At 39.9% G+C, this 72089-nt stretch overlaps 3 protein-coding genes and 1 long non-coding RNA gene across 28 annotated transcripts; 2 read left to right on the forward strand and 2 right to left on the reverse strand.

Annotated features, from left to right (window-relative positions):
• Positions 1–1556: 1556 nt before the first annotated feature.
• On the forward strand, positions 1557–5824 carry LOC110899358. 22 transcript variants are annotated; one of them, XR_004877754.1, is made up of 12 exons: positions 1557–1694; positions 1783–1864; positions 1943–2018; positions 2096–2145; positions 2229–2285; positions 3057–3166; positions 3237–3262; positions 3385–3443; positions 3525–3787; positions 3867–4696; positions 4835–4914; positions 5117–5824. It is a non-coding gene; the product is annotated as an uncharacterized LOC110899358 (long non-coding RNA). The 22 variants fall into 22 exon arrangements; XR_004877756.1 differs by having other exon boundaries at positions 4864–4914; XR_002570189.2 differs by having other exon boundaries at positions 2229–3166; positions 3237–3443; positions 5117–5125; positions 5374–5824.
• A 10585-nt stretch (positions 5825–16409) lies between these two features.
• On the reverse strand, positions 16410–17845 carry LOC110899356. Its single transcript, XM_022146242.2, has 2 exons — positions 17660–17845; positions 16410–17575 (listed from the first exon to the last, which is right to left on the reverse strand). Exons 1-2 carry the CDS (start codon positions 17829–17831, stop codon positions 16410–16412), a joined length of 1338 nt encoding a protein of 445 aa, XP_022001934.1. The 5' UTR covers positions 17832–17845.
• A 22311-nt stretch (positions 17846–40156) lies between these two features.
• LOC110899355 (AP-4 complex subunit epsilon) lies at positions 40157–49920 on the reverse strand. The gene is made up of 11 exons (XM_022146241.2): positions 49019–49920; positions 47762–47947; positions 46098–46313; positions 45185–45295; positions 44727–44924; positions 44506–44637; positions 43748–43804; positions 43544–43660; positions 42295–42372; positions 42056–42199; positions 40157–41470 (listed from the first exon to the last, which is right to left on the reverse strand). The coding sequence occupies exons 1-11, from the start codon at positions 49619–49621 to the stop codon at positions 40469–40471; spliced, it is 2844 nt and encodes a 947-aa protein (XP_022001933.1). The 5' UTR covers positions 49622–49920; the 3' UTR covers positions 40157–40468.
• A 1312-nt stretch (positions 49921–51232) lies between these two features.
• Positions 51233–54328, forward strand: LOC110903252. Of its 4 annotated transcripts, none has more exons than XR_004877758.1 (3): positions 51233–51693; positions 51815–51974; positions 52087–52388. XR_004877758.1 is itself a non-coding variant. In XM_035982516.1 (2 exons), the coding sequence occupies exon 2, from the start codon at positions 53251–53253 to the stop codon at positions 54028–54030; it is 780 nt and encodes a 259-aa protein (XP_035838409.1). In that variant the 5' UTR covers positions 51233–51974; positions 52081–53250; the 3' UTR covers positions 54031–54328. The 4 variants fall into 4 exon arrangements, 2 of the variants coding, with proteins under 2 accessions (XP_035838409.1, XP_035838408.1); XR_002571785.1 differs by having other exon boundaries at positions 51233–51467; XM_035982516.1 differs by having other exon boundaries at positions 51233–51974; positions 52081–54328.
• The last annotated feature ends 17761 nt before the right edge of the window (positions 54329–72089 follow it).

A 72089-nucleotide genomic window follows, 5' to 3' on the forward strand; every position in this document is an offset into this window, starting at 1 on the left:
TTAAAAATTTATAGCGGTTTGAAAATCAATTGGAAAACCAGTTCAAAACAAAAATTACCATTTCAGCTAATAACACTTCGCATAGCATTTTTGTCTTATCCATGCACTATATTATAATAAGAACTGAACTTAGTCTCAATATGTTAATTTATGCTTTACATGGCCTACATAACTAGAAAAGATACCATCGTACTTAAAAAGAAAGAATAAAAACGTTCACCTGCAATAAGTCAACTCCAGTTCGTTAGAAATTTGCTTAACAAGTTTCCTTCTTCTCCAAGGCCGCTAGGGTAATCCCAACCTCTATAAATACCTATTTGACCCATACTTCTCAAAGCAAAATAAAGTTTATCAATTCCACCTTTTAGAAACTTAAATTTCAGTTTTCGGTGTCAATGACCATAACACTGCCATTGTGGCTGGTTGGATTGACTCATGACTAAAATAATTTAATATCACCATTGTTGTAAGCTTGAGGTTGAAGAAGGTGTGCAGACGGCGGTGGTGAAAAGAGTTTTTCTGTTTGGGTTATAATAAAGAAACATGAGGTTTTGATAGGTTAGGGTTTCGTGTGTGTTGGGTTGATCAACTGGGCTGGGCTTTAAATGTTTTGCAGGGTTTTTTAGCATTGTTTTTTAAATTGTAGCATAAAATATTTCTTTTTTAATTTTAATAAAATTTATAATTTTAATGTTTTATTGTTAATTTCTAATTTAAAATAAAAAATTAAAAAAAATTGTGAGTGATGGAATTCTATCACTATTGACTACCCCCACTACATTTCTATCACTAGTGATAGAATAATGGGTGATCACATGGCATGAGTTGATTGGATATTTGGAGTGATAGAATTCTATCACTAGTGACCACCCCTTCTCCCCTTATAGTTGTGCATTTCAGGTATGTGTGCATCAGTCAACTACCATCCATTGTGGCGAAATACTTACAAGAGGGTTGCTTCACCCTCTTGATCAAGCTTCTCAATTTCTTTATCGCCAAATGTTTTCAATTCAGATACCTCTCGTCAATATTGCCACCACCATTTTCGGGGAAAATAATGTTTTGGATTGTGCTATCAAGAAGTGTTTCTAAATTGTACTTATTCTCTCAACATATAAGTCCTTGAAAATTTGTATTTGAAAGTTAAGGAATTAGCCTCCTGTTTATCATAACCATTTTGAATCTATAATGACCGGTTATACATAGTGTAAATTGTCTAACACAAAATGGAATGAGCGTGTGTGCACACCCATACATGTATATAAAGATAGTTTAACTGGCAATGTAAGTATACATAACTATGTAATTTTATAGATCATTGAATCAAAGTTAATATGACAAGAATATATCTATACTACTTTAATAAGGATATAGGAAGGACAGAATGGTAATTAGGCAATGTGTTGAAAACACCCTCAATGCATAATGTACAAGTCTTAAGGCATAAAGAAACACAATACTTTTACCCTTCACCCGGATCCATCAAGAGCCGTCCATTTTCTTTCACTTTCTCACACGGATCACAATCTGACGGCTGTTTTTGTGTTCACACGGATCCACTTTCTCATTCCTTCTCTCTCACAACTCAGATGTCTCACAAAACTCCAGATCCTCTCTCTCTCTCTCGCTCTACGACTCAAGAACATCATGCCAGATCTCTCATCAGATGCCGTTTCATGACAAGATCGTTGAAGGTCTGCAACCTTTGTTCTAGGAATCTTGAAAATCTTTCGTTATTACAATTTTCTGTAATCATTGTGACCACTACCGGTTGTAATGCAGTGGTTCCGACACCTGAGCTCTGGTGGAGGAGACTAGGGTTTCGGCGAAGATAAAGCCATCGGAGGCTGAACCACCGGTGCAGGTATCATCTTCATCATCTAAACTATCTTTACATCTGACACCAGATCGACTTCCTCATTATCATCACCACCATTTCTAGGGTTTCTTTACCAGTCGCTTCAAGATATACGCTTCCTCAGCGATGAATCTCTCTAGATCCAACACGAGATCGACTGGTTTGACCGCTCGGTATCTTTCTTTTTACAGTATCTTTTTTTTTTGTTATTTGAATCGGATCTGTGTAATATTTCAGATCTGTCGTTGAGTTGTTCGTGTTAGGGTGCACCGGAATAACCAGATGTGGTATGTGTTCTATAGTTTATTTTTTTTCTTTAAAGAAGTTTGTATCTTTAATTTTAAGTTGATTATTCTGTTTATCTTGCAAGTATCATCTGGAATGAACAAGCTGGATAACCAGTCGATCTCTACAAAATTTCAGTAAGGTATTGTTCGAGCCCTAGCTTTTTTATTGAGTGAACTCTGTTTATGAAGCTGTGATTGACTGATTTCATGTTGTTTCAACATCGGATGTGTTGTTGTAGCTGATGAAAGGATGACTAGATGAATAATAACTGTTTTGTTTGGTTAATTTGATTGTTTTGAATTGGATGTGTTGCTATAGTTGATAAAAGAAGAATTAAGTGAATAGTAAGACCGTGTGTAGTGGGGCGTGATTTATAAAATTTTTTCAAAAAAAAACGCCCTATAACGCCCCGGTAACCACTACACCCGACGTTACCGGGCGTTATTACCACTACACGTGGTCTAACTGTTTTGTTAGGGTTTACGTTGTTTACTTTTGTAGTCGTCAATTTGTTTGCCAATATTATCATTATGAGACCATTTTCTCCAATTAGCATAAATTAGTATTATATATACGTGAAATGTAATTTGTTTCTTAGCTTAAGATAAAAATAGACTTAAGTTTTATTTTACTTCCATTCAGTTGCTTGAAGTATTCTAAACATTAAACCATATTAAGTATATTTCTTTTCCTGTGAATGTTTAATATTTTCCTAACTTGATTTGGTGAATGTAATGTTTTTCAATTTCTATTCAGTTGTGGTATACATATACTGACTTTGGCATTGTTATTTTTTTTACTTTAAACAAAATGTTGAAAATAGTTTTTTAACCCTTGAAGTATCTCATGAATCTTTTCGAACCTGCAACTCTGTTTCTAATTAATTTTTCCGGGATGTGCATAACTTGAGAAAATCGCGGGGTCCACCAAGGAGACTATGAAACTACGCTCACTGACTCTATATCGCGAGGACCCCGAAGCAAACGGTGTGTCTAGCTGATATTTAACAGTGTGGTAAAGGTAATTGACAGTGTTAAGTTCTAGAGTTTTTGATGAAGTGTTCAGTTGTTTTTTTTGAATCTTTTGACAGTGGGATAGCACGAAAATAAAAAAAAGGTATTTGTTGCATCCAACATTTGCACACGGAAGTACTCTGGTCTTATACGAGGTCCTGACCGGAAAGCGTTACATTTGTGACATTATTACTGATTCTGTGGTTCTTGGTTTCTTCATTGAAGCCGAAAAGATACTCTCAGTGCTCGGAATCGATGATGCAGTTGATGACTTTTTGTGGCAGGTATGTTATAAGTACACGTTCTGGATATAATTCATAACGTTATATGTTTGATATGATACTAATTTAATATTTTCATAATAGGAAATCTCAATCATACTCTCGAAACTCTTGGTCCCGCAGTCCCGCAAATCTTTGAGAAAACGGCGATGCATGACCTACGGACTCTTGTGGCAGAAAGATCAACTATGAACACATATATAAGCGGAGAGAGTTTTGAGATATGATCGGTCTGTTATTAGAAGGATTCATTAAAACGCAGGGTACGTTAGAACTTATTACTGCACCAGCTGCACTATTCCCGTCATACGGCAACCGCAGTTTCCGAGTGTCAGAAATAGTAGCAGGTACGAAAAAAAACAGCCTTTTATTGTTTTAACTTTGAAACTACGTAAGGCGAATTATAATGTGTATTTTTTTGATAAGCCGGAAGCTTTTGTCACCATGCAACCTCGTACGTAGTTGAGACAAGGTCATGGGTGATGATGTTTGAGATTAGTGGATTTGAAGGAACAGGAACCCTTCAGAGCAGGGTGTCTTCGTTAATATCACATGGCGGGGCGGGGGAAAACCCGTCCTCGGCCCGGGAACATAGCGGTCTAATGAGTTGGCAACAGGGCTCTTTTAAGAGAGAGTTTCTCTCATCTCCATACCGATGTTCAAGGAATTGAAACAAAGACATTATCAATTATGGTTTTTCAATTTGTTTTTTGCAAGAAATATTAAAACCGTTCTGATTCCTTGAATGCAGAGTTGCACTTAGGGTTTTTCAATGCTTTTGTCTTGCAGATTTAGATTTCATCTCATCAGATGTGGGTTCCTCTGATGTTATCCTTTTTTTTGTGGGAGAAAGAGGGAGCTGGAGAGAAGAATGGGCAGAGGAGTGAGAGAATGGAAGATGGGAGCCGGCCAAGATGCCGATGGTGGATGGTATTAGTGTCGGAAGATGGATGGGTCGGTAACCATCGTAAACCCCGACGGCGGCGCTAGAGGTTCGCGATAACCACAGACTTCCGGCGAACACAATGGTGAAGACAGAGAGACGCTAACTTTTTAGATCCTTCGGCGGCTGCAGGTAAGTCTCGCGGTGACTACACCAACGAACGAAGGTACCGGATCTTGTGGATCTGGTGTTGACGGCGTCTCGGGTTCCGCAATAGGCGGCAGAGACAGCTGCTATGTGGTTGTACTGACCTTACTAGAAAAGAACCGTCATGGTACTTGTGACGGTGGCATATGAACGGGGATGGATTCAGGTCAGTAACATTTGTATCCATTATTGCTTTATTTATCTGTTTTTTTTTTTTTGGAATTTATTGTGTCTAAATTACAAAAATGAGTTCAGTTTGAGTTTTTTGGGAAGAAACATGGGTAATGTTGTTATGTATTATCAGTTGTTTTATATCAGGGAATTTGTTGGCAGATTGCAAACTCATAAATCTTCCCTCTAAGCCTCTCTCTCCAGGTCAAGCTGGTGAGTCCATACGTTTATATTTTGATTAGTGCATAGAAGGGATTGTGTTTTTTTTTTCAACTCTATGCATATATTCGATACCAAATTTGATTGTTACAACTCATTTCTTTTCTTTTTTAAATAGACTTGGTATATATATATATTTTTTATAATATTTGTCCTTTTTTTAGTAATATGTGCTTACAACACCAGCCAACTTCAGGTACTAAAGGTAGTTCAAGTCATCGATTGTCAAGGACGAGTAGTTGCCTTGAATGCTGGCAGCAAGTTATGTGCTTCAGCATTTTTCTTACCTGTAGAGCGACTAAATATAATAGATATGTTATCCATATATCCCGCTTAGCATCGTCAAACTGTCTTCTGTCTTCTGTAATGTATTGAAGACGCAACATGTCAAGTTTACTAAAAATCATTTTTGTTGACCTTACATGTGGCTGTGCTTTGAATTTCTTGCGGAAGGGAGGAGATCTTTTCAAGATAAATGGGAGGCTCCTACAATCCTCCACGTCTAGCTGAGCCAGTGCCTGAACCGGCTAAAGCGGAGGGGTGCGCTTCTGAACCAGCAACAGAAAACAGTCAGGTTAAAACAACATAACTGATTACCTGTTCACACCTGGAGGATTTTCATGCCTTTATATGGCTCAACCTTTAAAAAAATTTCCCATGAGGCGCCTTCTTTTCATCCATAAGTGGTTTGCCGGCCTGCGTTTCTTCCGCGCAACAACACATGCTTGACATAATTTTTTGTTTCTGTTTTTTCCTTTTTTTTTCTTTTTTTTGTTGGGCTTAAATTCTATTTGGTGCTTGACATATTTAGTTTTATACATTGTTTATATATAATTTTGAGATGGTATTAAACTTGTAATGGATATGGAAACAACGATGAATCTTGTTCATATTGGTTTGGGCATGTGACTGACCTGAGTATGAATCTCACAACTGATCTTTTTTAGCAAATATTCAGTGAAGTTAGACCGAGAGAGGGAAGCACTTAAAGCCCACTTATTTTTTTTTTTAATTTTACAAAGAATCTGGCCGATTGACCCTCTACATATTTATGAAATGCCCTTCAAATATCTTTTACTTCCTACTAACAAAAATTAGGAATATATTTGCCAAAAAATAATTTGTCTCGCAATTTGAGCCACTAAATAAATATAAAACAAACTTAATGGGCAAAAATTGCTGTAAATGTAAGAATTAATAAACATTACTGTTATAGAGTTAGAGGTTAGGGCCATAGGGTACTTAAAACTACAAAACATATTGAGATATATCTAAGTGTTAATAATAGTTACCTCCGGTTGAAAACGTCAATCTTCGTCACTGCCGAAAGCCTCATTGTAACTGATGATACGATTCATCATTCAAAACCGTTGATATACCCACATCTTTAAAACCCCTCATAACATAACTAGAATCATACAATTTTCTTTGTTTTCTCCTGAAACCGGTAACCGAGCGTCACACAATAACCACCAAACGCCATCGCAAAACCACCGATCGCCGCACACCGCTGATTCTCCGCCGCTGAAGAAGGCCGCAACCGACCCTCACGTTCTGCTACACTGCCACTATCGTCGCCGCACGCCACATCGGAAACTACATCCTCGTACATAGCCTTAAACTCACCAACCTAAGTTACATGTTTCCCGCCGCATCGCGCGGGTAAACGACTAGTATAAAACAATGCATATAGTGCACAATATCAGTTTAATTATAGGTCTTAAAATACTTATTTGTGTCATAAAGCTTGTAATTCACTAGCCTTAGAGTTTATTGGAATTACCTTTGACCATATTTGTATTTATATATTGTAAGATATCTTGACTAACACTTGATATCTTCAAAGTTCTTAGTTTTCTTTTAAAAAAGAATTAATTTATTTTTTCTATCTTTAAAAAAAACTAACAACATTTAGCGACAGAACCAGCAGCGCAGCGCAAAGTCAGAAGCATTCACATACGGTTGCGAAATGTGCCATAGTGACTACCGTATGGTGTCACAACTTTTCAATGGTTTTTTTACGTCAGTACAGGTGGGTATCGACATTAGTTTTTCGGTGATACACCATCGGAAATCAAGCCGTTGGTAATCCAAATTCAGATGAAGGAAATCAAATGTAGTTAGAGGTATCGAATGACCCATTAAATTTTTTGGTTTCTATATTTCAGTTAGCATTTTCGGTTATGGTGACACTCGGCTTCTCGTACCACCAATATTATATGTTTTGCACCTGATGCTTGTCTATCTAGAAACTCACGGATTTGTTTGTCGTTGCCCTTTTGAAGACATCACACCCACTTTGATATTGCCACCACCTGAACACGCTTAACTATGTAGATTTCATCTACTGCACAGCCAATGTGCCCAAAAGGCGTTGATGATATTTGAGGTCTTTCATTCCTTATGAATCTAGCCTCTCTATCGTCCATGATCCATGTGTAATTTTCCTAGAGTGTTATAGTTAGGCTATAAACGAACCGAATGTTCAGGGAACAGCTCGTGAAGCGTTTAGCAGGAAGTTCGTTTATGCCCGTTCATTTAGTAAATGAACAAACACGAACAAGAATTATTAGATAATATTATCAGATTAGGGTTTATTAGTACCAGCCCACGAACTTATTAGGTTAGTTAGTGTATTGTTATCATATCTATATATTGTAACTCAACCATTTAATAAAATCATTCAATATTTCACCATTTAACAAGGTATCAGAGCCTTAGGGTTCTGGTTACCTTCTTCTCCGCCGCAACCACGCCACCACAAATATACAAACCCTAGACAGGGTGGTGTGCCGCCACCGCTGCCGCCTTGTCCCACCTTGTTTTCCTAGTTTCGTTTCTATATTCAGTCTGAAGTTCAAATAAAGCTTCGTTATCGGTACAAGATCCAGGCCACAATTCCTACATTTTTTTTCGAGACATAGTTGCCTCTCTCTTTTGTTTTTTAATTGTCTCCGACTTCGGTCTGCCACTTATTAGACCACGGTCCATCTTATTGCCGCCGACTTCGGTCTGCCGCTCATTGGACTTCAGTCCTCCGCCGCACCACCTGCAGGACTATGGCCCGCCGCCGCGCTGCTAGTTCGTTAGATAAATCTCTGCAGTCGCGTCACCGCATTACACGCCTCTTGCAGAAATACGAGATTCGTCACTAAAGACTACGTATGACACACTTATTCAAAATATGGATTTGTTGGCAAAAGTTTGGCTTTTTTAGTCGACGAAAGCACGTTTATCTTATTTTATGTTTTTGTTTCCCAGTCTGAGCCTGAGCTTCTGGTTTTGTTCCACTCTGACTGCAGAGGAGTATTAGATAATATTATCAGATTAAGGTTTGTTAGTACGAGCCCACGGACTTATTAGGTTAGTTAGGGTTTTGTTATGATGTCTATATACTATATACTGTGACTCGATCATTAAATAAAATCATTCAATATTTCACTATTTAACAGAAATTTTGTCCGATAACTTAAACAAATGAACATGAACAGAGGTTGTGTGCGTTCGTTTATGTTCGTGAGCGTTCAGAACCATCTGCAACGGGAACCTACATCAAATTAGCAATGGAACTTCCATCTGCAAAGAATTTCCACAAAAGACGCCCGGGTTCGGAATTAGTTGTCAATACTCCGTCGATGATTATAGCCGTGAAGGGGTATGGTCCCAAAAAGCCACGCAGACCATTCAGGTCACGCGCTGGACCATACTCCTTACACAAAACTGATTAATCCAGAGACCTCGCGCGGGCCACTAGCATACAACCTAAGCCTCGCGCGAGACCCAAACAAGCGATAAAATCAGTTTTCACACTTAGCATCCTGAATAAGAGCTCTCAACTCCTATAACCTTGCGCGGGCTAATGACGTGCACAACAAGGGTCGCGCAAGAGTTACGGCGCAGGGCCACTTCAGCAAGTAGGAAAGGTACGGGTGGCAGAAGAGCGAGCCAATCGGCGTCCACCAGGCTGTGCTCTATCGTGCTCCACGACTAACAGTTGTGCAGGAGACAGAGAGTACACAATGACACCTACGTGGCACCAATCAGGGGGCGGCGATAACTGCCCCATGATCTCCACTCATCTCATCTGCTGATGGCAGAAGGACAGCAAGGCTGACAACTAGGACACGTGGCTCCAATCAAGGTGCGCCAGCACCAAAGAGATTCTGGAAACCACTAATTGTCGACACCAGTGAGACAAGGAGGATATTCCTTGTTGTCGCCTTTTGGCCCAAGGCCCATCAGCCCATCTTCTCTTACACCTCTCCGGCTATAAATAGAGAACTCCATACACAGGTTAAATATTCCATTCTCTCTAATCTCACTCTTAACACACTTATTTCCTCAAAGCAGTTTATTCTGACACCGCAGTCTGGTTAAGGGGGAAACCCTCATATTCCCCTCTTAACTAGCTAACGGTGTTGCTGTTTTGCAGGAAGATCGTGTCACATCCGAGCTCAGAAAAGACTAAGAAGATTAACCCTCATGTTAGAAATATAAACCAAACTAATTAAGCTTAAAATTAGCTACGTATTTCTTCAAGCCGTTTTCCTCAAGTTATGGTATCCATCAACGATCGGTTAAAGAAGTTTTTCTTTTTTAGTTTTTCTTTTCCTCTATTTTTTGTGTAGAATAATGATAGTTTCATTTTTTTTTTTTTTATGAATGGCAATAATGGTGGTTTCATAACATGTGAATACCAGGTATATCTCCGAGATTCGTCAAACCTATTAGTTTTTGTGTGTGTTAAGTTAAAGTAAGAGCTAAACTAGTTTAGTTGTATATAAAAAGATACCATCATATTTAAAAGAAAAAAAAGTCTCCTGCAATTGGTCAACTCCAGGTCGTTAGAAATTTGCTTAGCAAGTTTCCTTCTTCTCCACGGCCAGTAGGCTAATCACAACCATTATAAATAACTGTTTAACTCATACTTCTCAAAGCAAAATAAAGGTCATCAATTCCATTTTTTCCCTTCACTTAGAAACTTAAATTTCTATTTTCGGTGTCACCTTGGTGAGTATAAATGACGATAACAACGCAAGAGGGTTCACAAAAGTCACCAAAAGCGTTTACAAAAGCGTTTGACTCGTGGTTGTTCTACGCCTTGTTAACTGCTATTATAGTTGTGCATTTGAGGTATGTATGTATCAGTCAACTACCATCCATTGTGGCGAAATACATACAAGAGGGTTGCGTCACCCTCTTGATCAAGCTTCTCAATTTCTTCATCGCCAAATGTTTTCAGTTCAGATACCTATCACCATTATTGCCACCACCGTTTTCGGGGAAATTAATGTTTTGGATTGTGCTATCTAGAAGTGTTTCTAAGTTGTACTACTGATAATAATAAACTCAGCTTACAAGTCCTTGAAAATTTGTATTTGAAAGTTACGAATTAGCCTCCTGATCATTTATCATAAATCTTTTTGAATCTATAATGACCGGTTATATACGGTGTAAATTGTCTAATACAAATTGGAATGAGCACGTGTGCACATCCATATATGTATATAAAGATAGTTGTTTTGGTTAAATGAGGGTACAAAAAAATGATAATTGTTTTTGTTAATTCAGGTTTCGGTTAATCAGTTTTCAGTTAATTCGGTTTTTGTTTGATTTCAGTTTGGTTTCGGTTAACGATTCAGTTATTACTCACCCTTAGACCACCCGTAGTGGGGCGTGATTTTTAAAAAAAATTGAAAAAAAACGCCCCAAAACGCCCCCCACCCCACTACACTAGGCGTTATAGGGCGTGATTTTTGAAAAATTTTGCATGAAAGCGTTTTAAATAAAACGCCGAAGTGGTTAAATGAGCAATACATGTGGCCAATGGGAGTGTGAGTCTGTCAGAGAGAAGTTTGACTAGCCAATGAGCTAGTACTTTGCTTTTTTTTTTCTTTTTTCTTGTTTAATGGTTGGAAGGGCATTATTAGGCATTATACCCACTACGCTACTTTTGTAATAACGCCCCATGCTGACTGGATTGCCACGTGTCGGATAATGCCCCATGGTGGGGGCATTATTTTTCTTCACCACTACACATGGTCTTAGAACTGCTAATCATGTAATATATCAATTTTGTAATTAAAAAAATATTAACATACTAAAAAGTTATAAGCGTTTAAAAATTCTTGGAGAGAGTTAGTTTTTTATAAGTGGATAAAGTATAACTACTAACTAATTATCTATAATTTTGTTAGAGACCATGAATTAAAATGTAATCTAGATAAGAGTATTATAGTGACAGGATTTAATGACATTTTGTATCTACAACACCCACCTTCTCGTATCACTGGTATCGCTTTGTCCTTCACAAAAAAATATTTATGATTACCATGTTGCGGACTTCCTAGGAGGTTGCCCACCATATTACGAGCACGCTTAACTTTAGAGTTTTCATCTGCTAAACTAGTTGGTGATATTTGAGGTCTACTACTCCTTGTGAACCTAGCAACCCTCATATCCATAGCTGATGCGAGATTTTCCTAATGTATTACGATCACTCCCCCTTATGGACCCGTCTTCCTGAACGAGCTTTGCTCCACCAACCCAATCAAGTTGGGATGTGAGATAATCCTATGGTGTCCGCCTGGAACACCCCCAAGGACTCACCATCTCCATGATGAGCTTTGCCCTACCATCTCGAATGGCATAAAAGTGGCTTTGATACCATTTATAACATTTGGTCTCTCTTGACACAAATATTGTTCGTTTTGCCTGTGACAGGCTCTCATGGATTTGTATTTGGTTGTTTTGGTAAAGTCTTACCGAGAGGTTACCCATCCTGGTACTACACCCATCTTAGCGCGCTTAACTGTGAAGTATTATTTGTTTCACAGCATGTTGGTGATATTTGACGTTCAGTATTACTTATGAATCCAGCATCTCTATTGTTGGCCGATATGAGATTTTCCTAGAGTGTTACGGTTACCATTTATGGTTTTAGAATGATTGATGTTAGGTTGTCAGTTATATACCATTACGGTAGGTTTTCATTACCCATTATAGATCACATTAACGACGGATTATTGACGTAAGTACCCGTTGCATATGGGACCTTGCCGACAAAAGACCGAAAAGCTTGTGGGAATCTTAATCTCAAATGGGACCTCATGACAAACAACTAAAAGTCTGGGCGTGAACCAAATCTGATATCTTCAATTTAGCGATGGACCCCGGAAAAATATTCCCAAAAATGTCGTCCGGATCCGAACATATATACTTGTGTTGGGTGTCTGTTGGTACTCCGTCGATGATGATGATAGCCGTTTTTCCTCACGTATTGGTATCTATTGATGATCGGTAATCAGCGATCCACTAATGATGTTTTTCCTTTTTTTTCTCTATTTTTTGTGTATAATTAATAATGGTAGTTCCATTTATTTATTTATTTTCGAATGGCAATAATGGTGGTTTTTTAACAAGTGAATACAAGGTGTTATATTATGGCTCCGCCTATCCGGACACCCACTGCGCCTAAATCCACACTTTTTTAAACCTAGACGCCTCGTATAGACCTATACGAGGCGTCCATGCACTGAATTCGATGGGTGTACAGAGGGTGTCAGGCACGTTGTTTAAGGAACCCTATACGCAGGGTATGGGGCTATACGAGGCGTCTATGTTTGGTGTTTTTTTTGGGCTGAAATGAGGGGTGTTTTGGTGGGTTTTGGTATGGTTTTTTGGATAGTTTTTGAAGATGTGTTTTTTTGATGAAATTTTTTTTGGTTTTAAAAAAAGTTTTTTTTTTCTTTTTTACACTATAAAAAGTTGTTGTTTTTTAAAAATTAACTATTTGCCTTTAAAAATCGTTCTTTTTTTATTTTTAAAAAAGTGTTGTTTTTTTTTTTTGTTTTTTAAAAATCGGCTATTTAAATATATTATATTGTTTTTAACATTTTACTTTTTAAATATTATTCTTTCGATTAAAATTTTATTTCTTTCAAATATTGTTTCCGTATTATATTCAGGGGGTTATATTGTTTCCGTATTATCTAAATTTAAGAGAACAATCATTGAGTAACCGAATAACTGAAAACAAACATAAATATGACATATATAAGATAACTGTTTACATCCATAACAAAAATATATAAGATAAGTTTGTACATCCATAATAACAATAAAAACAACAACAGGTCTATGCATCCAAATCCGAATCTGAATCCTGATGCTGCTGCTGCGGCTGGTGCTGCTGCTGCGGCTGGTGCTGCTGATGTGGAGCTCGAACCGGTGGAAGCGGTATCGGGGGTAATCCCTCTCTCTCTCGTCTATCCTGCTCCGCCCGTACCAGCCAACCTACCAAATCATCGAGCCTGTCAAGCCTGGCTCGTACATCCGGATGTAGCGCAGCTCCTGGGGCACCACCTCGAATAACGTGACGTGGAAACTGAGGTGCCCCGGCAGGTGGCGGTGGCTGTGGCCCCGCTGCACCGTCTAGATCCTCCGGAGGGTCCTCCACGGGCACTACATCAGCAGGATCTGCAGGAGGATGAACGGGCTCGAAATGCTCTGGTAGGGCCTCCTCTCTCCATACGCCCCCGTCGCGGTTTTTAAACCGCGGGCCAACGGGGAACCTCCTGATAACCCTCATCCCCCATAGCGACTGCATACCCATCCGCGTCGGCATGATGGCCGGCGTCCGTAGATGTGGGTCCTGCTGTGGTACGAGGCCCAATGAACGGGCAATGACGGTCACGTATGCCCCGCCATACAAAAATCCGCGCTCCTGCCGGTGATGGCCGGAGGCGAAGTACTGGGCTAGATCGTGTGCTAGCGCGCACGGCCTCCTATACAACAAACAATATAGGAAAAAAAGATCTGTGGTCGTACACCACTCACGGCTGTAGCCGCGCGCTGATATAGAAGTGGCGAGCAAATGGTGCAGATACCTGCAGATAGTGTTAGCGAAATACAAAAACAGAGATTAATAAACAGTGCATATAATCACAATAATTGCAATAATAAACGTACATACCTGTATAGTGGGTCACTAACAAACGACACCCTCCCCTTCGACTTATCATGCTCCCAATGATCCGCCCCCGCAATCACCTGCCAAAACCCTACAAGAGTGGGTTTTTCAACCACCACTAGCCCCGCTGTGTAAATCTCAGTCTCGATCTCCTCCTGCATGTATAAACCACAACGCACCGCAAACTCTGCTAGCGTCATCGAACGCATAACGCCAGCAAGCCTGAAAGAAATCTCAGGCGGATGGGGAGCACCTGGGTACGGAAGCTGCACTGGCTCCCCAGGAGGGTGAAATGTGAATGACGAAAGGAACTCGACCAGCAGCTCCCTGTAGGTCGGCGTGTGCGCCAAGTCAAAAAGACGATGCCACGGCGAATCGATAGGTATAAACCGACGCACTCTCGGCGTCTCAGCAATCTCCTCCATCGCATCCCAATCGATCGATGCATGCGATCCAACGTGCATCCTCCTAAGCTTCTGGCAATGACGGGCGGCGTCAGTGCCGTCGGGAAACTCTAGATACGGATGCCCCTGCAGCGTATCCACAGGCGGCCGCTGTCTACGTCGTGGACCCTGCTGAACCAGCTCTATCTGAATGTCACCGCCCGGCATCAGATCGTCCTCCATAATAAATACTGTATACGTATACAAACAATAATAAATAAAACAATAATAAATAAATAAATAATTAATAATAATAATAATAATAATATAATAATAATAATAATATAATAATAATTAATAATAATAATATAATAATAATAATAATAATATAATAATAATAATAATATAATAATAATAATAATAATATAATAATAATAATAATAATAATATAATAATATAATAATAATAATAATATAATAATAATAATAATAATAATAATATTTAATAATAATAATAATGATATAATAATATAATAATAATAATAATAATAATGATATAATAATATAATAATAATAATAATAATATTTAATAATAATAATAATGATATAATAATATAATAATAATAATAATATTATTATTATTATTATATTATTATTATTATTATATTAATATAATAATAATAATAATAATAATAATATAATAATAACAATAATATAATAATAATAATAATACTAATAATAATATAATAATAATAATATTAATAACAATAACAATAATTAAGAATAATAATAATATTTAATAATAATAATAATAATAATAATATAATAATAATTAATAACAATAATAATATTAATAACAATAACAATAAAAAAAAAAAAAACAGACCCTCATATAGCCCTCGTATAGGGCTATACTCGGCGTCCTGTTCTACAAGTTCATCATCATCATCAACCTCAAACCCCCAATACCCAACAAAATTCAACTTTTAGGGCAAACCTACGGTCTAAAGGCATAAACGAGACAAAAATACTTAACTACGGGATGAAATACGTACCGGTGATGCTTCGATTCTTCAAAAATACGGTTGAAATACGTACGAGGCGTATAGATCAGAATGCAGCGTATATGTGTGTGTTTTTGTTTGTGTGTGTGATCTGTGTCGTCTAGGCCCCCCCCCTGTGTTATACGAAGCCTAGACGCCTCGTATAGATCTATACGAGGCGTATATGCTTTTTGATAAATGACCATTTTGCCCCTGTTTAACCCTCAGTATAGCCTTTTATCAGGGGCAAAATGGTAATTAACCATTCCAAAAAGATATTTCTGAAATGGTTAATTACCATTTCGCCCCTGATAAAAGGCTATACTAAGGGGTAAACAGGGGCAAAATGGTAATTTAATAATACATTTTATTAATTAAAAAAAGAAATGGGGAAAAAGTAACCGCCTCAACTGTACTCCTCGTACAGACCTGTACGAGTCGTCCATCTTTGAAATTACCTTTGAGCCCCTGCTTAGTGGCTATACTGGGGGCATATCAGGGGTAAAATAGTAATTAACCAAAAAGCTTTTCAAAATTCAAATTCAAAATTCAAATTTAAACCGCTCAAACAGACGCCCCGTACAGGTCTGTACGAAGCGTCCACTTTCAAAAAATTCAAATTTTGAATTTCAGATATTCAAAAATTGAATTTTCAAAATCCCGCTCAAACAGACCCCCCGTACAGGTCTGTACGAGGCGTCTGGTTGGTGTATAATTACCTTTGAGCCCCTGGAATAAGCCTAGATTGGGGGCATATCAGGGGCTAAATGTTCTTTTGTGCAATATTATACGAGGCGTCTAGTCCTATACGAAGCGTATAGTTGTATTTTTTTGTAGAAAAATTTAAAAAAATACTATTAATTCCAAAAAAATACTATTAATTCCAAAAAAATACTATTAATTACAAAAAAAATACTATTAATTACAAAAAAATACTATTAATTACAAAAAAATAGTATTAATTACAAAAAAAAATACTATTAATTACAATAAAATACTAATAATTACAAAAAAATTCTATTCATTACAATAAAATACTAATAATTACAAAAAAATTCTATTAATTACAATAAAATACTATTAATTACAAAAATCATTCTTCCGTGTAACTATCTATGTAATTAAGACTGGGGTTTGATCTTGGCCGAGGATTCATTATCGATGTATACCATTCTAGACGTGGCAAGTACATATCTTCCCATTGTTCTGTATGGGGTCTTCGGTGGGTCAACCATAGCCCGTGTGCTGGTGGCATAGGATAATCCCCTTCTAGCTTAACATGTATGAAGTGGTTCTCGTTAACATGTGTAAGCGTTATGAATAATGGTTGTTGATTAGCCGGAGGACTTAGTATTGGGAAGTAAGTGGAACTCGCACCCATGGTTGTCGTTAACAGGTGCACCCCGATACCGTACGTTTGTGCAATAAGAAGTCCTGCAAAGGGGAAGTCCATCCAGTGATTCTCCCCACAACCGGCCACTGAATCCCAAATTAGGCCCTGACGATGCGTGTGAAAATAACCATCAGCCCATGCTTCAAATATTGGGAACCAGATCGATTCGTTCTGATCCATTTCTTGGACAAGGTCCCTCCTAATAAGCCCCCATGAACTCTGATCCATCCCTAAGCCCACAGCCACAGACCGAAACCCACAATGACCGTCCGGCATCACATCTCGTATGCACGAGACGTACGGATGGAACACTGGCGGAATGTCAGACTTAAACCGTTCGATGATTCCCACGTACTCGTCCCCAATGATTAAAGGAAAACCGTGATCATCTCGTGTCTCTTTCTTCTTAGAACTCTTTGAACGGCTTAGGGTCGCTTTGGGTTTTTGGGACCTTATAACCGACTGTTGTGAGGCCTGAGACGGAACGTACGAGCTGTGGCGAGGTTTATCGTACTTACTTTGTCGTGAACCTTCAAAGCACGTGTTTGCATCACCGAAGGAGCTTCTCCTCAATTCTTCATCTATACGAGAGGCCTCGTCCAACCTTTCTTGTACCTGCTTTGTTGTTGGTCGGCCACGAGTATTTTGTTGGACAACCGGTGGTTTCTTGGTAGATTTCGTTGGAGTCAACACCGCTTTAATCTTTGAAAGCAGGCTTTTTTGCTGAGCTGGGGGGTGCGACTGTAATTGTTGTCTAACAACATCTAGCTCTTCGACCACGTCAAGTGAGTCGTCTATCAATTTACAACTTTGGAAGTTAAGTTTCCGCCAGAAGACGTCTATGTCTTCGAGTTGAATCGGACGCTCTGCACGGTTAAAAACAATATTGTTTAAGTAAAATGAAAAAAGGAAATATATCACACAAGTGTTGTACGTTCAACAATTATTACCTTCACGCATGTACTTTTCTATCCTACAAGCACAGGGCAACCCACAGCTGTGCCACATTTGGCAACCACATGATGAATTAAAGCGCTCCAAGACATCTAGCCTCCTAATTGCCTCTCCATGCAACAAGTCAAGGGCTTTGTGGGATACTTTTCCAAGTAGGTGTTGAAACATCGGGTGTTTGTGGTGTTTCATTGTTTTTTCGATGCTTTCTCGAAAAGTCTTCCTTATTTCACCGAACTGTGTCTCAACTATATCCCGGACACAACCAACTATACGGTCCAGCGAGCTCCTATCTTCGACGTATCTCTTTAAGTTGGCATGTTGGCTCTCAACTCTGTTTGTAGTACGATTACCAAAGTTGCGCCTCTTATCAGTCCACGCAAAGACAAACATCTCCTTATAGTCTTTTAGCCAGTTATCGTACACGTATTTGAAGACTCCTAAAAAGTAAAAATAATTTAATAAAATTTGCATAGGTGAGTCGTATGTTATTAGAAAAACTTACTAGAACGTTTGCACTCCACAAGTCGCTTTCGCATGTTGCGCAAGTGGTAGTCGTAGATGGGTATGGATGGAGACTCAATCAATGAACCCCAGAATGACAAAAATGTCTTCCAGTCGTCGTCTGTGAAGGCACCCTTGCAGTGCTTCATAACATTCTGTTGTATGTGCCACCTGCAAAGAAGCCTGGAGGCGTCTGGAAATACTTTAGCACACGCGCCCATAAGGGCTAGGTCTCTATCCGTTAAAATCACACGTGGCTCCATACATTCATCCAACATTGCCTTAACCCTCTCAAGCACCCACACAAAGTTATCACCCCGTTCTTTACTAACAACGGCATGCGCGATAATAAACGATTTGTTGGTAGGCGTCATACCAACAATCTGGATAAAGGGCATATTGTATATGTTTGTCTTGTACGTTGCATCGATCATCATGACGTGGGGGAATGCACGCCACAAGACTCTCGAGTCCCGATGAAGAAAGAAGATCTCTGTTACGATCTCTGTTCCGGGTTCTTCCCGGATCTCGTAAATAAAGTCGTTCTTCATCAGCACATTTTCTAGTGACTGCATGGGAGTCAATCCTTGTCTTTGTTCGGCTCTAATCTTCGCTACAACGTTTTGAACGTCTTTCTGAACATGAAACCTGTCGGGGTCCTGCTTCCTTATCGTTTGAAATATTTTGCGCGGCTCCATGTTTTGAGCTGTCAGCTGCTCGATCAGTTTCATTTCGCTTGGAGTAAACCTTCGCACAAACGCGTGGGCCGACAGGTCCTCACAAAGTTCGTGGTTATGTTCAATTGTTCCGTCTTTTATCTCCCAGGTTTCATACGGGTGGTTTCGGACAGCCAGCAGGTAAAACGGGCAACCGGTTTTTTTGCTTCCAGCTTTTCTAAGTGTTGCTGTACTCTGGTGCTCACCACCACGATCACATTCAAGCCATACCCTCCCGGTTCTTCCCCCGATTTTCTTTGATCGACGGGTGACAATAACGAAACCATCCGCATTTGCTATTTCTTGTATCCGTTTCTTTAGTTCATCTAAGGAGTTGAAAACCTGTAACATCGACAATATTAATAATAATAATAATAATAATAATAATAATAATAATAATAATATAATAATAATAATAATAATAATAATAATAATAATAATAATAATAATAATATAATAATAATAATAATAAAATAATAATAATAATAATAATATAATAATAATAATAATAATAATATAATAATAATAATAATAATAATAATAATAAAATATTAATAATAAAATAGTAATTTATACCGTCTTTTTTAAGTACAGACTGTCCAGAATGGGAGGTGCTTCACCACCATATCTACCATATCCACCATAACCACCATATCCTCCAACGTCCGAATTGTTTTGATGAACATAAGGAGTGCCCGGGGAAATGAATTGCTGATGATCACCGTCTCCTCCGTATCCACCGTATCCCCCGTATCCACCGTATCCACCATATCCACCGTCTCCTCCGTATCCACCGTCTCCTCCGTATCCACCGTCTCCTCCGTATCCACTGTCTCCTCCGTATCCACGGTCTCCTCCGTATCCACCGTCTCCTCCGTATCCACGGTCTCCTCCGTATCCACGGTCTCCTCCGTATCCACCGTCTCCTCCGTATCCACCGTCTCCTCCGTATCCACCGTCTCCTCCGTATCCACCGTGTCCTCCGTATCCACCGTCTCCTCCGTATCCACCGTCTCCTCCGTATCCACCGTCTCCTCCGTATCCACTAGCATGGTATGAGTCATCTACACGGGCTGTTTCATCAACAGGAGGATGCTTGTTCAAATCTAGAAACGGGCTGTTTTGTTTTCCTTGTATACTAGACACAACCTCCTCTTGCTCATTAGAATCGGGAACGCCAGACTCCTCCAAAATAGACAACCGTATCATCATTAGTAAATAATAAACGAAAACAACAAGTAATTAAAACATTTACGCTAATAACTGTTACCGGAACGCTTTCGTGCCTCCAATTTTCGCTAGAATATTGCCCGAAGATATAGTTGCCGTTCCAATATGATGACATTTCAACACTCCGGGATGATAATAACGCAAACACAAATAAAAGAACAAACAGAATGTGAGTGTTTGTTTGTTGAAACCTCGGATGTGGACCAAGAACGCACTGTAGGTTGCATTTTATGGGAGCTAAAGACGCCTCGTATAGGTCTTTACTCCCCGTATGCCTTTAAGTCATGTCAGACATAGTCTCTTCATAGTCAAATCGGTCAGTCCAAGACGCCTCGTATAGGTCTATACGAGGCGTCTAAGGGCCTTCGTATTGGCCCCTCGTACAGGCCTAGACTCCCCGTATAAGTTGACTGATGTGACGTTGTACGAGGTGCAGAAGTTGGTCGGGAAAAGCAACCCTATACGCTTCGTATAGCCCTATACGAAGCGTATAGGAGGGTGTGGATTTAGGGAATAAGGTGTCTGAATATGTACACCCTATATTATATTATAATAAGAAGTAAACTAAGTCTCGATATATAATAAGAAAAGATACCATCATACTTAAAAAGAAAGAACAAAAACGTTCTCCTGCAATTTGTCAACTCCAGTTCGTTAGAAATTTTGCTTAACAAGTTTCCTTCTTCTCCAAGGCCGGTAACCACTATATATACTTTTTTGACCCATACTTATCTAAGCAAAACAAGGTTTATCGATTCCAATTTTTTTCCTTCACTTAGAAACTTAAATTTCTGGTTTTCGGTGTCCCCTTTGTACATATAAATGACGATAAAAACGCAAGAAGGTTCACAAAAGCCAACAAAAATGTTTGACTCGTGGTTGTTCTACACCTTATTAACGGCTATTATAGTTGTGCATTTCAGGTATGTGTGTATCAGTGATCAACTGCAATCCATCGTAGCACAATACCTACAAGAGGGTTGCGTCACCCTCTTGATCAAGCTTCTCAATTTCTTTATCGCCAAATGTTTTCAGTTCAGATACCTATCACCAATATTGTCACCACCTTTTTCGTGGAAAATAATGTTTTGGATTGTGCTATCATGAAGTGTTTCTAAGTTGTACTACTGATACTAAACTCAGCATACAAGTCCTTGAAACTTTGTATTTGTAAGTTAATTAACGAATTAGCCTCCTGTCATTTATCATGAATCTTTTTGTTTCTATAATGACCCATATACGGTCTAAATTGTCTAATACAAAATTGAATGAGCGCGTGTGCAGTGTGCACACCCATATATGTATATAAAAATAGTTTAACAGACAAGAATGCGTAATGTAAGTATACGTAATGTATGAAATTTTATAGATTCATTAATCAAAGTTTATATGACAAGAATGTATATAAGTATATACTCAGTAACCCTAGCTGAGTTGACGAGTGAGTGTCGAAGTTATCAGGATGTGGATGCTATGATGGTTATCTTGGATCCAAAGCTAAATGGTCAAGTGAATGTGGAATGAAGTGTGATGAATGATACACAGTAATGGATAGAAGGATAATTGATTGATTCAATAGAAGGGAGATGAGAGGATTACAGAAGATTGGATGAGGGAAGAAAGATCTAACCAACTTTCATAACAATTTTCATACCCCTCCCATTACAACCGCATGACCATATAAAGATATAAATTAATTAATTAAATCCCTGCACTATTTCTTTATGTTAACTTGTAGTCATTCAACTTTGCAGGTAATGCTTTCTTTCTTTCACCCCTTCTGAGTTGGACTGGATTTGTTGATTGTGGGCTGGGCTCTTGAATTGCTGCTGGTCCAATTTTGTGCACAACATTACCTCCCTCTTTGAAATTTACCTTGTCCTCAAGGTGAAAGGCTGGAAAAGATTGTTTCAAAGTGGTTGCGTCTTCCCAAGTAGCGTCGGTTGCAGCCAAATCTTTCCACTGTATCAAGTATTGTTGAACACGAGTGTTGCCACGAAGGAGAGTGCGTTGATCTAAGATAGAGGCTAGCTGTAGGGTGAGGGTGGAAGAAGAGTCCACCAAATGAAGGGGAGTGATTTGTTGAGTCGGGTTGCCGGTGCACTTGCGTAGCATAGAGACGTGGAAGACATTGTGAATCTTTGCTTCAGGTGGTAAATTAAGCTTATAAGCAACCGGGCCAATACGTTCCAGAATCTGATAAGGGCCAAAAAAATCTGCGACTGAGCTTGTAATGGCGCTGAAGGCGGACTGAATGTTGCCGGAAGGGTTGTAGCTTAACGAATACCCAATCACCAACAACAAACTGAACATCATGGCGGTTAGAATCAGCATAGGATTTCATTCGAGCTTGAGCCCGAAGTAGGTTGCTTTTGAGAGTGGATAGAACCGCATCGCGATCCAGTAATTGAGATTCCACCAACAAATTGGAAGTGGTGCCCCTTATATAACGGGTCACATTAGGGGGTTTCCGACCATAGACAACCTCGAACGGCGTCATCTGAGCAGCGGTTTGGAAGGAGGTATTATACCAATATTCAGCCCAAGGTAGGTACTTGAACCAATCTTTTGGACGGTCCATCACGTAGCACCGTAAATACATTTCAACACATTTGTTAAGGACTTCGGTTTGGCCATCGGATTGTGGGTGATGCGCGGTGCTAAACGATAAAGTGGTACCTTGTAATCGATGCAACTCCTTCCAAAAGTTAGCCATAAAACGAGGATCACGATCTGTGACAATGTCAATTGGCACCCCGTGTAGGCGAACAAATTCTTGCACGAAGACAGCAGCAACAGATAAGCTCGTGAAGGAAGAATGAAGACCCACAAAATGAGCATATTTCGATAATCTGTCAACCATTACCAAAATGACAGAATAACCATGTGAAAGAGGTAACCCGGTGATGAAATCCATTGCTATATGATCAAAAATTAGGGAAGGAATTGGTAAGGGCTGTAACAAACCCGCGGGCAGCAATGAAGAAGATTTAACTTGTTGACAAACTTGGCAATGGGCAACAAAGTTCTTAACATCTTTTCGCATGTTTTTCCAAAAGAAGGAAGACGATAGGCGGTGAAAGGTGCGAGTGACACCTGAGTGCCCCCCTGTGGTAGAGGCATGAAATTCCATCAAAAGTTGTTGCTTTAACTCCGAGTCATCCGGTATCACAAGTCTACCCCGGAATAAAAGTAGCCCATTGTGAATCTGATAGGCCGAGTACTGCAGTGGCTCACGTACGGCTAAATACAATTGCTGGAGTGTCGGATCCAGTTGAAGTTTATGCTAAAGGACTTGAAGAAAGGATGTGTCCTGACTTGAGAAGGCCATCATGTGCGACGAAAAAACACGGGATAAGGCATCAGCAGCTGTGTTAAATTTTCCCGGCCGATATAAAATATCAAAATCATAACCCAACAATTTTCCCAACCATTTCTGTTGATCCGGAGTTTGAATAATCTGGTCTTGTAAATTCTTTAAGGATTGCTGGTTAGTGATGATCTGGAACTTTCTGCCCAAAAGGTATTGACGCCATTTGGCGACTGCCTGGGTAACAACAAACATTTCTCGTTGGTACGCTGATGCTTGTTGCATACGGGGACTTAATTTAATGCTGTAATATGCGATTGGTTGGTTTTCCTGGGACAAAATGGCACCAATACCAGTCCCTGATGCATCTGTTTCAACCGTGAAAGGTTTAGAGAAATCCGGTAACCGAAGAACCGGAGTGGAACTAAGAAGTTGTTTAAGTTTGAGGAATGCCTCGTCTTGTATAGAAGTCCAACAAAATTTGTCTTTCTTCAACAAGTCTGATAACGGACCAGCAACGGATGCATAATGATGTATAAAACGACGATAATACCCCGATAACCCAAGGAAACTTCGTACATCCTTAACGGTCTTAGGGGTTGGCCAGTCCCGGATACATGCAATCTTGTCCGGATCCACTGCAACTCCCTGGGCAGAAATCACGTGGCCCAAATACCCCACTTTGGTCTGTCCAAACAAACACTTAGCTAATTTAGCCACCAAGTTGTTATTCAGCAGAGACTGAAAGACCAACCGAAGATGTGACAAATGCTCAGTCCATGTGGGACTATAGATTAATATGTCGTCAAAAAATACCAAGACAAATTTCCGGAGAAACGGCCGGAAGATATCATTCATCAACCGTTGGAAGGTCGAAGGAGCATTTGTAAGCCCAAAGGGCATCACTAAAAACTCGTAATGCCCATCATGCGTGCGAAAAGCCGTTTTAGTGATAGCGCCCTCTTGAAGACGGATTTGATGGTATCCGGATAATAAATCCAGTTTTGCACAACATGGAACAACTTAGAGTTCTAGTCCATGTTGCCAACATGGCCTTACTATAAAACACAGTACGCAAGAAATCGCGTATCAGATATCGAGTTGTATGAAGCTTTCACCTGAAAGCGCTTTGCCTTTATGATTAGTTTGTATATTTGGTAGTAAGTAATTATATACATACGTAGGTGCATCACACCTACATTGTATATAACATTTTTTCTATGATGCAAAATATCAATATTTTACACCATTTTGATATTTCTTTATTTTTCCTCGTATTTTTCTAGATGACATATTTCAAAGGCTCCGCCTATCCGGACACCCACTGCGCCTAAATCCACACTTTTTTAAACCTAGACGCCTCGTATAGACCTATACGAGGCGTCCATGCACTGAATTCGATGGGTGTACAGAGGGTGTCAGGCACGTTGTTTAAGGAACCCTATACGCAGGGTATGGGGCTATACGAGGCGTCTATGTTTGGTGTTTTTTTTTGGCTGAAATGAGGGGTGTTTTGGTGGGTTTTGGTGGGTTTTGGTATGGTTTTTTGGATAGTTTTTGAAGATGTGTTTTTTTGATGAAATTTTTTTTGGTTTTAAAAAAAGTTTTTTTTTTCTTTTTTACACTATAAAAAGTTGTTGTTTTTTAAAAATTAACTATTTGCCTTTAAAAATCGTTCTTTTTTTATTTTTAAAAAAGTGTTGTTTTTTTTTTGTTTTTTAAAAATCGGCTATTTAAATATATTATATTGTTTTTAACATTTTACTTTTTAAATATTATTCTTTCGATTAAAATTTTATTTCTTTCAAATATTGTTTCCGTATTATATTCAGGGGGTTATATTGTTTCCGTATTATCTAAATTTAAGAGAACAATCATTGAGTAACCGAATAACTGAAAACAAACATAAATATGACATATATAAGATAACTGTTTACATCCATAACAAAAATATATAAGATAAGTTTGTACATCCATAATAACAATAAAAACAACAACAGGTCTATGCATCCAAATCCGAATCTGAATCCTGATGCTGCTGCTGCGGCTGGTGCTGCTGCTGCGGCTGGTGCTGCTGCTGCGGCTGGTGCTGCTGATGTGGAGCTCGAACCGGTGGAAGCGGTATCGGGGGTAATCCCTCTCTCTCTCGTCTATCCTGCTCCGCCCGTACCAGCCAACCTACCAAATCATCGAGCCTGTCAAGCCTGGCTCGTACATCCGGATGTAGCGCAGCTCCTGGGGCACCACCTCGAATAACGTGACGTGGAAACTGAGGTGCCCCGGCAGGTGGCGGTGGCTGTGGCCCCGCTGCACCGTCTAGATCCTCCGGAGGGTCCTCCACGGGCACTACATCAGCAGGATCTGCAGGAGGATGAACGGGCTCGAAATGCTCTGGTAGGGCCTCCTCTCTCCATACGCCCCCGTCGCGGTTTTTAAACCGCGGGCCAACGGGGAACCTCCTGATAACCCTCATCCCCCATAGCGACTGCATACCCATCCGCGTCGGCATGATGGCCGGCGTCCGTAGATGTGGGTCCTGCTGTGGTACGAGGCCCAATGAACGGGCAATGACGGTCACGTATGCCCCGCCATACAAAAATCCGCGCTCCTGCCGGTGATGGCCGGAGGCGAAGTACTGGGCTAGACCGTGTGCTAGCGCGCACGGCCTCCTATACAACAAACAATATAGGAAAAAAAGATCTGTGGTCGTACACCACTCACGGCTGTAGCCGCGCGCTGATATAGAAGTGGCGAGCAAATGGTGCAGATACCTGCAGATAGTGTTAGCGAAATACAAAAACAGAGATTAATAAACAGTGCATATAATCACAATAATTGCAATAATAAACGTACATACCTGTATAGTGGGTCACTAACAAACGACACCCTCCCCTTCGACTTATCATGCTCCCAATGATCCGCCCCCGCAATCACCTGCCAAAACCCTACAAGAGTGGGTTTTTCAACCACCACTAGCCCCGCTGTGTAAATCTCAGTCTCGATCTCCTCCTGCATGTATAAACCACAACGCACCGCAAACTCTGCTAGCGTCATCGAACGCATAACGCCAGCAAGCCTGAAAGAAATCTCAGGCGGATGGGGAGCACCTGGGTACGGAAGCTGCACTGGCTCCCCAGGAGGGTGAAATGTGAATGACGAAAGGAACTCGACCAGCAGCTCCCTGTAGGTCGGCGTGTGCGCCAAGTCAAAAAGACGATGCCACGGCGAATCGATAGGTATAAACCGACGCACTCTCGGCGTCTCAGCAATCTCCTCCATCGCATCCCAATCGATCGATGCATGCGATCCAACGTGCATCCTCCTAAGCTTCTGGCAATGACGGGCGGCGTCAGTGCCGTCGGGAAACTCTAGATACGGATGCCCCTGCAGCGTATCCACAGGCGGCCGCTGTCTACGTCGTGGACCCTGCTGAACCGGCTCTATCTGAATGTCAACGCCCGACATCAGATCGTCCTCCATAATAAATACTGTATACGTATACAAACAATAATAAATAAAACAATAATAAATAAATAAATAATTAATAATAATAATAATAATATAATAATAATAATATAATAATAATTAATAATAATAATATAATAATAATAATAATATAATAATAATAATAATATAATAATAATAATAATATAATAATAATAATAATATTAATATAATAATAATATAATAATAATAATATAATAATAATAATAATATTTAATAATAATAATAATGATATAATAATATAATAATAATAATAATATTATTATTATTATTATATTATTATTATTATTATATTAATATAATAATAATAATAATAATAATATAATAATAATAATAATAATAATAATATAATAATAATAATAATACTAATAATAATATAATAATAATAATAATATTAATAACAATAACAATAATTAAGAATAATAATAATATTTAATAATAATAATAATAATAATAATAATAATAATATAATAATAATTAATAACAATAATAATATTAATAACAATAACAATAAAAAAAAAAAAAAAACAGACCCTCGTATAGCCCTCGTATAGGGCTATACTCGGCGTCCTGTTCTACAAGTTCATCATCATCATCATCAACCTCAAACCCCCAAAACCCAACAAAATTCAACTTTTAGGGCAAACCTACGGTCTAAAGGCATAAACGAGACAAAAATACTTAACTACGGGATGAAATACGTACCGGTGATGCTTCGATTCTTCAAAAATACGGTTGAAATACGTACGAGGCGTATAGATCAGAATGCAGCGTATATGTGTGTGTTTTTGTTTGTGTGTGTGATCTGTGTCGTCTAGGCCCCCCCCTGTGTTATACGAAGCCTAGACGCCTCGTATAGATCTATACGAGGCGTATATGCTTTTTGATAAATGACCATTTTGCCCCTGTTTAACCCTCAGTATAGCCTTTTATCAGGGGCAAAATGGTAATTAACCATTCCAAAAAGATATTTCTGAAATGGTTAATTACCATTTCGCCCCTGATAAAAGGCTATACTAAGGGGTAAACAGGGGCAAAATGGTAATTTAATAATACATTTTATTAATTAAAAAAAGAAATGGGGAAAAAGTAACCGCCTCAACTGTACTCCTCGTACAGACCTGTACGAGTCGTCCATCTTTGAAATTACCTTTGAGCCCCTGCTTAGTGGCTATACTGGGGGCATATCAGGGGTAAAATAGTAATTAACCAAAAAGCTTTTCAAAATTCAAATTCAAAATTCAAATTTAAACCGCTCAAACAGACGCCCCGTACAGGTCTGTACGAAGCGTCCACTTTCAAAAAATTCAAATTTTGAATTTCAGATATTCAAAAATTGAATTTTCAAAATCCCGCTCAAACAGACGCCCCGTACAGGTCTGTACGAGGCGTCTGGTTGGTGTATAATTACCTTTGAGCCCCTGGAATAAGCCTAGATTGGGGGCATATGAGGGGCTAAATGGTCTTTTGTGCAATATTATACGAGGCGTCTAGTCCTATACGAAGCGTATAGTTGTATTTTTTTGTAGAAAAATTTAAAAAAATACTATTAATTCCAAAAAAATACTATTAATTCCAAAAAAATACTATTAATTACAAAAAAATACTATTAATTACAAAAAATACTATTAATTACAAAAAAATAGTATTAATTACAAAAAAAATACTATTAATTACAATAAAATACTAATAATTACAAAAAAATTCTATTCATTACAATAAAATACTAATAATTACAAAAAAATTCTATTAATTACAATAAAATACTATTAATTACAAAAATCATTCTTCCGTGTAACTATCTATGTAATTAAGACTGGGGTTTGATCTTGGCCGAGGATTCATTATCGATGTATACCATTCTAGACGTGGCAAGTACATATCTTCCCATTGTTCTGTATGGGGTCTTCGGTGGGTCAACCATAGCCCGTGTGCTGGTGGCATAGGATAATCCCCTTCCAGCTTAACATGTATGAAGTGGTTCTCGTTAACATGTGTAAGCGTTATGAATAATGGTTGTTGATTAGCCGGAGGACTTAGTATTGGGAAGTAAGTGGAACTCGCACCCATGGTTGTCGTTAACAGGTGCACCCCGATACCGTACGTTTGTGCAATAAGAAGTCCTGCAAAGGGGAAGTCCATCCAGTGATTCTCCCCACAACCGGCCACTGAATCCCAAATTAGGCCCTGACGATGCGTGTGAAAATAACCATCAGCCCATGCTTCAAATATTGGGAACCAGATCGATTCGTTCTGATCCATTTCTTGGACAAGGTCCCTCCTAATAAGCCCCCATGAACTCTGATCCATCCCTAAGCCCACAGCCACAGACCGAAACCCACAATGACCGTCCGGCATCACATCTCGTATGCACGAGACGTACGGATGGAACACTGGCGGAATGTCAGACTTAAACCGTTCGATGATTCCCACGTACTCGTCCCCAATGATTAAAGGAAAACCGTGATCATCTCGTGTCTCTTTCTTCTTAGAACTCTTTGAACGGCTTAGGGTCGCTTTGGGTTTTTGGGACCTTATAACCGACTGTTGTGAGGCCTGAGACGGAACGTACGAGCTGTGGCGAGGTTTATCGTACTTACTTTGTCGTGAACCTTCAAAGCACGTGTTTGCATCACCGAAGGAGCTTCTCCTCAATTCTTCATCTATACGAGAGGCCTCGTCCAACCTTTCTTGTACCTGCTTTGTTGTTGGTCGGCCACGAGTATTTTGTTGGACAACCGGTGGTTTCTTGGTAGATTTCGTTGGAGTCAACACCGCTTTAATCTTTGAAAGCAGGCTTTTTTGCTGAGCTGGGGGGTGCGACTGTAATTGTCACACCCCCAAAATCCACCTGCGGATAACACCCGCTTCGAGGGCGTGACTGACCAGGATCCAGCCACCAATTATACCGAATACTTAAGTTGATAACAAAAGTAATACTTACTATTCATAAGCTTAGCAAATATTAAGTTCAGAGTTTAAAGTTTTAAGTTCCAAAACAGTATTAAGTAGCGGAAGCATAAGTACGGTAGTTTAAAACAAAGTTCATGATTCAAAATAAGGTAACACCCAACACAAGGGTGAACAGACACTACACGTCCCCAAGCTGCAAGCTCCTTCGTCACTGGTTACCTGCAAAGCATGCAGTAAGGGGTCAACAATAATGCTGAGTGAGTTCACTAGTTGTCCTGTTTTAATTACCAAAAACTTTGTTTCACCGGTTAATTTATCCGTTTATACATGCCCTGGGGAGCTACCCCAAAAGTTAGCGACTAAACTGTTTTTCCAATACCGAACACTAGGTAACCGTTGCGTATCCGCAGGATGCCCCGATGTCAATGTTCTATCATCATTGACGGATTTCTGAGTACATTAGTTCACGACCGTCCCAAACCAGGGCACGGTGTGAGGCTGGTAAACACCTAAATAGCGCTATCAACTAATAACCCGCTCGCCTAACCCGGCGACTAATCGGTATTTGTAGTAGGGACTTGAGTGATAGAGTTTCGTTTAGTGCCGTTAGTTGCAATCCGTATAAACAGTAATTAACCAAAAGGTTTCCCAATACCCGGGAAGGAAAAGTAAGTTTCGTTCCCAATAACTAGGGAAGGTATGTAAATGGTATCCCCTTTTACCAGGGGATAGGGTTGTTAGTCTCGTGTCCCAAACCACCGGGACGCATGCTTTTAAGTTGTGAACTCACCTTGGGTTGCTCGGTAGGTTTAGGTTACTTGTCAATCACGTTGGTCACCACGTCCTAACATGGTTACCGGTATAGGTCAGGTTCGGTATACAAGCATTCACGTAAAAACTTACACATAACTAACACGTATCAAGCATATAAGTAAACAGTGGGTTACTGGGCCAGCCTAAGTAATTAAGCAGTCAACATCAACACATAATCCAGTCAACAGATAGCCCAAGTTAAACACATATGGGCCCAGTAACCAAAATGAACAGCCCACTCGCAACCAGCTGGTCTCGAGTCGCAACCAGGTGGTTTCGGCTTGTCACGTTATGGTTGCGAGTCGCAACCGTGGTCTCGAGTTATCACGTTTTGGTTGCGAGTCGCAACGGCGTGGTCTCGAGTCGCAATCTCGTGGTTTCGACTTGTCATGCTTTGGTTGCGAGTCGCAACCGTGTGGTTTCGAGTCGGAATGCTGTGGTTGCGAGTCGTAATGTCGTGGTTGCGAGTCGGAAACTGTCATTTTCATACACACGTGATGATGCAGATATGACAGTCCAAATTGTACATATGAAATCAGACCCAGATTAGGAAACTACCAATAAGATTTCTACAAACACTTTTCCTAATCTGCCTTTAATAAAATATGGATCAAACTTTGCCATTTTAAATCTTCAAACCAACATTCAACAAGTTCATCCTATATTCATATTTTTCTAGGGTTTTCTCTTTAACAAATCATACATTTACTAACCAAAAATCACATATTACTAGCAAGATTATTATGCAAGAACAAGTAAAACATACACCTTATGACTTAGAACATAGTTTTGGGTTGCTCATAAGCACATTTTAAACCACTATTCTATAGCCATTATGAACATGTTGTCAAACTTCATACATAAGAGTTTTCACATATAGTTAATCTTCACAAGTCATACTAGAAGTCATGCATAACAATTTTAACTAACCCTTTTCAAACATGTTACCACATATTGTCAAACTTTACAAATCAACCTAAGAATCATGCATAAACTACTAACCAAGCATTTTTCTATTTCATAAACATATCATTCAAGCAAGCATAAACAAGGCATTTACTACACACTAACCGGTTATGAAAAGGAGGAGCCGAAAACAAAGAGAAGAGAATGAGAGAAGATGAAGTGTCCGAGTGATCCGAGCTTGACCGAGTCCTTGTCCGAGATCCTTGCTTGAACCGAGAATTTGGAAGAGTTTGGATGTTGTTTTGGGGTTTTCTTAGTTGAGAGAAAGTAAGGAGTGTGTGTGTATGTTTTAGTAGCAAAATGAGGGAAATGAGGAGATGGTGGGGATTATATATACAAGGGGTGTTTTCGGGTTGGGCTTGGGGTTTCGGCCCAAACCGGTTTCGGCTCAACGGCCCACTCGAGACCGAGTGGCCCACTCGCAACCGCCCGGTTGCGAGTCATGGTCTCGGGTCGTGGTTTCGGCTCTCATATATATATATATAATACATACATACATCACATATAATGCACAAAGGTCACGTTTTCATTTAATAATATTTATATACACAAAATATTACAAGGTGTTCGTATGGAAAAACCTCGAGTGTCACATTATCCCCAAGTTTTAAGAACTTTCGTCCCGAAAGTTGAAGCAGCCACTGCCAAGCTAGCGTGTTTTAACGGGGTGTCACAGTAATTGTTGTCTAACAACATCTAGCTCTTCGACCACGTCAAGTGAGTCGTCTATCAATTTACAACTTTGGAAGTTAAGTTTCCGCCAGAAGACGTCTATGTCTTCGAGTTGAATCGGACGCTCTGCACGGTTAAAAACAATATTGTTTAAGTAAAATGAAAAAAGGAAATATATCACACAAGTGTTGTACGTTCAACAATTATTACCTTCACGCATGTACTTTTCTATCCTACAAGCACAGGGCAACCCACAGCTGTGCCACATTTGGCAACCACATGATGAATTAAAGCGCTCCAAGACATCTAGCCTCCTAATTGCCTCTCCATGCAACAAGTCAAGGGCTTTGTGGGATACTTTTCCAAGTAGGTGTTGAAACATCGGGTGTTTGTGGTGTTTCATTGTTTTTTCGATGCTTTCTCGAAAAGTCTTCCTTATTTCACCGAACTGTGTCTCAACTATATCCCGGACACAACCAACTATACGGTCCAGCGAGCTCCTATCTTCGACGTATCTCTTTAAGTTGGCATGTTGGCTCTCAACTCTGTTTGTAGTACGATTACCAAAGTTGCGCCTCTTATCAGTCCACGCAAAGACAAACATCTCCTTATAGTCTTTTAGCCAGTTATCGTACACGTATTTGAAGACTCCTAAAAAGTAAAAATAATTTAATAAAATTTGCATAGGTGAGTCGTATGTTATTAGAAAAACTTACTAGAACGTTTGCACTCCACAAGTCGCTTTCGCATGTTGCGCAAGTGGTAGTCGTAGATGGGTATGGATGGAGACTCAATCAATGAACCCCAGAATGACAAAAATGTCTTCCAGTCGTCGTCTGTGAAGGCACCCTTGCAGTGCTTCATAACATTCTGTTGTATGTGCCACCTGCAAAGAAGCCTGGAGGCGTCTGGAAATACTTTAGCACACGCGCCCATAAGGGCTAGGTCTCTATCCGTTAAAATCACACGTGGCTCCATACATTCATCCAACATTGCCTTAACCCTCTCAAGCACCCACACAAAGTTATCACCCCGTTCTTTACTAACAACGGCATGCGCGATAATAAACGATTTGTTGGTAGGCGTCATACCAACAATCTGGATAAAGGGCATATTGTATATGTTTGTCTTGTACGTTGCATCGATCATCATGACGTGGGGGAATGCACGCCACAAGACTCTCGAGTCCCGATGAAGAAAGAAGATCTCTGTTACGATCTCTGTTCCGGGTTCTTCCCGGATCTCGTAAATAAAGTCGTTCTTCATCAGCACATTTTCTAGTGACTGCATGGGAGTCAATCCTTGTCTTTGTTCGGCTCTAATCTTCGCTACAACGTTTTGAACGTCTTTCTGAACATGAAACCTGTCGGGGTCCTGCTTCCTTATCGTTTGAAATATTTTGCGCGGCTCCATGTTTTGAGCTGTCAGCTGCTCGATCAGTTTCATTTCGCTTGGAGTAAACCTTCGCACAAACGCGTGGGCCGACAGGTCCTCACAAAGTTCGTGATTATGTTCAATTGTTCCGTCTTTTATCTCCCAGGTTTCATACGGGTGGTTTCGGACAGCCAGCAGGTAAAACGGGCAACCGGTTTTTTTGCTTCCAGCTTTTCTAAGTGTTGCTGTACTCTGGTGCTCACCACCACGATCACATTCAAGCCATACCCTCCCGGTTCTTCCCCCGATTTTCTTTGATCGACGGGTGACAATAACGAAACCATCCGCATTTGCTATTTCTTGTATCCGTTTCTTTAGTTCATCTAAGGAGTTGAAAACCTGTAACATCGACAATATTAATAATAATAATAATAATATAATAATAATAATAATAATATAATAATAAAATAATAATAATAATAATAATAATAATATAATAATAATAATAATAATAATAATAATATAATAATAATATAATAATAATAATAAAATATTAATAATAAAATAGTAATTTATACCGTCTTTTTTAAGTACAGACTGTCCAGAATGGGAGGTGCTTCACCACCATATCTACCATATCCACCATAACCACCATATCCTCCAACGTCCGAATTGTTTTGATGAACATAAGGAGTGCCCGGGGAAATGAATTGCTGATGATCACCGTCTCCTCCGTATCCACCGTATCCCCCGTATCCACCGTATCCACCATATCCACCGTCTCCTCCGTATCCACCGTCTCCTCCGTATCCACCGTCTCCTCCGTATCCACCGTCTCCTCCGTATCCACCGTCTCCTCCGTATCCACCGTCTCCTCCGTATCCACGGTCTCCTCCGTATCCACCGTCTCCTCCGTATCCACCGTCTCCTCCGTATCCACCGTCTCCTCCGTATCCACCGTCTCCTCCGTATCCACCGTCTCCTCCGTATCCACCGTCTCCTCCGTATCCACCGTCTCCTCCGTATCCACTAGCATGGTATGAGTCATCTACACGGGCTGTTTCATCAACAGGAGGATGCTTGTTCAAATCTAGAAACGGGCTGTTTTGTTTTCCTTGTATACTAGACACAACCTCCTCTTGCTCATTAGAATCGGGAACGCCAGACTCCTCCAAAATAGACAACCGTATCATCATTAGTAAATACTAAACGAAAACAACAAGTAATTAAAACATTTACGCTAATAACTGTTACCGGAACGCTTTCGTGCCTCCAATTTTCGCTAGAATATTGCCCGAAGATATAGTTGCCGTTCCAATATGATGACATTTCAACACTCCGGGATGATAATAACGCAAACACAAATAAAAGAACAAACAGAATGTGAGTGTTTGTTTGTTGAAACCTCGGATGTGGACCAAGAACGCACTGTAGGTTGCATTTTATGGGAGCTAAAGACGCCTCGTATAGGTCTTTACTCCCCGTATGCCTTTAAGTCATGTCAGACATAGTCTCTTCATAGTCAAATCGGTCAGTCCAAGACGCCTCGTATAGGTCTATACGAGGCGTCTAAGGGCCTTCGTATTGGCCCCTCGTACAGGCCTAGACTCCCCGTATAAGTTGACTGATGTGACGTTGTACGAGGTGCAGAAGTTGGTCGGGAAAAGCAACCCTATACGCTTCGTATAGCCCTATACGAAGCGTATAGGAGGGTGTGGATTTAGGGAATAAGGTGTCTGAATATGTACACCCATTTCAAAAGGTAAGTTAATAAAATCTATAAAATATTGAAGAAAGTATATATTTAAATATTTAAAATAGGTTGATAAAGTTCATAGAAAAGCAAAGAAAAAGTTATTAAAAACTAATTCTAAATACCTTTTTTTGAATGCTAAGCTGTTTTCCCTTTAAATACTAAACATTGGTTTTCCCACAAGAGGTAATTCTTCTTAACCACCAGACCAAAGCCTAATTTAATAACACATAATAACCTCATAAGGCTCATTTTGTTATATAAATCATTATCACACTTAAAACTCAATATGGTTTATTAAATTATTTTTCATTGCATTGCCTTTTGTTTCAAAAAATTTAATACATTTATGATGGCTATAAATCATTATGACCTATCTTGATCAACCATAGGCTTTAATGAGATATAGACTTGGTCAAACAAAGTCAATATAAGTCACAAAGGATCCATCAAATTCAATTTGATCACTCATTCAAATTTGATTACTCATGATCAATCATGTTATCATTTATCACACTTAACGTGACCTAATAAGGCTCTTCGTGCCAAACTTAAGGCTATGATGACTCTTAAGACCCTATGTGATGATCAACAAAACTAAGGTGAAAGAGACAGAGTTTTGGGACAAAACTTAAGGCTGGATACATACCATATTGACATGATCATGGTCATACATAATGATTTTAAAACATGATCTTGGTCATGCATGATTTCTTAGAGGTTGACAAAGCAAACCACGACAACGCTATCAAATCATGACGACCTTACAACAATATATGATACCAACTGAGAATGCATGCACCTAGATCGATCCAACCCATATAAGAAGCGTGCACTTTAGAACAAATCACGGACATGCCCGATTATCTATGAGATAATGCAACTTACATAATTCGGATCAGAGAACATTACGTCCATGGAAACCGTGGGTGCATTAGTGAAACCGAAGGGCATAACCATGAATTGATAATTACCATAACTTGTGCGAAATGTGGTTTTGGGATATCTGATTATCTTCTTCGTGAATATGAACTTGATGATAACCGGAACAAATATCGATTTTCGAGAAACACGTTGCTCCTTGGAGTTGGTCGAAGAGGTCGTCGATACGAAGAAGGGGATAACGTTTTCTTGATGGTGAGTTTGTTGAGTTCACGATAATTGATGCATATGCGGAACGAACCATCTTTCTTTTTAACAAAAAGGACCAGAGCGCCCCAAGGGGATGTACTAGGGTGTGTGAAGCCTTTATCAAGTAACTCTTGAAGTTGGCTAGCTAGCTCTTGCATTTTTGAAGGTGCGAGACGATAAGGATTTTTTTTTGCGACGGGTGTAGCACCAGGTATGAGGTCAATTCGAAAATCAATGGTACGAGCGGGAGTAAGACCGGGTAAGTCATCGGCAAAGACTTCGGGGAAATCACGAATTATTGGAATGTCTTTCACACTTCGTCCTTTGCCCTTTTCCTCCACAACGTGGGCTAAAAAGGAAAAGTACTCTTTACGTAAGTACTTTCGGGCTTGTGTGCAAGACATGAGCTTGAGCCCTTTGGAGGATTTCTCGCCATAGATTTGCAAGATGTCACCGAATCAGTGGCGGATCCAGGGGTGTTTTGGGGGTTCCCGGGAACCCCCTCGGTTTGGAAAAAAAATGAAAAAAAATAGTGGAAATTTTATATGATTTAGAAAAAATTAGTGAGAATTAGTGAAAATCTAGCAAAAGGAACCCGGTGAAAAAAAATCCTGGATCCGCCACTACACCGAATGGAAGCGGAATGTGGATAAACTTTTCGAAGCAAACCATTTTGGCACGGACCTTGATAAGTCAATCCATGCCTACTATGATGTCAAAGCAAAGCAATCGAATTGCATGGGTATGAGTTCAATCGGGAATTCGTGTTCGTTAAGGTTAAGGACACAATCGCGGAGTATGGAATCAATGGTGATAGATTTTCCGTTAGCGACGTCATTCGTAAAAGATTCCGGTAACTTAGAGCATGTACATTCAAGAATTGGTTCAAATTCTATGGATACAAAACTTTTATTCGCACCAGAATCAAATAGTAGCGAAGCATAAATTCCATTTATGAGAAACGTACCATTCACCATATGATTATCATTTTGCGCTTGGTTTGCGTTGATATTGAAGGCACGTACACGAGGCATCTGCGCATGACCTTGGTTGACTTGAAGGCATTGGGTGCTAAGGTGGTTAGGATCACCACACTCAGTGGCGGACCCAGGATTTTTGGACAATGGGGTCCAAAAAAAAAAACACAAAAAAACAAAGAAACAAGTATCGAACCCATGACCTTTTGTGTGTTAACAAGGGGTTTTACCACTGCACTAGGCTCACTTTCATTGTTATGGTGTCCATCTAAATTGTTTTATGGGGTCCGTAGACAATTTTATATACCGTTTCTACTACTTTTTAAAAAAAGATTGGGGTCCGGGGACCCCGTTCCTCGTAACGTAGGTCCGCCCCTGACCACACTTATAGCAAGCACAACCATTGTTAGCCGGTGGTCGTTGGTTTTGGTTTTGAGTTTAGGTATGGTTACCTTGTGGTCTAGGACCACTTTGGCATGCGGAGGCTATGTGTCCATACATGTTGCAAGCGGTGCAATGTCAGCATGTGGTTGACTTAAATACTAGTTTGACCCATACTTATCTAAGCAAAACAAGGTTTATCAATTGCAATTTTTTTTCTTCACGTAGAAGCTTAAATTTTGGGTTTCAATTTCCCCTTGGTACGTATAGATGACGATAAAAACGCAATAAGGTTTACAAAAGACAATAAAAACGTTTGACTCATGGTTGTTCTACGCCTTATTAACGGCTATTATAGTTGTGCATTTCAGGTATGTGTGTATCAGTCAACTACCATCCGTCGTAGCGAAATACCTGGCTACAAGAGGGTTGTGCCACCATCTTGATCAAGCTTCTCAATTTCTTTATCACCAAATGTAGGCCTGTAAACGAACTGAACGTTCATGAACTGTTCGTGAACTTGTTCGGCAGGAAGTTCGTTTGTGTTCGTTTATTTAATAAACGAACGAACATGAACAAAAAACTTTGTTCGTTTAATTAAATGAATGAACATGAACACACCTTGTGTTCGTTCATTAATGTTCGTGAACGTTCGTTTATGTTTGTTCATTTATGTTCATGAATGTTCGTTTATGTTCGCTTAAATTTTAGTAAATACATATATAATTATATTTATATGAATATTAGGTTTTCTAACTAAATATAACTACTAGTAATTGAGTTTTCTAGTTAAAAAAAAATGAAATTTAAAAATTTTTCTTAGATCGTAATTGATCACTTACTTAATATTTATATAAAAAACTACTTAATTCTAGCATCTATAAACGTTAATTTAGATGTGTTTCCAAATAAACTGTAATATATTAGACTTGTTTGTTTGTGTTCACTAATGTTAAATTGTGTTTGTTTATATTTGTTCGATTACGTTAATTTTTGTTCGTTTGTGTTCGTTTATGTTCGTGAACTGTTCGTTTAGGCTTTAAACGAACGAACATAAACGAACACGAACAAGCCCGATTTCTTAATGAACAAACACGAACAAAAAAAAATGTGTTCGATTATATGTTCGTGTTCGTGTTCAGTTAAAGTTAAATGAACAAACACGAACATGCCTATGTTCGTGTCCATTCGGTTCATTTACAGGCCTAACCAAATGTTTTCAGTTCAGATACGTATCACCAATACTGCCACCACCACCATTTTCGGGGAAACTAATGTTTTGGATTGTGCTATCTAGAAGTGTTTCTAAGTTGTACTACTGATAATAAACTCAATATACAAGTCGGGTGTAAATTTGTGTTTGAAAGTTAATGAATTAGCCTCCTGACCATTTATCAAATATCTTTGTTTCTTTCTATAAGACTAAAGGGTATGGGGGCCGGCTGAGGCCCGGCTAGGACCGGCGCCGGTCCCCCACACCGCCTCCCTGGGCTCGGCTCGGCACAACCGGCACCCCACAGCCGGGGTAGCCAGTCCTCCCACCTCCTTCCTTCTCTCACATATACCTATACATACATACATATATATACACAAAGGGGTTCATCCCCCACCCCCTAAGTCCATCCTCTCCAAGCCACTCCTACGTGGCGGCCCATCCCCTTGGGGATGAGGCTCTCCATACCCCTTAGTCTAATGACCTGTTACATACACTATGTAAACTGTCTAAAACAAAATGAAATGAGCGCGTGTGCACACCCATATATGTACTTAAAGATAGTTTGCTTGACAACCTACGGTAATGTATAAACCCGTTACATACAAGATAGTGTACAAAATGGAATGAGGGTGTGTGCAGTGCACACCCATGTGTACTGCAGCTCAGGACAAATTGAACCGCTTGATGGGTCAAAGTGTCAAACCATACATGCGCACAGATAAGACACGGTGGTCAACCGACAATGTGTACTGCAGCTCAGGACACATTGAACCGCTCGATGGGTCAAACCATACGTGCGCACAGATAAAGATACCACCGACAATGCTACTGTCACTGCAGCTCAGGACACATTGAACCACTCGATGGGTCAAACCATACGTGCGCACAGATAAAGATACCTCCGACAATGCTACTGTCACTGCAGCTCAGGACACATTGAACCGCTCGATGGGTCAAACCATACGTGCGCACAGATAAAGATACCACCGACAATGCTACTGTCACAGGTGTTTCTCGAAGAGAACCAAGTTTAAGATTCAAAGAAAACAACAGGTTCATAAAGGAACAATATACACCATATTTCCAGCATATGTAGCAACAAGAACAATTGTTTCCTAAATACAACTTCTCTCCCATTAATTAAACAAAACGACCAACCGACGAATCTTAACAATACACGACATTATGAAACTCAAAAACACAAATCTTTACTTGAGATCCATCCACTCGACACGAACAGCCCGATCACACATGTTTTTCCTTCAAATCTGTTTTAACCTTCTTAAACAAAGCTTCATATGTGCAAGTTCAGCTTGTGATATTTATACCTTATCTTATTCTAACCTAATCAACCGAGCAGATCGCTGAATAAGTTAGGGTTTTGACTTGATGGGTTTACACCCATTTGCCTAACAAGTGCATCTTTGTCCAAAGCATCTTTCAGGCTTGGACCCTTGGTCAATGATGCTGTTCTGTTGCTTGAGTTCGGTGCACTATTCATGTTATCTTTCTGACCATTTGTCGATGAGTCTGAATAAAGAGACATAAGATCCGGACCGCTAGAAGTCGTAGCAACAGCGCTACCATCTTGGCTCAAATCAAGAAGACCTTCTAGTTGTTTAAACGGGTCCACAGCGGAAGAATAACTACTCACGGCACCAGTCGGTTCACCCAAATCGAGCAAGTCAGGTGGCGGTGCCAGTGACTGAACTGCTGTAGTTACAGTCGTGGGCTGTGGTTTATCTTCTCTGTGATTGGTTGTTCTTGAAGCCTTACCGTGCCCCACAGCACCACCAGATTGCTTCCTTTCATTCCTTTCAGTTCTGCCTCCAAACAGTGATGCAGCCAGTTTCTGCTTTTCTTCCGAAACCTCAACAGGTGGCTGTCTCGGTTCACGTGATTTAGCCGGCACGTTATCCGATTGTGTTGCACCGTTAACCGCGGTCCTAAAAGAATCAAAGTTTGAGGTGGACGAGGATGCAGCAGATGAGTAAGTAGGCGCACCCCACTTCTTTTGAACCCCATCAAGACGTAACCTTAGGTCGGTCGAGCCCGAACCCGCATCAGATATGGGTCTTGAAGATAAGGTAGGCTGATAAGAAGGCTCGGGTACGGGTACTAATTCGGTTGGGTAAGTAACCGCTGGGGGTAGATTAGTAGGGACCACGGGTTTTGGAACCTCGTAAGCTTCAAACCTAAGAGAATGAGCTGGATGTTCATACGCGTTATGGTTTCTAATGCTGCTAATATTTAGGGTTGTAGATCGTTCATTCTCGGAGACATACGGTTCAGCCCCTTGTTCTAACGCCGTCTGGACATAACCATCAAGAAACGAAAGTGTCTGATCGATCTGTGCATGTAAACATTGGAAAGACTTTAAGTTATTAACCATTAAGATTTGAAATTTTTGAAAGAGTAAAATGCCATTTTCGTCCCTAGGTTTGGCCAGTTTTGCGACTTTTGTCCAAAGGTTTGTTTTTCCGCATCTGGATGCAAAAGGTTTAAAATCTTGCAATTTTCATCCGGCTCGTTAACTCCATCCGCATCTGGATCCAAAAGGTTTAAAATTTTGTAATTTTCATCCAGCCCGTTACCTCCATCCATTTTTCTCAGTTTAGTCAAGGGTATTTCCGTCTTTTTTGTTAACTTAAAGGGCAATTCGGTCTTTTCAGTAGTATTCGTATTCGGTCTTTCTAGATGAAATGAAAAAACCGAATTGCCCTTTAAGTCGGTTAAAAAGACGGAAATACCCCTAACTTAACGGAGAAGAATGGATGAAGTTAACGAGCCGGATGAAAATGGCAAGATTCAAACCTTTTGGATCAAGATGCTGAAAAACAAACATTTGGAAGAGAGTCACAAAACTGGCCAAACCTCGGGGACAAAAATGCCATTTTATTCTTTTTGAAATTACAGTTATATGTACAAAGGTCACCTCAATATCTTCACAGCTTGCATCTAAAGGCATTATATTCTCTATGGCGTTCGCATCCAGATCGAGGATCGCTTGGAATTCATATGCACGTTGTTGAAGATCGGATGAGTGAGATGCTGATAATTCCTCAAGCAATGATTGGCACTGCAACATGAGATGAAATTATGAAAACTCAACGTTGAAATACCATAATTTATATTCTGAGAAATTTTTAAAAACTCCGGTAAACGTTTACTGACCTCTGGTAACAAACTTGCTTTTCTTCCAGCTGCTTTCTCGAAACAATATACTTTCATAAGTGCGGTCACTGCATATGCCTTCATAATTACATACGCCATTTAGTACTTATATATACAACAATTCTAGGAACAAATGCTACAGTAGCTTTTAGTCCTTTAGTAGTTTTTTTCTTTGTTTTTGTTTTTCTTTTGTGTATCTCACCCCTCAACTTTCAGCACTGACACTTACACCCTCCTCTACGTTCTAAAAACTTTGTAAAATGTCATTTTGACCCCCCTTGACTTTCTAAAGTCTCAAGGTCAACATTCTTTAACTTTCGTAGTTTTTTTCTTGGTTTTTGTTTCTCTGTAGCATCTCACCCCCTAAACTTTCGGCATGACACTTACCCCCCCCCCCCCAAAAAAAAAAATCAACTTTGTAAAATGTCATCTTGGACCCTAAAACCTAAACCCACTACACCACCTAAACACTCACCCCCACCCCGCAAAAAAAAAAACCTCACCAATAAACCTAACCCTATCCCCCCCACCCCCCCCCCAAAAAAAATGCTAAAAACTAAACCATAACGCTAAACCCCACAACTAAATGCTAAAAAATCTTTAAAAAATAATATTTTTCAAAAAAAAATCGCTACTTTACGTCACCCAAAAAAAAATTTTGGGGTGGGTGGGGGTTTAGGTTTTTGGGTGGTGGGTTTTTCTTTTTTTTTTTTTTGGTGTAGTGGGTTTATCTTTATGAGCCTTTGTACACATCTTATTTTTAGGAGCCTTTGTATTTGATCCTAAACCTTAACTTTGGTAGTTTTTTTCTTGGTTTTTGTTTCCGTCTGTTTGACCCCTTCAACCTTCAGCATTGACACTAACACCCCCTCCACTTTCTAAAAACTTTCTAAAAGGTCATTTTGATCCCCTCGAGTTTCTAAAGTTTCAAGTTTATCATTCTTTAACTTTAAAAAAAAACACTATTTTCTCACGTTTTATTTTCATGTACATATCGGCGGGGTATAAATTCAAAATGGTTTACATTTCAAGGTAACTTTTTTCGGAAATGAGTCAAGTCAAATATAATACGTTTTCATGCTTATTTTTATGTATGTGTTCAGTTGGTTTATGTTTTGTCGTAAATTTTGTTCGGAAACGAGTCGGATCAAAAATAATGAATTTTCATTAGACGATATAAATTCAAGTTATTTTACGTCCCGATGCCGTAGCAACGCGTACTAGCTGTTCATAGAGCTACTGAACATACCTTGACTGTATCATCACTAGAATGTGCTTCTGCCACGTCACAAAGCTTGCCACTAATGTAGGAAGCAGAATATTTACCATCTGCGGTTCCGTATTCACCCAACACCCAACATATAACCTGCGTTAAAGCTAATGCATAAGATTAAAAAGAAAAAGAACCGATTAATGCTGTCCACACCAAAATGATAATGAAGCATTAACCTACCTGGAGAAATGCTGATGGAAGTTTCGGATCATCGACTATTTTCAGGTAAGATTCCACCTGCAATTCCAGTTATACAACCAAAAAGAACCTTTACCAAAAGAAAATATCCCACCACTAAATACTATATTTGAAATAAACATAAAATAACTGAAATTAGGGGTGACAGAAAACCGAAAAACCCGATTTCACCGAAGCGCACAAAAAAAAAAAAAAAACTGAACCGAACTGATTAACCTAAAAATTCATTTTTTAATGTTTGTTGCTATTATATTGATTTAGGAATTATTAGTTTTATTCTTGAATGTTAAGTATTTATAATAAAAAACATTAACATGTTTATTTATTTTTGAAATAATTTATCCACTGCCTACAAGAAAAAACAAAATTTAACATTTAAAATAAATGAGATTTCAAAGTATTATAAAAGAAAATGTCTTAATAAAACTTTGGATAAACATAAAAATAGATTAGAAGTTAGGTTTATGTGAACGATATTAGTTAAAAAGGTTAAACATAATAACTTAAATGTAAACATCAAAAAAAGATTATTAAATCTTAGATTATACTTTTTATATTTGAATCTTACGTAATTTTGTTCCAAAAACCGAACCGTTGATAAAATTGAAAAAAAAAACGAAACTGAACAGTTATCAATAACCGAAAACCGAACATTGCGGTTTCGGTTTTACCATAAAACCGAACCGTGCACACCCCTAACTGAAATAACACAAGTGTCACATAATTCAAGAATTACATACAGCGGATGATCTCAACTGGCTATCTGCCGCATCATCATCCTCTCCAAATCCCTCAGCAATTAACCGCATCAAATTATGTGCCACCTTAGGGTTCACTAAATCCCCAGCATGCTGGAAAACTTTGTTCATTGTCTGTAAATCCCGACAATAAAAATTATAAAATTTATGAGAACAAATCTATAAAAACGACACGTCATCTTAATGTATATGCATGTGTAAACCTGGATAAACCAATGGTTGCTGGGAGCAAATTGCTCTGCAAGCTCCACACATCTTGATGCTGTTTCGGTTTTATAATGACTATCATTTATGCTAATCATGTAATCAATCATACGGTCTACTATCACTTCCACATTGGACGATTTCGTCATTTTATAAAGCAATTCAAAGGTTTTCCTCTTTAGAGTGTCATCTGGGTCCTGCATCAACAAGTAATTAATCTTAAGGGTAACTTTGTAAATAGTAACGAAGTTTCAAAATAGTTCTAATTAGGTCACTCATAAATATTTTTGTTCCAGTCAGATCACTGAAGTTTACTTTAATGTTCTAATTCTATATATTTTACCTAAATAACAAGTAGCCAATCCAACATAGCATTTCTTTTGTTTTCCTTTACTTATTATACGACATGGCTTAAAAATGCCAACTAGATAAATAAATAGTTACAGAATTAACTGACCTCTAAGCAATCAATTACAGCAAGTTGATGTTGCTCAGCAATATCTGGATTTATTCGTATCAATCGACCAAGAGCATCGATACCCATATACTTCAAATTATGACTGTCACTCTAAAATGAAAAACAAAATATTAGCAAATAAGATGGGGCGCATAGGGCTGTAAACGAACCGAACGTTCAGCAAACAGTTCGTGAACTGTTCGGCAGGAAGTCCGTTTATGTTCGTTCGTTAAATAAATGAACAAACACGAACAAGAAATTCTGTTCGATAAGCTTAACAAACAAACATGAACAGAGTTGTGTTCGTTCGTTTTTGTTCGTGGACGTTCGGTAATGTGTTCATTTATGTTCGCTCGTTTATATTCATTTGTGTTCATTCATTTAAAGGTTTTTCTATGTTATACTTTTATTTTATTGGTTTTAGTTTTTAAAAATTTGAAACCATCGTTATACTATACGCCTCCGCCAACATCCCTAATTTGACCATTTCAATTTCAATCTGTGTTAAAGCTTGACAAAGTTCTTAATTTTTGTGTTCATTATGATTATTATGTCAACTATGTTCGGATAGTTATGTTAAGTACTTATTCTTTCTGGATGAAAAATGCAGATTTTATTTAAAAACGTATACTTAACGTCCGTTTGTGTTCATTTACGTTCATGAACATTTGTGTGTGTTCGTTTACCTTCAGCAAGTGTTCATGAATGTTCATTTTGTTAATGAACAAGTACAAACAAGAAATCTTGTTCGGTAAGCATTCGTGAACCATTCAGGAACATGTTCATTCCTTAATAAACGAACACGATTGTTCGTGTTCGTTCGGTTCGTTTACAGCCCTACTAGCAACGCATGAAAAATTATAAGACATACAACATACACTTTAGGTGTTAAGAGTGAAGAAGTGAAAAACACCTTGAGGAATTTAGCAATTGCATCAGCAGCGGATTCCAATAATTTGGGACTCGGTAGTATTGAAGAGATGCAACATATGCATTCGTAAAGAATGGCATTTCCTATGTTACTAGTTGTGTCACTTTTCCTCATTATGTCCCCGATGACTGTATACATTTGCTCACTGGACTTTTTGTCACCACTACCAAGTAATGCCAGGATTTTTAGCAACTTAATCTGCATATTGAAAAGAGCTAATTATGATGCCAAATATTAAGACTTGTTTTCAAAAAAAATCCAACTTGAGACAATATCAATAATTAAAATTACAAACAATTTTAATATAAGATAAACAAATTATTTATAGGATAGATACTCTTAACTCTTCTTTTTTTCTCCAAAATTTAATAAGAAACAAATTATTTATCTTGTATATGTATTAGATATGATATATTTAATACTATTGTTTCTCATGTAAAAGGATAGCAAGATGATGATAAAGAGCACATGCAATCGAAGATGCATGAACTTTAATATGATCTAGCTATAAATCCAGTAAGAAAAAAAAATCAGATATGCATCGCATGTATGCTTCTTACTAAATATGTTAAGATGTCGGTATCCGATGAAATGAGATGAAAATAGGGCATGTAAGGTGTTTAGACAATGGATTTAAAGTTAAAATCAGAGTAGCGATAAAATACGACATATCCTTAGGGACACAATGTGAAGAGTAGAGAATACCATCACAGGTAGGAATTTTAACACTCATATACACCTCATAACTCCGTCGAATAGACATTCAGTGCATCCTTACTGCTATTCTAATTTCTAACTAAAAAATACAGAGTACAAATTACCTCTATTTGTCCATGCGATAATACCTCTACATTTGCATATACTTCTAATTATGCCTGGTTACCAACACTAGCATGATTAAGAAGCTTATTCCATAGCGTTCACGTGCATACAATCTTGAATAGTGCCTTTCTATGTATGTGGATATGTGTTAACCAATAAGTGGATACTGAAAATCTAAAATTCTAAGGAGTTAAGAGTGGGGTGGTGAGTTTATAGATGTGTGTGTAAACAAATTTAAACCAAACAGATAAAAAGGGTAAGCTATTGCGTGATTATATATTAAACATGCCAGAAGAGAAAAATATAGAAGACTACTTGTGAACAAATAACAAAGTTACCAACGTTAAGTAATGATTACTAGCGGGCAACATTAAGAGAGTAGAACCGAAACTTATATAAAAGAAAAAGAGTAAATTACGATTCGGCCCCTGTGGTTATATCACTTTTACCCTTTTAGCCCAAAAAAAGAATTTTTTAACATCTGAGCCCCCAACGTCTTTTTTTCTAACCCTTTAGGCCCCTAACGTCTCTTTTTCTAACCCTTTTGGACCCTAACATTCAATGGATGGGGTTAGTGTTAGGGGCCAAAAGGGTTAGAAAAAAAGACGTTGGGGGCTCAGATGTTAAAAAATTCTTTTTTGGGCTAAAAGGGTAAAAGTGATATAACCACAGGGGCCAAAATCGTAATTTACTCAAAGAAATGTATTGCATCGCTAGCAAACAGCCCAAAAAAGGAGTGTTTCTTTTATTAAGAAAGGAGAAATAACGTTTTCCAAGAAGTTGGCTATAGAGTATCTGCTTGTAGGGCTACTTGAAGTGCATACCTGTATGAAAGGAGCAGGTGTCTGATGATAATCGTAAGTTTTTGGCAATCTGCGTTCAGCAACTTGTTTAAGAATGTTGACAAAGCTTGCAACTAAATCCTTGTAGGGATTTACATCTATTGTGATGAGATCATATAAAGGGCAAAGTGTAGCGCCCATCACACCAGGGTCATTATCAGAAAGTTTCTGCAAAATAGAAGACAAAAAAATCAAGGATCAGAAAATGTTAATTTTATCACAAAATGAGCTTTCAAGATAACTGAAGACACATTCCAGTAAGAAGAGAAGATGTGCAAAAATAACTTTTTTCATTTAATTGCATGGTAGACGTCTGTTGTAACACAACACGTCACGCAAATAAATCATCGACAAAAAATAGCAGACACAATAAATACGAGCTAAGATATGATGATTCCGCTCCCTAAATACTCAACTATATTTTGCTCGAATCAAGTAGCCAAAGTAAGCACCTTTGTGCTGTGTTGTGTACGCAAACTATAGTTTCAGCCGTACAAATCATTCCTCTATTTTCATTTAATTGTATCGGTAGATGTCTGTTGGTACTTGGTACTCGCACAACCAATTCAAAGCTAACTTTGTTTTTAACTAAACAGATAAATTAGATCATCATATATCCGCTTTTTAAGCCAAGAATAGCAAGTATCACGTAAGATGTCCCCCTTTCCAACAAGCTTGATTCAGTTTTTTTACGTAAACCGACCCCAAAACGACAAGCCAACTAATAAATGCAATGCATTTAACAGTAACATATCATTGGTTCATATCAAACACAAGATTCCGCCACAACAGTTCGAAAGGATCCTGAAGCATTCTCCTCACAGAAGAAGCTATTCAAAGAACAATAGAATTACTGAAAACTTACCTTTAACTAAAACTCAATCTCATGCCCGGCTGGCAGAGTTTCCGGAAATCAGATTCAATATCAAACTAACCAACATTCAAACTTCTAAATGCAAACATCATATCCTTTACACTCTATAATGCAGATAAAATCATACAATCACATCTACACAAGTAAAATGTACCTTTTGGAAGCTATTAAAAACAATAGAATTACTCAAAACTGTATTTTAAAACTAAATCTCATCTCCAGCTGGCAGCGTTTCCGGAAATCAATATCAATATCAACCTAACTAACCTTCAAACTCATAAAACATAAACATCATATTCTATACACTCCATAATGCTAATAAAATCATACAATTAAATCTACTGATCTACACAACTAAAATCTACCTTCCGAAAGTTCTCCACAAGATGATTAACCGATGACGGAGCTCTCCGATAAAAACTATGCAACGCCATAACCGCCTTCTTCCGCACCGCCTCCTTCTGATGCCCCAACAACTCCACCACACTCCCAATCACCGCCGGCACAGTCTCCTCATTAATCAACCTACAACACGCATTCAACGCGGCACACACCACCAAATAATTATCCGATTTCAAATCCTTCTGTATCGTATTCACAATCAATATAATCAAATCATGATCCTCATTCAAAAACAACGTAACCGCCAAATAACCGGTTCGTTTCAGCAAAACCGAATCGTCATGCGTCATCTTCACCGCGTGAATGTAACCGAACGATGCATCGTGCCCTAGCATCTCTATATACACTAATCGGATAATATACTCTTTCATCTTACGTTTCGGGATGTCTGGCTCGTTGATACGGCGTTTTAACGTTTCGATCTCGTGTAACACGATGCGATCTTCTTCCGATTTGGATCTGGTTTCGCCGATTGATTTGATGAGATCGAGAAACTCTTTTGACTGGTTGAAACCGCCCTGGGAGCCCATTGCGAGCTCCCTGCCGATTGTTTTCAGCTGCTCCATGGTTGTAGTGTGTGAATTTGTTGATTTTGTGTGTGAATTTGGGTGATTTCTAGGGTTAGGGTTTTGGATTTGGTGAAGAAGATTTGGGGATTTTCAGTAGGTATATGAAATTTGGGGATTTTGTGGGAAGGTGGTGAATGTGGAGAGACACGTGGAAGGCACGTGGCTTGGGTTCGTATTGTTGTGTTTGTGTTCTAGGCTAGAGATGGAGTTTGTTTGAAGAGAATGGGAAAATTAAAGTGTAATAATGTGTTGTTTGATAATGACTTTTTAACAAATGAATTTTATGATCTAGTTTTGTGTAATGGTAGATTTAGAATTTTTTCTATTTATGGAGATTTTCGATGAAGGAAACTTTTGTATAGAAACAAAGGATTACGCTAGGTTTTTTAACTTATCGGATCAAGGAAACTTTTGTATAGAAACAAAGGATTACGTTAGGTTTTTTAACTTATCGAAAAGAAATTACTCGTATTTATTGCACTTAAATTAGGTATAGGTTTATTATGTTGAGGTTAATCTACGTTTTGTGAAAGCTTGAATATTAATGATACCATATGTGGATTGGGGATTATCGAGCAACGAAATATATGCACCAATTAAAAACAATTAGAAGCATTTATACATATACATATATATATATATATATATATATATATATATATATATATATATATATATATATATATATATATATATATATATATATATAGGGGAAGGTTCAAATGAAAACCACTAGTTATTGTGAAAACTAGAAAACTAACTAAAACCCACTAAAAAGGAGGGAGGGAAGACTTTTAATGAAGGAGGGGTAAAATTGGAACAAAAAATATATAACTTTTCAAACATTTCTCATTTCTCCATACGTTATCATTTTAAAACAAAAATGGCACCATAAGATCACAAATTTTCTTATCTTTCATTCAAGTATATTCGAGCATATTTTTTATGACATAAAAAAAGATTTATGGTGTCGTCTTGTTTTCAATACTATTATTATAGTAGTGCACATGTGCAATATAACATGTACTACAATGTGCATTACATGCTTAAAATTAGTTTTTTGATTCTAGTTTAGCTTTTAGGGTTAGTTTTTTGGAGGTTTAGGATTAGGATTAGGTTTTTGGGTGTGGGGGGAGGGGGGTTTAGGTTTTTGGGGGGTGGGGTAGGGGGGTTAGGTTTTTTTCGGGTTTATGTTTAAGGTTTAGTTTTAGGTTTTCGGGAGGGTGGGGGGGTTTAGGTTTTTTTTTTGGGGGGGGGGGTTAGGCTTTTGGTGGGAGGGTGAATTTAGGTTTGGGGGGGGGGGTGGGGGGTTTAGGTTTTTGGGGGGTGTCGGTGGGGGGTGGGTTAAGTGGTTTAGGCTTTCCGTATTAGTGCACATGTGCAGTACAACCAAAAAAATTTTATTTTATTTTATTTTTTTTTGAAATTTTTTTTCCATATATAAAAAGTAGCGATTTTTCTAAAAAAAAATTGTAAAAAAAAAAAATTTGTATGTTTTTTAGGTTTTTTAGGCTTTTTTAGTTAGTTTTCGAGTTTTCACAATAAAAGTGGTTTTCATTTGAACCATCCCCTATATATATATATGACCGCCATCTGTCGTCATCTTCCCACCTCTGCAAAACGTGCCATCCACCCTACCACACCACTTCACGCTTCTAGTTTCTACCGTCTCATCCACCCTGCCATACCACCTAATGCTTCGAATTGCTACCACCACTATAGTCGGCATCACCTAATGCATCTGTCCCTCACCAGCACTCTTCTACGAGATAACGCCATTAACGTCGGTGACACAACCACCACCAAATTCAAGGCTTTCGTCAGGCAATTAAGACTCCAGCAGGTACGATTTTCGCAATTTAGGTTACTCTTTTCAACTTTCATTGCTCGTTTCTAAGAAAACTGGGTGTCACCGGAAATTCGGGTATAAAACCGGTTGGGGTTCTTTGGTGCGCTTGGCCTCTGGTAGTCGGCACCGGTGGCATTGGCTTCCGCTTTCCGGTGTATTGGTTTCGTACTTGCCTATTCATTTTCCATGCATTATTCATTATTTCTGATAGTTGCAGCAGGTTCGTTTTTAAATTTTGAGATTTTCTTCATCATTAAGCTACGTTTGTGAATATGTCCATTTGAATACAGAAAAATAGTTACACTTTTAGTTTCATAAATCATAATCCTCATTAAACTCAGCTTCTCTATCCGTCATTATAATGCTTCGAATTGCTACCACCGCTATAGTCCGCATCACCTAATGCATCCGTCCATCACCAGCACTCTTCTACGAGATAACACCGGCGACACAACCACCACCAAATTCAAGGCTTTCGTCAGGCAATTAGGACTCCAACAGGTACAATTTTCACAATTTAGGTTACTCTTTTCAACTTTCATTGTTCGTTACGAAGATAGTTGGGAAATTCTTTAACAAATTGACTGTTTCTTTTCAAACTTTGGAGTCTCAGAAGGGCATCAAGCAACGGCGCTCAACACTACTCCGCTCTCAAACTTGACGCCCTCGACACAACCACAACCAAGCCGAAGGCTTTTGTTAGGCGATCACGACTCCAGCAAGTAGGCTTTCACAATTTAGATTACTATGTTCAACTTCGATTGTTCATTAAGAAGAAACTTTGGGGAATTTTTTTAATGAATCGAGTCATTTTTTCAACTTTGGAGTCATAGAGGGTAATGTAATCTTGAAGAAGACGCTGATGTTCACCAGATTCATACAAGTTGAAACTAATAAGAAATTTGAATAAGTTAATTTATTGAGAGACACAAGAATACCGATGAAAGAAAAGTAGGGGTTTATCACTGCACTGGAATACCGAGTAGAGATAGTGCTTCGTACAAATTTGCTGCATTTGCTTATACTTTTTCCCACATTTATGCGATTGCTTCTTATTAGTTTTAGTTGAAGTGCATTCTGAACTACACATGGATATACATAACAATTAAAGGAAGTTTTGGTAGTCTAAAGTATGCCAATTGCTTCTGTTTGTTTACTTACTATTATATATGAGAAGGCTGTTTTTTATATAAAGTATTCCAATTAGAATCATAAGAGTGAGTGACTGGCTATATTAGGTTGGGTAATTTCTTGTGCTGAAGATGATGTATTTATTGTTTCTTCTGTTTTGGGTTATTCATAATTAAACCATCAAATGAATTTGGAATTTCGAGACATTAGCAAAAGATTTTTTTTTTACATGAAATTAAAAGTGACTTAAGACTTTATATTCAAACATCCAGTACTTGTGCTAATTGTCTACAATGTATGTATTTAGCTTGATTTATTAGTTTATCGCCCATTGTCTAGTATTGACTTATATAGGTTGGAAATCTAAATTGCAATACATGTGTTACATGAGTTTGTCTATAGCTGTCAGTGACGCAAAATTTGTAATATTACACACCTTCTAAACGACATGTATTAAACAATTCATTCTTCTTTGTCGTAAAGTGCTTATTAGTTTTGTGTCCATTCTTTGTTGGAGGTTCTTACCAACTCATTACATTGGCAACTTTACCTTCAATCTAGTAAAATTTGTAATTTAGTATACTATTTTTTTACATTCTTACTTTTTATATGCTTTTGTGTATGCACATTTTGTTTGCTTAAAAATATGTTGCCCTCGGACACGTCTGGCAAAAGGCGGAGAATAGCTAGCTCTTATGAAACAGGTGAAACTTCTAGCACATCTCCTCGCTGCAGGATTTCACAACGGTTGCATTCAATCATTTCTCAAACTTCGGGGTCAATAGAGAGGTCGTTGCCAATGTATTCAGGTTTTGGAGATTGCACTTATATTTGTGAACACTGCAGTGCTCTATTTTGGTTTGTTGAGAGGGTTTTACATGCTGCACATGTTCATCATCCTCGCTACAATCAGTGTTGTAAATCGGGCTCTATGAGGTTGCCTTTTCCCCTTGAACCACCACCTGATATTAAGCAACTTTTTCAAGATCCTCAGTTCCTGGACAATATTAGAGCATATAACAATATGTTTTCTATGACCTCATTTGGGGTAGAGGTTGTCGACACTATTAATGATGGTCGTGGTCCTTGCGTTTTTAAAATCTCAGGCCAAGTTTCACACTGGATCGGATCTTTGTGCCCTCCACCTAATGAGAAACCACGTTTTTTACAAATGTACATATACGACACAGAGAATGAGATTTCAAACAGACTTCGATTCTTCAATAACTCAGATCAACACAACCTTTCAGATAGTATTGTTGACATGCTCAACCAGTTGTTAAATACCTACAATGGGTATGCTCGCCTCTTTAAAAACGCTAGCGACATCTGCAGAACGACAGAAGGCAGTTGTTATTCCATTCGTCTTTATAGTAACGTACCCGATAGAAGATATGGTGCTCCATCTGCAGACGCATTAGGTTGAATATTATGCGGTGACGATTGCAATGCTAGCAACTATGACATCATCATTCACTCAAAAGACGGAATGCCTCAGAGAGTTGGTAAGCTTCATCAATCTTATATGCCATTACAATATCCCCTTCTATTTCCTTTTGGTGAAGAAGGTTGGCCTCCGAAGCTTCAACTGCGTAAGGTCGATGGTTCTAAAGACAAGGGATTGACCGTTAACATGTACTACAGTTATCAGATTCATGATCGTGCAGGTGTTTATTCCCTCCTCTTGAATGGTGGGCGACTTTTTCAACAGTATTTAGTAGACGCTTATTCGTGTATAGAACATAATAAACTTGATTACTATAAAGCAAATCAAGATCTATTTCGTTCAGAATATATCGTTGGCATGTATGATGCCCTTTCACGAGGTGATACAAAATGTCATGATATCGGAAAGTGACGTGTGCGCGTATATATGTGTTTTTGCAATGAATCTAACACACGATTCGGTTTTAAATTTATAAAAGTGATTTATACTTCAACATTAAAACACACACGAAAGGGCAAGTGTACCCCGTCATATATGTAGTAAAGCATCGGTAAGAACCAAGTATCGATCCAAGGAAGTGGGCGGAGAAATAATACTAGACCTTTATCATTAAATTACCGGTAGGAAGATAATTTGTGTGATTTTCTAAAAACTAAAGTAAGCATAAACAAAGATGTAAAACAACATATTAGACTCCAAATAAGAAAATAAGTATATAGCCTTGCTTTACACATAACCAAAGCATGTCAACTATGTCGGTTTTGTCACTAGAAACATTTGGTCAATTCTTCATTTTCAAGACAATTAGTATCCCTTTCGGGAATCCCAACATGAAAATCATTCGGAAAGCTAAAACGATAAACACACTTTAACCACCTAAGATTGTTCTTTAACGTGCAATTGATAAATGTCTATTAAAATCTCTTAACAATAAGTTAGTCGTCCGTTAGGAGTTTTCTAACCTCACTTAATCAAGGAAAGTGACACCAATAAACACGATGCAACCACTGAGACAAGCATAAACTAGATTAAATCACAACCGAGTTCATTTTACAAATCTTGCACATAAATTCACCAAGATAGCAATTTTGGCCTAAACTACTAACTAAACTAACAATTCATGACAAGAATTCATAACGACACCATTTAACCTGTTAAGGCCCTTACGCGTAGGAAAGCTTTCTTGATTAACAATAATTAAATTTTATTAAACCACTAACCATTTCTAGTATCATGGTGCACACATTCAAAATTGCTAAACTAGTTTAACTTGTTTGAAGTCTACTAGCATATGATTAATTAAGCTTTGATGACGGGGGTAGCCCAAGACTAAATAAAATGACTAAATATGTAAACGCTCAAAGGGTTAAAGGGTTCAATGGTTGAAAAGCTGAGGAGATGAAGTAAAGCAATACGGGAACAGTAAATAAGTCACATCCCCGGACAGCTCCACCAACTCGCTAGCCGCAAAAGCAACGCAGGTGTGCAGAGCACACGCTATTATCCAGGGGTCAAAAGGCTTTAACCCCCAAAAGGGGAAACCCCTAACTGCAAAGCATAGGTCACTAGTCAAATGCATTCTTCTTTGGGAGATGTCTTCTCCTATAAATTGACACTTCATTTACTTCAGAAGACATCCCCGGCCAACCCTGATTCTCTCAGTCTCTGGTCATTCATCTTGAGTGCTTGCTTCATGCGAGTCACTCTCTTTCACATCCAACACACACATTCTATTTGCTCCTTCATCCGAACCTGAACATATGCAGGAGAAGGATCCTTAGCAAATAGCAAAAATAAACTAGTGAACCTCCTTCCACGTCTTGCAAACGTGGGGGGACCCCACGACCTGCGTTAGGCAAAGTTGAACCCTTCAACCCTTTTGCCTAACCAGTCCTGCTACTACCGCTGGTCTACTATTTGTTGCATCAACAAGTTAGCGCCCACCGTGGGGCTACGCCACTATTTCTTCTCAAAAAGACCTAGTTGTGTAGCTCTCTTCTCTTGAAATTACAATGTCAGAAAGTGGATCCCCGGGAGAAGTAAATCAGGTCCCAAACACCTCCACCCCGGGTACCAGCCAAGCCCACGTGGCAATACCAACTTCTTTTTCAACACCGGAAGCACTCCCGAGTTTCTCACTTTCAACACCCCAACTACGTCTAGATCTGGAGTCCCTTCTCCCAATGTTGGTGTCTCCGACACCCCAACACATGTCGAGCTCACCCCTGAGGGGGTTGCTAACAATTTCCTTGAGTTGAGATCTCTCCTCAACCAATATGTAAATTGGGAAAGGGAAAAAGGAGTGAGGATTCGTCTAGATTATGATGAGCCTGAACCAACGTTATCTCCCGGACCTCCTGTCCCTCCTTTTGCATCTAGGGAGGAGGCTGGTCCTAGTAATCCTCCAAATCCTAACCCATATCTGTACGTGAGACCAAATCCTACAACACACCCTCTCTTTTCATCTCAACCGGCTACTAGTGGTGCTCCTCTGGGCCATGAGCTGACCTTAGATCAGCTCCTACAGTCCCCAGTAACAAGCTTTCCATCTTCTACAACAACTTCATGGGAACCAGCCCTGTCCGTGCTTCCATTGGCACGAAGTGCAGTTATGAGCACCCCCTTGGAGTTAGCTGCCCAGTTGCACCTGGAAGCCTCCAAGGCTTCAACCCTATGTCCCAGATGATGACCCAGATGATGGCCAGCTTCCCATGGCAACACTTCATCAATCAAGTGCTAGCCACTCAGGGGAACAACAATGGTAATAACAACGTGGGTACAAGGGTTGAAGAAGATTTGGCCAAGCCTTATAAACCAAGCAACCTTTCATGCTTTTCACAACAGATAGCCGATTATGACTTCCAAACGAAAATCAAGATGCCGGCCCACATTAGAACATATGATGGGACGGAAGATCCTGAAGACCATCTTCAGATCTTTACCGGGGCAGCGAGAATCGAGAAATGGTCGAACGCGGAATGTTGCTTAATGTTCATGCAAACCCTTGTGGGGTCAGCAAGAATCTAGTTCAATTACTTACCTGCTCGGAGCGTTCGAAGCTTTGATGATCTTAGCAAGGGGTTCTTAGCCAATTTCTCCCAACAAAGGCGATATGTCAAAGATGCTACAATGATCTTCCAGATCAAGCAAAGAGATGACGAAAGCCTTCGAGAACTCATAGAGAGATACAAGAAGGAAGGTCTAACTTACGTGGAGGCAGATGAGAAAATGAGGGTGGCCGATTTTATGAACGCCATCACATCCAAATACCTCACAAGGGATTTCAACAAATCCCTCCGCAAGACCTTGGAAGAAGCCCTTGAAAGGGATGAGGCCCACATTCGAGGAGAAGAGGCTGTGGATATCAAAGAACAAAGGAAGAGAGGACCTAGCTGGCGAGGTAACAGCCCAGCTAGAAAGAGAGGAAACTTTAACTCCTATGACAGACGCCAAAAGGGTTTAGATCATCGAAGGTCTGAAGGGCGCAACCCTTCCAATAGGGAAAAGGGCATGAGTTTCACCCCTCTCACCAAGACTCCTCAAGAAATCCTGGCAACCGAAGAGGTTAAGCAAAACTTTTGACCTCCTAGGCCTCTTCCCAAAAGCAGAAAGAATGAAAACTCAACACAATATTGTGAATTCCATGAAGAAAAGGGGCACCACACCAACGATTGCTTCCAACTTAAGAAAATGATTGAAGAAGCTGTCAAGTCTGGAGAACTTGCTCACTTAGTGAAGGGAGTAAGGGACAAAATGGCTGAAGGGAAAGGCAAGGAAGTCAATATGGTGGATTTTGACGGAAGGGTTCCACAGAAAAGACAACGGTTGGAAGCTTGGGAGCTTCAGTGTGTTTGTTTTCCTCCAACAGAGAAAGATCCTCTTTCAAACCCTCTTGTGATAGATGCAACTGTGGTAACGTTACAAACAAGCAGGGCTTACATAGACACTAGAGCGGCCACTGAAATCATGTTCGAGAAATTCTTCAACCGCTTGAGCAATGAAGAACGTTCAAGGCTTCAACCCTCTAGGACCTCCATAAAAGGTATTGCCGATGTACCCCTTAAGCCTTTAGGGCAATTGACACTTAATATTCGTTTCAACGAAGGTCAGAAGGAAAGAATCCAACCACTCACCTTTGTGGTCATCAGCATACCTTCAAGCTATGATGTAATCATCGGAAGGCCAGGACAATGTGCATTTTACATGGCCATATCTGTTGGTCACGGCACAGTCAAGTTTCCCACCGAGAAGGGAATAGCAACCCTCCAACCCTCTCACGAAGCCTACTTGGCTGAAGGTGAAAGTTCCAAAAGCGAAGAGGATAGGCAAAGGATGGCCATCAATCCTAGATACCCTGAACAAAAATAAGGGTCAATCCAAGCCTTTCATAGGAAACCCTCTCGTATCTCGAAAAATTGTTAATACACTACAGCGATGTCTTCGCTTGGTGTCCAGAAGATATGACAGGGATCCCTCGGAACATCGCCGAGCACGAATTAAGAATACCACCGGATGTCAAGCCCGTGGTTCAAAAGAAAAGAAGTTTGGCACCAGAAAGGAGTCTGGCCGCATGCCAGGAAGTTGAGAAGCTTATATCAGCCGGCATTCTCCGAGAGGTCAAGTACCAATCATGGGTTGCAAACCCAGTTATGGTCAAGAAGCCAGACAACTCCTGGAGGATATGTATAGATTTCAAGGATCTCAACAAGGCTTGTCCTAAAGACTGCTATCCACTACCGGAAATCGATCTCAAGGTTGACTCGCTCACCGGTTACCCTTTTAAGTGTTTTCTTGATGCTTACAAAGGGTACCATCAAATACTCATGAAAGAAGAAGATGAGGAAAAGACGGCGTTTCACACTGATAGAGGAATCTTTTGTTACCAAAAGATGCCTTTTGGCCTCAAGAACGCTGGAGCAACCTACCAACATCTAGTAGACAAAGCCTTTGCAAGCCAAATTGGTAAAAACATGAAGCATACGTCGATGACTTGGTGATCAAAAGCAAGACGGAGTATCAAATGCTTGACGACATCCAAGAAACTTTCAAGAATCTCAGAAAGGTTAACATGAAACTTAACCCTGAAAAATGCTCATTTGGATTTGAAGAAGGAAAATTCCTGGGTCACATTGTCGGGAAACAAAGCATCAAGGCTAACCCAAACAAAGTAAAAGTTGTCCTCGAAACCAAACCACCGAAAACCAAAAAGGAGGTGGAAAGCTTAAACGGGAAACTTGTAGCCTTGAAGCGTTTCACCTCCAAGTTGGCTGAAAGGTCCCTACCCTTCTACAAAACACTCAAAAATTGTTCTGATAAGAAGGATTTCAAGTGGACTGGTGAGGCTGAGGAAGCCTTCAACCAGATGAAACAACATCTCGCTTCCTTGCCAGACATTGCAGCTCCGGAAACGGGAGAATTAATTTCAGTCTATCTATCAATTGCTGAAGAGGCCATAAGTGCAGTCCTCACCATCGAACGGGACACGGCTTAGGTACCCGTTTATTTCTTCAGCAAAACTTTAAAATTGGCCGAGACCAAATATCCTCCCCTTGAAAAGCTTGCCCTAGCCCTAGTTCAAACAGCTAGAAGGCTTCGGAGGTATTTCCAAGCACATCCTATACAAGTGGTCACTAACCAACCTATTAAGAATGTGCTTGAAAAACCAGAGAATTCGGGAAGGCTGGCAAAATGGGCAGTGGAACTAGGTGAACACAACATCACCTACGTCCCACGAAAAGTTCTCAAAGCCCAAGTCTTGGCTGACTTCATCGTGGAAGTCCCGAACCAAATAATCAATGAAGTAAACACTACCACCACTGAACCCTCCAACCCTGAAGCCTGGAAGCTTTTTACCGACGGAGCTTCAAGCGTTGAAGGGCTGGGCTAATTTTGATCAACCCAGAAGGGTTGGAATTTACATATGCTCTTCATTTTGACTTTCAGACCACCAATAACGAGGCTAAATATGAGGCACTGATCGCCGGTTTAAGGTTGGCCAAAGAGATGAAAGCCCAAAAGCTTGAAGTGTTCACAGATTCATTACTAGTCTCAAGCCAAGTAAACGATAGCTATGTTGCCAAAGAACCCAACATGAGAAGATATAAGGAAAAATCCAAGGAGTTGATGAATACCTTCCAAGCATGCTGTATCAAACAAATCCCCAGATCCCAAAACAAAAAGGCTGATGCCTTAAGTAAGCTAGCATCTCTCACCTTTGCCCACCTCACTAAGAAGGTGTTGGTAGAAGTTCTGAAGGTTCCATCGATTGATGAATTGGAAGTTCAAGACGTAGTCACCGAGGAAGATCCAAACTGGATGACTCCTATCAAAAAGTTCCTTAAAAATGGTGAGCTACCCGATGATCAAGTAGAAGATGAAAGGGTTAAAATCAAAGCAAGGCAATATGTGCTGCAAGGAGAAAACCTTTACAAAAAGGGTTACTTTGCCCCATTGCTAAGGTGTGTTGGTCCGAGCAAAGTAATTATTTGATCAAAGAGGTTCACGAAGGCATATGTGGAGCTCATTTTGGAGCTAGGTCGGTGGTTGTAAAACTCATGAACCTTGGATATTTCTGGCCCTCAATGCACCGTGACACCACTGAGCAATTGAAGAAATGTGATGCTTGCCAGATTCATGCACCAATCCCAAAAAATCCCAAGCATGATCTTGTCCCAATAACCTCGGCATGGCCATTCCATAAATGGGGAATGGACATTGTTGGACCATTCCCTCCAAGCAAAGGAGGAGTAAAATTCTTGCTAGTGGCAATAGATTATTTCACCAAGTGGCCCGAGGTTAAACCACTCGCAAAGATCACAGGCAAACAGGTCATTGACTTCGTTTGGGAAAACATCATCTGCCGTTATGGATTGCCGGGAGTAATTGTTACCGACATCGGGAAGCAATTTGCTGAGAAGCCTTTCAGCGTTTGGTGTTAGGAGTACAGGATCAATCAGATCTTCAGCTCAGTGGCTTACCCGCAATCAAATGGTCAGGTCGAAAGAACAAACAGAAGTATAGTGGCAGGTATCAAAACAAGATTGGGAAGGTACGAAAGCAACTGGCTCGACGAATTGCCTAGTGTTCTATGGGCCATAAGAACAACCGAAAAAACAAGCCATAAAAGAACACCCTACAGCCTGGTATTCGGATCCGAGGCCGTGATCCCAGTCGAGGTGGGAGTTGTAACACAACGAATTGTCAACATGGATCCCGAAACAAATAAAAAAGAGACCATGTTGAACTTGCAACTCCTAGAAGAGACACGAGACCAAGCTGCAATTCAAGAAGCCAAATATAAGTAACAAATGGAAGCCTACTACAACAAGAAAGTCAAGAACGAACGATTCAAGCCGAGGGACCTAGTCCGTAGAAACAATGAAGCTAGCAAAAAAGAAAATCAAGGAAAGCTTGGCCCAAAATGGGAAGGTCCATATACCATCCCCGAAGCACACAAGGGTGGATCCTACAAGCTAGCAGATTCAGAAGGCAAAAGGTTTCCAAGGCATTGGAATGGCAAAACCCTGAAAAGGTTCCATGTTTAGACAGGAAAGTTTGGTTTGTATCACAATGTAAATCGGACAACACTATGCATACCTTTTGTAAAAAGCAAGTATGGCTTGAATGAATGAAGTTGTTTTATCAAACTTGTCTTTCTATCCTAAAATCAGGTTGAGAACCTAGCAAAAAACTCCATGGCAAGGGCCATGAAAGGGGATGAGCTCCCAGGCCACATCGCTCAATAGGTTCAAGGGTTAAAGGAACCTATATAAGGGGTGAGTTCCTAAATCAATACAACTCCATGAGACTCATTAAGTTAAAACAAAATTGTCTCATAGACGGGGCTGAACAACCTACACCAAATGTTCCTCAAGCCTTAGAAATACAACCAACAAACAGGCTTATGAAGTCAAATGAAAAAAATGATAGAAAGGATAGGTGCTATGTCTTCTTGTTGAAAACACCAAGGCTAAGTGTCTGCAGCACTGAACCCTTTAAGGTGTAAAAAACATAAAGGCAACACAAACTCGACAAAGACAAAGTTACAAGAAAGCAAAAATAATCCAAAGGATGACAACTTGAACAAAAAAGTTAAAGATACAAGCCAAATCAAATAACAAAACTAAGAAGCCTTCAAGGCTTCAAGCCACCTTCATGACAACTCGAAACCCCAAAGGCTCCAACCTACCTACGAATAGCCAAAAAGCTTGAAAGGTTAAAGCCAACCAAACTGCCTTAACAAAACAGGCACAAGTATAAAAACATAACACAAAGAAAATAGTCAAACATCATACCATAATCAAAGAAAGCCCTGAAAGACTTTCAAACAAGAGTTAAGGCAAGTCCTAGTAACTTGCAAATTTATCTATTGTTCAAACGGCCATAAGGGCCTAGAATACCACCAACAGGAACCTTAAGGGTTCCTAAAGACCTAATATTGTTTAAAGGTTACAAACCACAAATTGTTTTAAAACAAGTGCTAAGAAAGCTACGAATTTCATGCGTCAGTAGAAGGCTTAGAGACCCCAGAACTGCTACCTTTGGCCTCCTTAATCTTCTTAACCTTTTTAGCTTTTGGGCCCAGATCTTCAATAGCCGAACCTTCCAAACTGGCATCCTTCGGAGCATCAGATTCCCCAGGAAAAGTATCTTCACTATCTCCCGAGTAGGAACGTTTCCTTGAAAGGGAGCCAAGCATTTCAGCACATAACTTTTCATTCAAACCATCTGGCTTCAGTTCCTGCAAAACAGAGAGAGGCTTACCATAACAAGAGGCAACCTGACTCACATACGGGTACGACAACCTCTCCATTTGTTCAACGGAACTCTTAAAAACATCGGAAGCCTCGGGACGGTACAGGGGAGACTTCTTTAAGGGATGGCCAGACTCGTGATGCTTATAACCCGCAACAAGACCTTGGTGTTTTCCCAGATTAAGCAGTTTAGTGTGAACATCACCAAGAGCGGAGTTAAACTCTTTAGAATGTAAGAGATAGGTAACCACCTGGTGAAAACCCTGCTCAATGAGCCATTGGTTATCTCCAGTAGCCTGGGCAACCAAAGTCTTCAAACCATCCTTCTCCTCATCAAAAGCTTTCTGTTGCACAGCCAAGGCCTCCCGATCAGATTTCAGCTTCAGAAGGCTAGCTTCAAAGCTCTTCTTGAGATCACCCATCTCAATTTCGTGCCTCCTGGTCAACTCCTCCTCTTTCTTGGTCCAAGCCAATTCCTTCTCAGAAAAGATCTCGAGTTCCTTCTTCATGGCAACAATTGAAGCTTTCATTTTCTCCTTCTTTTTGGAAGCCTCCTCATACTCCTGCATCCCTTTAGCAAATCGAGTAACACCTTCAACCAAAAAGGCAGAAAGGTTGCAGGAGCTGAGCATCATCCTAGAAATAAGATGATTAGCCTCCATCTCAGATATGGCACTTCGAACACCGAGAGGAGCAAAATGAGCCAAAGCTTCGGCACAAACAGCCGGATCCTTAAAATTATCACCAACCTTAACCCCCTAGTTAGGCACATAAACATCTTGACCCTCTGAACCTTCGAAGCTCTCAACACTTTTGGCTGATGAACCTTGAATAACAGGAGGGGTACCTTTCTTAACCAATTTCTTCTTCTTGCTGGAAACAACTAACTCCTTTTCCTTACCCTTGCGAACATCCACAGCCTGATCCCCCGACGCCTCAATATCATCACTAACATCGACGGGCTCTGAACCAGAAGGTTGATCAACACCCTTCAGATAAAGTTGGGAACGACGGGTGGAACCTTTAGAAGCAGTAACCTTAGTAAAGCCTTTAACATTCGGAACATTGACATAACCAGAACCCTCAAACCTGTAATCAGAACCCTTAACAACCGCATTTTCGCCAGGAGTGGCAGCAACATCATCAAAGGCAACATCAGAAGTGTCATCGCTTTTAATGAAATCAAGGGCAGACATAACTGCAACACAACTATAAAAAAAACACATAAGCAAGAAAAGAAAAAGGAACAAAAAAGCAAGAAAAGAATAAATGCATACCCTTCCCATCTCTAATAAGCACCGGATCCCGGTTAGCCTTTTCCCAAACTTTACTTATACCCAACAACACCAACAAATGCTCAGGAAAAGGGCGAAGCCTCGAAGGGCACCCCCTAAGAATTTCTAAAAAACGAGTGTTTATCTCGGAATCAAAGGGCTCCGACTCGTTCAGAACAGCATCCGGGTGTCTCCAAACAAGTTTAAAAGGAACAATTTCCTCCGACACCCAGAAAAACCGATCTTTCCAAACCCCAAGTGTAGAAACCATGGATGATATTAAACAAGTGTCAACTTGACTGGTTTCAAAGGTGAACCAATCACCATTCTTAGCAAGCCGGAAAAAGCGACGAAATGATAAAAGAGTGGGATCATACCCACAAGCCCGACACAGAATCTCAAAGTGTAAAACCCTAGCCATACCAAGGGGATGAATCTGACCAAAAGACACTCGATAATATTCCAAAATATTCAAGACAAAGTTTGAAAACGGATAACGAAGATTGGAAAACTCAAAATGACAACAATACAAGGCGATCATACCAGAAGGACAGTCATTGATGGATTTATCGCAAGCCGGTGCAACCGGTTTATACTTTGTCCCTATACCCCATTCCATACAAAATAAATCGACTTCCTCTTGGGTCAGTCGAGAAAAGGATTTCGCCATATCCTTACGAGCACCCATGACAATGAACAATTAAAGAGAAAATAAGAAAAAGGAACTGACCTGATTTTGAAAAAGGGGGATACTTGGGAGAAATAAAGAGCAAGTTATGTTCTTCAATAAGAAAAATATGTAAATAAATGAGATAATTATCAAACAGGCAGAATTTAAAACCGCCGCCTGACAAACTGCCACGGGTCTTGTCAACTGTCTTGTCAAATTCCAAAATTCAAAAACCGTTTCAACGTTTCAACCCTTGAACCCTCGAAGCCTTTGGACAGAAAAACACACGTATAAAAGTCAGAAGTCTTTGAGCTCATTTCCCAAAAACCTCTGACTTGGGGGGCTGATGACGGGGGTAGCCCAAGACTAAATAAAATGACTATATATGTAAACGCTCAAAGGGTTAAAGGGTTCAATGGTTGAAAAGCTGAGGAGATGAAATAAAGCAATACGAGAACAGTAAATAAGTCACATCCCCGGACAGCTCCACCAACTCGCTAGCCGCAAAAGCAACGCAGGTCTGCAGAGCACACGCTATTATCCAGGGGTCAAAAGGCTTTAACCCCAAAAAGGGGAAACCCCTGACTGCAAAGCATAGGTCACTAGTCAAATGCATTCTTCTTTGGGAGATGTCTTCTCCTATAAATTGACACTTCATTTGCTTCAGAAGACATCCCCGGCCAGCCCTGATTCTCTCAGTCTCTGGTCATTCATCTTGAGTGCTTGCTTCATGCGAATCACTCTCTTTCACATCCAACACACACATTCTATTTGCTCCTTCATCCAAACCTGAACATATTCAGGAGAAGGATCCTTAGCAAATAGCAAAAATAAACTAGTGAACCTCCTTCCACGTCTTGCAAACGTGGGGGGACCCCACGACCTGCGTTAGGCAAAGTTGAACCCTTCAACCCTTTTGCCTAACAAGTCCTGCTACTACCGCTGGTCTACTATTTGTTGCATCAACAAGCTTTATCTTTCAACTATCTCAACTAACCAAATACTAATCATCCAACATAATTACTTATAATCAAGAAATCAACATCAATAAACAAGGTTGCAAACTAATCATCAAAGATTAACATAGAAAATGCTTCAAAGTGTCATTACAAACATAATCAACGTACTAATAGTTATAATGAAGCAAGAGATATAGTGTTTTTGCCCAAAGGCTTACATTAATACATAATAATCAATCTCAATGCTTGAAACATAACAAAAATATGGAAAGATCTAAGAATTTAAACCATAAACAAGCATAAGAATGAGAATCCGGATAGAAACGGAGCTAATTGGCACAATATGGCTTGAATCCGGGTCAAAAGCAAAGCCTCCGGAGCCTGTGAAATTGCCTGATGAGCTCCAAAAAACCCAGAATAACGAACAGAATGTTACCGTCTGGTTTTTATAACATTTTGCGATCGCACGGTCGTGCCAATAAAGTGCACGACCGTTCACTTTTTCATTACGTTGCACCATACTTTTGTGACATCAGTAGAGTTGACTGGTCTTCGATCTCGCACGGTCGTGCCAATTGTTGCACGAGCGTGCATCTCCGGCTAGGGGTGCACGGACTCTTGAACGGGCAGTGCTTTCCCGGGTTGGGCTTTGTCATCGATTTTGCATGGGAGTGCCGCATGTCGCACGAGTGTTCCACTCCGAGAAAGGCTTGCACCCCAGATCGCACTGGCGTGCACTGCCGGGCTTGGTTATGTTGTCGGAACCGCACGGTCGTTCCTCTCATCGCACGACCATGCCAAACGCCCAGGACAGAATTCTTAACAGAATGTTCGCAGCTTTGTCGTTTCGTCCGGAAAGTCCTCGTTTTCACTATCATCTTGTTTAGTATGCTGTTTTAGGCCTGTAAACAAAAGTATACTTGATTAAGTATCCGAATGACGGTTTTACGGCCAAAAACGCATAAAATGGGGATAAAATGGGGGACTAAAATATGTGTAAATTAGTGAATATCAAATCTCCTCACACTTGAACCTTGCTTGTCTTCAAGCAAGCTAAACTAGAATGCAATAAAAGATAGAATCTAACAAGAACGAGAATTTACAAACTATTTATTAAAACAACTACAAACGGTTAGCCGGTTTTTCGAAAGACAACATCAAATGAATCAAACCAAACAAGCATATGCAAATATATGTAGATAACCAAAAATCCGTGACGTCACTTTCAATTGACTTAACATGCTAATCTTCACACAACTCACAATGTTCATACATACTCGGTTTTATTTGTGAAACATACATAAAATGTGTATGTGCAAACACTTAATGCCTCGTCAATGAAATGTGTAATATCATAAGCTTGTCCTAATGCGAAAAAGTGTAAATCAAGAGGTCTTTACGGGGTGTAACGTTAGGCTTGGGCGAAAGGTATGGAAATGGATATTTAAAGTGGCGAAATGGTTAAAACTCGGTTTTAGCGTTTAACTAGCGTAAAACAATACGACTATACATACTAACGCCTTAAAAGGGTGACTTTTGCGAAATCGAGCTCATCAATCGAGATTTTATCATTAAGCATTCAAAATTGCTCGAAATTTGTCGAATTCACTCTATTTTAGGGTGTTTTATTTTCTGTTTTTTTTTTAGATTTGTACAAAGAACAATAAACTATAACAAGCGCTAGTTAAACGATTATTTTGACCGAGTTTCAACACTAAGAGGTTTAAAACATACAAAGGCTAAATTTGGCTAAGTGGGTGATTATGTTGGGTAAACAAAGGTAAACGGGATGGCTCGGCATGGTTAATCCTAAAGGGTAATGTAGGGTTTTCGGGGAACACAACACAAAGAACAAGGCTAACACAAAGTGGTAATCTAGGTGCCTCTATCACTTCTACACAATTCCGCAAGTTCATGGTCTTAACAAGCATGCTAGCGACAAGTTCTAAATTACACATGACATCCGGCTCACTCCTACATCCGAAATGAACAAATATATAACAATTTCAAGGCTCAAATGTGCTCACATAACGAAAGGAATGGGTAAAAGTGTGAAAATTAACATGCAAGTGTTTCTTTGTTTGTCATGCTTTCCGGTTTTCTTTTTCAAAATTTATTTTGCTTGTTGAGTTTTTATCATGTCTGAAGTTTTCTAAAACACAACTAAATAGTTTATTTGCTAAAAATATATACAAAATACAGATATTTTTGAATGAATTTTCTGATTTTTTATTTTTTTTATTTTTATTTATTTTTTATTTTTAATTTTTTTTTAGGACAAACAAAGTTAACAAGTTAAACCCCTCCCCACACTTGAACTTCGCATTGTCCCCAATGCGAAACCCGAAATATAGAGATAAAGGAGAATAATACTCCCCTGAAGATGATGTTGATGCAACGAGACTTCAAAGCTGATCCTGTGATGTGCTCCGGTCAAAGACGTGCTAGCCAAAATCTGCAATTATGTCACAAGGTACAGGAAAACAGAACAGAAACAACATAAACATAAATAAACCATAATTTACATAAATATAAGTACTAAAATCCAAACATGACATAAAGCAAACATACGAAAGTGTCGGAAATAAAAAGTACATATCCGGGGGTGTTTTAAATAATAACCAAAATGAACACCCGATAAACAAAGAACTGAAATTACAAAACCACCAACAAACCACTCCACCGTCTCGTAGTCATCGTCACCAGCATCATCGTCCATGTTGGATGGGCCCGCACCTCCGTAACCAGGTGGGTTCCCGTATGGGAACTGTGGGGGCTCCCCAAAGTAGTTCAGGAAGGCATTATGAAGCTCCCCAAAAAGGTATGAAAACCCGGCCTGCACCCCCTGGTGCATAAAGTCCTTGTTCGCCCTAATCTGGTCCTGACCAACTCGCAGCTGCTCCTGCGTAGCATACAACTGCTCTAAACTGGTGCGCTGATGCTCTTGACTGACCTGCATTTGTTGAAATTGGCCATAGAGCTATGTGTACGAGGGAACGCCCGAGGGCCAGTAATGATGCTGTGGTGAGTGGTGCTGCTCTGGTGAGTGTGGTGGGTCCTGATGCTGCTCGTGCTGCTCTCCCATCTCCTCATCCTCATTCTCCTCCTCTGCCGGAGGCAACGGGTCCCATACCTCGTTGTCCAAACCCTTCAATCGATCCCCCCGATCCGTCTCAGCAATAAGCCCCATGGCTTTCAACGAACGAATGTCAACATATATGCCCTCTGTCACAAGAGCCAGTCCCTGAAGTACCTCATCAGTCATTAACCCCAAGTTGTAGGCGATCTCGGTCACATACTGACCGCCATGAATCTGACTGTTGGGTGTTCTCCCTGAGCTATTCACAAAATACTCCGCCATCCTTGCAGCTAGGTTGATGTGTACCCCCTCAACCAGCGCATAAAGAAATATCAGATCTGGTGTTGGACAGTAGCCTAAACTGTCCATGCACCCGCAGACGGTATGGCTGAATATATGATGCATCACTCGATGCAGAAGGTCTCTCAATCGTGAAGCTTTCGACACTCTAGGATCCTATGGGTCACCAACTGCATTTTGAGCCCAAGACGTGGCCCGCGCTTCATCACTCGGGAAGGTGAACTCATTTATGAAGAACTCTGAATCCATGTCTTCATTTGTGTAAATTCCAAGTCTCCGACCCAATCTACCCACCGACCAACTATGCCAGCATCCGCCCAAACTGAAAGTTATTCTTTCTTTGTATTGGAAGTTTGGCCTTTTATACGCTTTGGGCTTGTTGTAGTAATAGGTAGCAAAGAATTCTATCGTGAGTTCACGATAGATCGGGTGGTCGATAGATACCAAGCGCAAAAACGGGATAGTAAGCATGTCCTCAAGTCGTTCACGCTGATTTAAATCTCTCATAACATCCCAATCTAGTCTCCGGGGGATGCCGAACTGCCCTCGTCTATTCCATAAAGCGTTACGTTTTGGGATACAAAGGCTTTCCCGCTCGTTGTTTTCATTGAATTGTTAGAAGAGATGACCCATCTGTAATGAGGAGTAACAATAAGAACAGGAGAAACAGAAAAAATTTCATTCGGAGCAGCTGAACACACTATTATGAAGATTCTGTCTCGCTGTACTGGGCATTTGGCACGGGTGTGCGACCAACCGCACGGTCGTGCGTGCCCGAGATGCAGCAAGGGTGGTCGGCAATAGTCGCATCTGCACGGCGTGCGACCAACGACACTACCGTGCAACACCGAGACCACAACAATCCATCGTGAGCAGCCGGAACTGCACGCCCGTTCCACCCAAGGAACGTCCGTGCGACCCGTTTTCTGCAGTTTTTCAACCCCTGTTTTAAAACAGCAAGATTTTTCCAAAATCAACAAGTTTTTATGCAAACAGGGGGCAGAGAATCAAACGGTTGTTCACAAGACATATGATTCTTGCAAGGGTTAGGGTTTCGATTTGTTTATGAAGAGAACCCTAAGAATCCTTGAAGAAATCGAACAGATCTAACCTAGAACATGGATAAGACAGAAAATCGAAGGAAAAGAACATACCGTGCGAAGAGATGTGCGAAACCGTGCGATTTGAGGCAAAATCGCTCTGGAACGGCTGCAGCAGGTTAGGGTTTTCGCGACATGTGAGAAATGGCAGCAGATGGGGATTTTTATATTGTACAAATGACAAAACTACCCCTGCCTTTCGCACGGGCGTGCGACAGCTCGCACGGTCGTGCGTCACCGAAAACGTTTAAACCCTGCACGCTGATCTCGGAACTGCACCGGGTGTGCGACTCGAGGTGCCGGCCTAGCCGCAAACACACGGTCGTGCGGCCCCTGGCACGGGCGTGCCATATCTGCAGACATGTCTGTTTGCAGCAGAAGGCTGTTTCAGTAGCCGATTTCGCCTTTTTCCGCCATTTTTACCATCTACAAACTGTTCTAACATTATTCCCACGTAGACCCTTCGCTCGGCATATTTATAAACTGTATAAACTAACGCAAACTACAAAACACACCTAAATTACGCTTAAACTACAAAAACACAAAAAAGGACGATTCTACCCCTAAAGCGCCAAAGACGCTCTTGCTACATTTTTAGTCTTCGAGTCAGTAGCGTAGACTCTCTCCTCCCCACACTTAAGCTGTATGCGGGGTGTGGAGCTCGACAACCTCCACCGCCGACTCGATCGCCCGACCACGTATAGCTTCAAACGATGCCCATTCACCTTGAAAATAACGCCGTCCGCGTTCTCTATTGCAACAGTCCCGTATGGAAATACCTCTTTTACCGTGTACGGTCCTGTCCAATGTGAATGAAGTTTCCCGGGAAATAGACGCAACCTCGAGTTGTAAAGAAGAACAAGATCGCCCGCTTGGAATTGTTTGTGGTCCTTCAAGCGTTTATCGTACAATCTCTTTGTGCGCTCTTTGTACAACACGGAGCTTTCATAAGCGTGTTGTCGCAGCTCCTCCAATTCATGAATCTGAAGAAACCGGGCTTCACCTCCGGTTTTTAAGTCCAGATTTGCGGTTTTTAGAGCCCACATCGCCTTATGCTCTAATTCCACTGGTAAATGGCATGCCTTTCCGTAAACAAGCCTAAAGGGAGTAGTCCCAATAGGCGTCTTGTAAGCCATACGAAAGGCCCACAACGCTTCATCGAGTTTATCCGACCAATCCTTGCGGTTTGCACCTACCGACCGCTCAAGGATTCTCTTCAGTCCCCGGTTCGTGACTTCCACCTGCCCGCTTGTCTGTGGATGATAGGGTGTGGATAAACGGTGATGCACACCGTAACGGGACAAATCGCTCTCGAGCTGAGTATTGCAAAAATGCGTCCCTCTGTCAGTGATAAGTGCCTTCGGTGCGCCAAACCGTGCAAACAAACTTTTCAAAAATCTCACGACCACCCTGGCATCATTGGTGGGTAAGGCCTGTGCCTCCGCCCACTTTGATACAAAGTCAACTGCTACCAGGATGTACTTATTTCCTCGTGAGGGGGGAAATGGTCCCATGAAGTCTATCCCCCAGATATCAAAGACTTCACAAACTTGTATCCAGTTCTAAGGCATTTCATCACGTGCAGATATGTTTGCTGCCCTCTGGCAGGCATCGCACGCTCTAACCCAACTCTGCGCATCACGAAATATAGTCGGCCAATAAAACCCGGAATCCAGCACTTTCTTGGCGCTGAAATTGGCTCCATGGTGGCCTCCGGTAGGTCCTTCGTGACAGTGGCGCAGAATGTCGGTCGCCTCTTTTCCTGAAACACACCTCCTAATCACCTGATCAGCACCAACCCGAAACAAGTAAGGGTCATCCCTCATGTAGTGCTTGACGTCCGAATAGAATTTCCTCTTTTGCTGGTGAGTCAACCCTTTAATCAGAATCCCGCAAGTAAGGT

Source organism: Helianthus annuus, chromosome 13 (assembly GCF_002127325.2).
Source record: "Helianthus annuus cultivar XRQ/B chromosome 13, HanXRQr2.0-SUNRISE, whole genome shotgun sequence".
Lineage (NCBI taxonomy): Eukaryota > Viridiplantae > Streptophyta > Magnoliopsida > Asterales > Asteraceae > Helianthus > Helianthus annuus.

Bases quoted from the DNA above. Each gene is read 5' to 3' on its own strand.
- LOC110899356 (XM_022146242.2), bottom strand. From the start codon at position 17,831: ATGTTTCAACACCTACTTGGAAAAGTATCCCACAAAGCCCTTGACTTG. The intron at 17,576-17,659 runs GTAATAATTGTT...TTAACCGTGCAG, and splicing joins AGAAAAGTACATGCGTGAAG to AGCGTCCGATTCAACTCGAA.
- LOC110899355 (XM_022146241.2), bottom strand. From the start codon at position 49,621: ATGGAGCAGCTGAAAACAATCGGCAGGGAGCTCGCAATGGGCTCCCAG. The intron at 46,314-47,761 runs GTATGCACTTCA...TTCAATATGCAG, and splicing joins CACCTGCTCCTTTCATACAG to ATTAAGTTGCTAAAAATCCT. The intron at 44,925-45,184 runs GTCAGTTAATTC...TTGTTGATGCAG, and splicing joins CTGTAATTGATTGCTTAGAG to GACCCAGATGACACTCTAAA.
- LOC110903252 (XM_035982516.1), top strand. From the start codon at position 53,251: ATGTTGCCCTCGGACACGTCTGGCAAAAGGCGGAGAATAGCTAGCTCT.